At 45.1% G+C, this 72,089-nt stretch overlaps 3 protein-coding genes across 3 annotated transcripts; 1 reads left to right on the top strand and 2 right to left on the bottom strand.

The window, feature by feature from the left end:
• The first annotated feature begins 30,246 nt into the window (after nucleotides 1–30,246).
• LOC119274068 (SUMO-conjugating enzyme SCE1-like) lies at nucleotides 30,247–33,264 on the top strand. Its single transcript, XM_037554836.1, has 5 exons — nucleotides 30,247–30,406; nucleotides 30,496–30,579; nucleotides 32,555–32,707; nucleotides 32,789–32,902; nucleotides 33,011–33,264. The coding sequence occupies exons 1-5, from the start codon at nucleotides 30,335–30,337 to the stop codon at nucleotides 33,071–33,073; spliced, it is 486 nt and encodes a 161-aa protein (XP_037410733.1). The 5' UTR covers nucleotides 30,247–30,334; the 3' UTR covers nucleotides 33,074–33,264.
• A 128-nt stretch (nucleotides 33,265–33,392) lies between these two features.
• LOC119274052 (putative expansin-A30) lies at nucleotides 33,393–34,746 on the bottom strand. Its single transcript, XM_037554835.1, has 2 exons — nucleotides 34,587–34,746; nucleotides 33,393–34,487 (listed from the first exon to the last, which is right to left on the bottom strand). Exons 1-2 carry the CDS (start codon nucleotides 34,738–34,740, stop codon nucleotides 33,862–33,864), a joined length of 780 nt encoding a protein of 259 aa, XP_037410732.1. The 5' UTR covers nucleotides 34,741–34,746; the 3' UTR covers nucleotides 33,393–33,861.
• A 22,396-nt stretch (nucleotides 34,747–57,142) lies between these two features.
• LOC119290876 (putative expansin-A30) lies at nucleotides 57,143–58,210 on the bottom strand. Its single transcript, XM_037569581.1, has 2 exons — nucleotides 58,057–58,210; nucleotides 57,143–57,962 (listed from the first exon to the last, which is right to left on the bottom strand). Exons 1-2 carry the CDS (start codon nucleotides 58,208–58,210, stop codon nucleotides 57,337–57,339), a joined length of 780 nt encoding a protein of 259 aa, XP_037425478.1. The 3' UTR covers nucleotides 57,143–57,336.
• Between the last annotated feature and the right edge of the window lie 13,879 nt (nucleotides 58,211–72,089).

Genomic DNA, 72,089 nt, shown 5'->3' with positions numbered 1-72,089 from the left:
GGGACCCACCAGCTACATCTTCGCATGCAAGGAAGTGCGTCCGGGAGAAAAAAACGATTCGCCCCCTGACTGCTGGGACCCACCAGCTACATCTTCGCAGGCAAGGAAGTGCCTGACAGTCGGGACCCACCTGGTCGAAGCGTACGTAGCATTGTCATTCTGGTCGCGAATGTGTACGTATATACTGGTCGATGTAGAGGCGCGCACGTGTCATAGTAGAGGCGCGCACGTGTCGTAGTAGAGGCACGCATGTAGCATGTACACATACGTACAGCGGCCAGGGTGCAAGAAAGAAAATACGGCCACGTATGTGTACATACGGGCGGGGTCTCGAACGCCTACTCGCGCATATATACGGCCAGGGCTCGTGTACATGGCTGGGTCAGAACGGAGAAACAGCGTCGTCGTCGTGTTCATGGGGAGGCAACGGAATGCGTCGTGTTCATGGGGAGGCAACGGAATGCGTGGGAGCCAACCGGCTGGGTCGGAACGGAATGCGTGGTCGTGTTCATCGAGAGGGCTTGGACGAAACAGGCGATGGAAACGTGGCCTGGCGTACCGCACAACAGAGGAAACGGACCTCCTATGTTCGGAACGGGGTCCTATTGATCGGGAGGGGTCTGGCGTACCGCAAAACAGAGGAAACGGACCTCCTACAGTCGAAACAGGGGTCCTGTTCATCGGGAGGGGTGTGGCGTACCGCAAAACGGACAAAACGAACTTGTGTTGGAGCGCTACGGTCGAAACGGGGGTCCTGTTCATTGGGAGGGGTGTGGCGTACCGCAAAACGGGACTCCACAGGATACTGTTCATCTCTACCGTCGACCCCCTCCAGCCTCCACGAGCTACTGTTCATCCACCGTCGACCTCCTCCAGCCTCCACCTGCGACTATTCATCCACGGGCTCATATTCATCCAGCCTCCACCGCGCGCTACTCCACCGGCTACTGTTCAACCAGCCCTCTCCACGGGCTCCTGTTCAACCACCCCTCCACGGGCTACTGTTCATCCTGTCCTCCACCGTCTACTGTTCATCCTGCCCTCCACGGGGTGGTCCTGTTCATCCAGCCCTCCACGGGGTCCTGTTCATCCAGCCCCAACCGGCTCGATCAATCGGGGTCCTGTTCATCCAGAGGCAACACCAGGGGGTCCTGTTCATCCACCCCCACCGGGAACTGTTCAACGCTCACTGTTCATCCAGAGGCAACATCGATCAGCTTCAGTTAGCAGCAGTAGCGAAGGAATCGCTCGATCGGGTTCAGTTAACAGCCATCGATCGATCGCTCGGGTTCAGTAACGCGTAGCCTGCAGTGCAATCGCTCGGGTTCAGTTAGAGCCCAATGCCTCGCTCGGGTTCAGTTAGAGTCAACGCCTCGCACACACGCGCGTACGTGTACGAGAGAAACACGCATCACTCGGCCCCCGACCTCCCACCGTAACCGGGAACTCCCTGAAATTTTCCTCGCCCTCGCTTCTACCATGGTTTTTTCCGCCATGGACGGCCCAAAGAATGTCATGCAGCTGCGTCTCCGGCCCGCCCAGAACGAAAAGCCCATTTTCTATCATGTCATAGAAGTAGGTGCCCACCACATCTATGATGATACCGGGTTTTGTCACAATTATCGTCATAGAAGTGTCATATGTATGACAGAAAAAAAATTTCGTTCGGCCCAAAATGTCACGGATGTGTCTTTTTTTGTAGTGTCAACATTAGTCATAAAAACTCACATACTTATTGCAAAAATCTATTAGTTATCAAAACAAAGTACTATGCGCATGCTCCTAGGGGGGTAGATTGGTAGGAAAAGACTATTGTTCGTCCCCGACCGCCACTCATAAGGAAGACAATCAATAAATAAATCATGCTCTGACTTCATCACATAACGGCTCACCATACGTGCATGCTATGGGAATCACAAACTTTAGAACAAGTATTTCTCAAATTCACAACTACTCAACTAGCATGACTCTAATATCACCATCTTCATATCTCAAAACAATCATCAAGTATCAAACTTCTCATAGTATTCAATGCACTTATATGAAAGTAAAACAAGCATAACTTTAAAACTTTAAGCACATAGAGAGGAAACTTGATATTATTGCAATTCCTACAAGCATATATTCCTCCCTCATAATAATTTTCAGTAGCATCATGAATAAATTCAACAATATAACCATCACATAAAGCATTATTTTCATGATCCCCAAGCATAGAAAATTTACTACTCTCCACATAAGCAAAATTCTTCTCAATCGGAATAGTGGGAGTATCATAAGAAACTCAAATACTGTAAATGGTTTCCACATTAAAAGAGTAATGTTCAGAAAAAGGGTAATCATAATCATGACAAGTTTTATAAATATAATCATCACTACTTTTTATAGCATAAGTGTCATCACAATAATCATCATAAGTAGCAACTTTGTTCTCATCACAATCAATTGAAACCTCTTCCAAGATAGTGGAATCATTACTAAATGAAGTCATGACCTCTCCAAATCCACTTTCACAATTATCACAATATGATTCAACATCCTCCAAAATAGTGGGATCATCACTTCCTAAAGTTGACACTCTTCCAAACCCACTTTCATCAATATAATCATCATAAATAGGAGGCATGCTATCATCAAAATAAATTTGCTCATCAAAACTTGGGGGACAAAAAATATCATCTTCATCAAACATAGCATCCCCAAGATTGGGACAAACATTAATTGCAGAAAATACATTCTCAAACATGTCATTCTCATCAAACATAGCATCCCCAAGCTTGGGCCTTTTCATATCATAAGCATAATCACTCTCATCGTTAATAGTATGGATAGCATCAATAGTATAACAATTATCATCATCACAATGAGTAATAGGATCAACATCATTTGGGAGGGATACATTTTTACCTTTGCTTCTCCGTATTTTCTTTCTCTTCTTCACATCATGTGTGGGTTTAATCCTCTTTTTAGAGCTTGATATTAGTGAGATTGGTTGGATAGAAGGCTCCTCCTCGTTACCTGATTCATCATAAGAAATAATAAGAGGATATTGGGAAGTCTCTTCCCTTTCATTAGTATTCTCTTCATCTTCTAATTGTTTTCTTGACTTTATGTAATTGGTAATATAAGGATTTTCAATGCAATTCACTGCTAAATACATATAAATTTCCTCTAGATCAAAATCAAGAACATTATCGAGGGCAAATTCTGGAATATCATTAGTTATACGTTTCATTTCTTCATAACCCAGAAGCAAACTAAGTGGAAATCAAGTCATCACGATTTTTGGACACGATTCGATCATGAAACAATTTACATTGGATATTTAAATGATCATGTCCATTGCAAAGTTCACAAGGATGGCAAAGAAACTTTAAATCTTCAGCACAAGCATCTAGCCTTTCGTGCAACCATTTAGTTTCTAAATACTTATGCCTCTTGCAAAACCTATCTTCCCTATTTGGTGTGTACTTGCAAACTCTATGCACTCCACAAAAATTGACATGCTTATAAGAGACATTTTCATCATGACTAGTGCAATCATCATTAGTACCATGGATATTCAAGGAATTCATACTAACAACATTGAAATCATGCTCATCATTCAAATATTTAGTGCCAAACATTCTAATGCATTCTTCTTCTAACACTTTGGCACAATTATCGGAATCCTTATATTCATGAAAGATATTAAAAAGATGAAGCATATGAGGCAACCTTAATTCCATTTTTCTGTAGTTTTCTTTTATAGACTAGACTAGTGATAAAACAAGAAACTAAAAGATTCAATTGCAAGATCTAAAGATATACCTTCAACAGCTAACCTCCCTGGCAACGGCGCCAGAAAAGAGCTTGATGTCTACGAGACAACCTTCTTCTTGTAGACGTTGTTGGGCCTCCAAGTGTAGAGGTTTGTAGGACAGTAGCAAATTTCCCTCAAGTGGATGACCTAAGGTTTATCAATCCGTGGGAGGCGTAGGATGAAGATGGTCTCTCTCAAACAACCCTGCAACCAAATAACAAAGAGTCTCTTGTGTCCCCAACACACCCAATACAATGGTAAATTGTATAGGTGCACTAGTTCGGCGAAGAGATGGTGATACAAGTGCAATATGGATAATAGATATAGGTTTTTGTAATCTAAAAATATAAAAACAGCAAGGTAACTAATGATAAAAGTGAGCACAAATGGTATTGCAATGCTAGGAAACAAGGCCTAGGGTTCATACTTTCACTAGTACAAGTTCTCTCAATAATAGTAACATAATTGGATCATATAACTATCCCTCAACATGCAACAAAGAGTCACTCCAAAGTCACTAATAGCGGAGAACAAACAAAGAGATTATTGTAGGGTATGAAACCACCTCAAAGTTATCCTTTCTGATCGATCTATTCAAGAGTTCGTAGTAAAATAACATGAAGCTATTATTTCCGTTCAATATATCATAAAGTTCGTACTAGAATAACACCTTAAGACACAAATCAACCAAAACCCTAATGTCACCTAGATACTCCAATGTCACCTCAAGTATCCGTGGGTATGATTATACGATATGCATCACACAATCTCAGATTCATCTATTCAACCAACACAAAGAACTTCAAAGAGTTCCCCAAAGTTTCTGCCAGAGAGTCAAGACGAAAACCTGTGCCAACCCCTATGCATAAGTTCACGAGGTCACGGAACTCGCAAGTTGATCACCAAAACATACATCAAGTGGATCACGTGATATCTCATTGTCACCACAGATAAGCACATGCAAGACATACATCAAGTGTTCTCAAATCCTTAAAGACTCGGTCAGATAAGATAACTTCAAAGGGAAAACTCAATCCATCACAAGAGAGTAGAGGGGGAGAAACATCATAAGATCCAACTATAATAGCAAAGCTTGCGGTACATCAAGATCGTGCCGAATCAAGAACACGAGAGAGAGAGAGATCAAACACATAGCTACTGGTACATACCCTCAGCTCCCAAGGGTGAACTACTCCCTCCTCATCATGGAGAGTGCCGAGATGATGAAGATGGCCACCGGAGAGGGATTCCCCGAACGGGTCTAGATTTGTTTTCGCTGGCTACGGAGGCTTCTGGCAGCGGAACTCCCGATCTAGGTTAATTTCTGGAGGTTTCTGTATTTATAGGAATTTTTGGCGTCAGTCTCACGTCAAGGAGGTGCCCGAGTCGTCCACAAGGTAGGCCCATGTACCTGGGAGGGTGGGCGCGCCCCCACCCTCGTGGACAGCCCGGGACTCTTCTGGCCCAACTCTTTTACTCCGGGGTCTTCTTTTGGTCCATAAAATATCGTCAAAAATTGGCACGTCAATTGAACTCCGTGTGGTATTCCTTTTCTGTAAAACTCAAAAACAAGGAAAAACCATAAACTGGCACTGGGCTCTAGGTTAATAGGTTAGTCCCAAAAATCATATAGATGCATATAAAACATCCAAGGTTGATAATATAATAGCATGGAATAATCAAAAATTATAGATACGTTGGAGATGAATCACCGCTCGACTGTAAGCACCATGCTGACAACTTGTCCAGTGGCCGCGATATACAGTAGTAGAGGCTCTTTGCTAACTGGGGTAGCGAGCATCTGCTGGGTGGAAAGTAGGGCTTTGAGCTCTACAAACGTTGCTTCTGCTTCGGGGGTCCACTCGAACTTTCTAGACTTCTTCATCAGTCGGTAAAGAGGCAGTGCCTTTTCACCGAGTCATGAGATGAATCGACTTAACGCAGCCAAACAACCAGTAAGTTTCTGAACATCATGCACACGCACGGGGCGTTTCATTTGGAGGATTGCTCCAACCTTTTCTGGGTTTGCGTCGACCCCTCATTCGGAAACGAGAAAACCGAGTAACTTTCCACCTAGGACTCCGAATGTGCACTTTGGTGGATTGAGCTTGATATCATACCTTCTTAAATTGGCAAAGGTTTCAGCGAGGCCAGTCAATAGGTCGGAACCTTTGCGTGACTTGACCACAATATCATCCATGTATGCCTCCATGTTCCGATTGATTTGAGTGAGCAAGCACTTCTAAATCATATGCATAAACATGGCGCCGGCATTCTTGAGGCCAAAGAGCATGGTAACATAGCAGAAACACCCGAATGGGGTGAAGAAAGTTGTTTTTATTTCATCGGGTCCAAACAGTCAGATCTGATGGTACCCGGAATACGCATCCAAAAAGGGTAAATGCTCACACCCCGCAGTTGAGTCGGCAATTGGTTGATGCGGGGGAGAGGGAGGTGATCTTTCGGGTGGGGCTGATTAATGTGCTTGAAATCGATACACATACAAAGTGAATCATCTTTCTTGGGGACCATGACAACATTGGCAAGCCACTCGGAGTGGCGGATGAACTTAGCTGCCAGAAGCCGAGCTACTTCCTCGCCAATTGCCTTCCTCTTCTCCACGGCGCTCTGACGGAGATGCTCTTTGATGGGTTTTGCTTTTGAGTCAACTCGCAAATGGTGCTCAGCCAGCTCCCTAGGTACACCTAGCATGTCAGTGTTGGGGGACGTAGCATAAATTCAAAATTTTCCTACGTGTCAACAAGATCTATCTATGGAGTCATCTAGCAACGAGGGAGGAGTGGATCTACATACCCTTGTAGATCGCGCGCGGAAGCGTTCAAAAGAACGGGGTTGATGGAGTCGTACTCGTCGTGATCCAAATCACCGATGATCCTAGCGCCGAACGGACGGCACCTCCGCGTTCAACACACGTACAGAGCAGCGACGTCTCTTCCTTATTGATCCAGCAAGGGGGGAGGAGAGGTTGATGGAAGATGGCTCCAGCAGCAGCATGACGGCGTGGTGGTGATGGAGCTGCAGTACTCCGACAGGGCTTCGCTAAGCTCTATGGAGGAGGAGGAGGTGTTGGAGAGGGAGAGGGAGGCACCAAGGCGTAGGTTGAGAGGCCCTCCTTCCCACACTATATATAGGGAGCCTAAGGAGGGGGCGCCGGCCCTAGGAGATGCAATCTCCTAGGGGGGCAGCGGCCAAGGGAGGAGTCCCTCCTCCCCAAGGCACCTAGGGGGTGCCTTCCCCCTATGGGACTCTTCCCCTAGGGTTTTCCCACCCTAGGCGCATGGGCCCTAGAGGGAAGTGGCGCCCCAGCCCACTTTGGGCTGGATCCCTTCCCACTTCAGCCCATGGGGCCCTCCGGGATAGGTGACCCCACCCGGTGGACCCCCGGGACCCTTCCGGTGGTCCCGGTACAATACCGGTGACCCCGAAACTTGTCCCGATGGCCGAAATAGCACTTCCTATATATAATTCTTTACCTCCGGACCATTCTGGAACTCCTCGTGACATCTGGGATCTCATCCGGGACTCCGAACAACATTCGGGTTACTGCATATACATATCCCTACAACCCTAGCGTCACCGAACCTTAAGTGTGTAGACCCTACGGGTTCGGGAGACATGCAGACATGACCGAGATGACTCTCCGGTCAATAACCAACAACGGGATCTGGATAACCATGTTGGCTCCCACATGTTCCATGATGATCTCATCAGATGAACCACGATGTCAAGGACTTAATCAATCTCGTATACAATTCCCTTTGTCTAGCGGTACGATACTTGCCCGAGATTCGATCGTCGGTATCCCGATACCTTGTTCAATTTCATTACCGGCAGGTCTCTTTACTCGTTCCGTAACACATCATCCCGTGATCAACTCCTTGATCACATTGTGCACATTATGATGGTGTCCTACCGAGTGGGCCCAGAGATACCTCTCCGTCACACGGAGTGACAAATCCCAGTCTCGATTCGTGCCAACCCAACAGACACTTTTGGAGATACCTGTAGTGTACCTTTATAGCCACCCAGTTACGTTGTGACGTTTGGCACACCCAAAGTATTCCTACGGTATCCGGGAGTTTCACAATCTCATGGTCTAAGGAAATGATACTTGACATTAGAAAAGCTTTAGCGAATGAACTACACGATCCTTGTGCTAGGCTTAGGATTGGGTCTTGTCCATCACATCATTCTCCTAATGATGTGATCCCGTTATCAATGGCATCCAATGTCCATGGTCAGGAAACCGTAACCATCTATTGATCAACGAGCTAGTCAACTAGAGGCTTACTAGGGACATGGTGTTGTCTATGTATCCACACATGTATCTGAGTTTCCTATCAATACAATTCTAGCATGGATAATAAACGATTATCATGAACAAGGAAATATAATAATAACCAATTTATTATTGCCTCTAGGGCATATTTCCAACAGTCTCCCACTTGCACTAGAGTCAATAATCCAGTTCACATTGATATGTGATTAACACTCAAGGTCACATCCCCATGTGACTAACACCCAGAGAGTTCTGGGTTTGATCATGTTATGCTTGTGAGAGAGGTTATAGTCAACGGGTCTGAACCTTTCAGATCCGTATGTACTTCGCAAATTTCTATGTCATCTTGTAGATGCAACTACTACGCTACAATTTGGAGCTATTCCAAATAACTGTTCTACTATACGTATCCAGTTTACTACTCAGAATAATCTGGATTAGTGTCAAAGTTTGCATCGGCGTAACCCTTTATGACGAACTCTTTTACCACCTCCATAATCGAGAAAATTCCTTAGTCCACTAGTTACTAAGGATAACTTTGAACGTTGTCTTGTGATCCATTCTTGGATCACTCTTGTACCCCTTGACTGACTCATGGCAAGGCACATTTCAGGTGCGGTACACAGCATAGCATACTGTAGGGCCTATGTCTTAAGCATAGGGGACGACCTTCGTCCTTTCTCTCTATTCTGCCATGGTCGAGCTTTAAGTCTTAACTTCATACCTTACAACTCAGGCAAGAACTCCTTCTTTGACTGATCCATCTTGAACACCTTCAAGATCATGTCAAGGTATGTGCTCATTTGAAAGTACCATTAAGCATTTTGATCTATCCTTATAGATCTTGATGCTCAATGTTCAAGTAGCTTAATCCAGGCTTTCCATTGAAAAACACTTTCCAAATAACCCTATATGCTTTCCAGAAATTCTACGTCATTTCTGATCAACAATATGTCAACATGTATTTATCAGAAATTCTATAGTGCTCCCACTCACTTCTTTGGAAATACAAGTTTCTCATAAACTTTGTATACACCCAAAACTATGATCATCTTATCAAAGCATACATTCCAACTCCGAGATGCTTACTCCAGTCCTTAGAAGGATTGCTGGAGCTTTGCATACTTATTAGCATCTTTCAGGATTAACAAAACCTTCCGATTGTATCACATACAGCCTTTCCTCAAAAATCGTTGAGGAAACAATGGTTTTTGGCATCCTATCTGCAAGATTTCACAAATAATGCAGTAATTGCTAATATAATTCCAACAGACTCTTAGCATCGCTACGAGTGAGAAAGTCTCATCGCAATCAACTCCTTGAACTTGTCGGAAAACATCTTAACGACAAGTCGAGCTTTCTTAATGGTGATACCTACCATCATTGTCCGTCTTCCTTTTAAAATCCATAAGTACCTAACAGCCTTACGACCATCAAGTAGTTCTCCCAAAGTCTACACTTTGTTTTCATATATGGATCCTCTCTCGGATTATATAGCCTCGAGCCATTTTGGAATCCAGGCCCACCATCGCTTCTCCATAGCTCGTAGGTTCATTGTTGTCTAGCAACATGACTTCCAAGACAGGATTACGTACCACTCTGATGTAGTACGCATCCTTGTCATCCCACGAGGTTTGGTAGTGACTTGATCTGAAGTTTCATGATCACTATCATAAGCTTCCACTTCAATTGGTGTAGGTGCCACAGGAACAACTCCATGTGCCCTGCCACACACTAGTTGAAGAGACGGTTCAATAACCTCATCAAGTCTCCACCATCCCCCCACTCAATTCTTTCGAGAGAAACTTTTCCTCGAGGAAGGACCCGATTCTAGAAACAATCCCTTATTGCTTTCGGATCTGAGACAGGAGGTATACCCAACTGTTTTGGGTGTCCTATGAAGATGCATTTATCCGCTTTGGGTTCGAGCTTATCAGCCTGAAACTTTTTCGCATAAGCGTCGTAGCCCCAAACTTTTAAGAAATGACAGCTTAGGTTTCTCTAAACCATAGTTCATACGGTGTCATCTCATCGGAATTACATGGTGCCCTATTTAAAGTGAATGTGGTTTGTCTCTAATGCCTAACCCATAAACTATCGTGGTAATTCGATAAGAGACATCATGATATGCATCATATCCAATAGGGTGCAGTTATGATGTTCGGACACACCATCACACTATGGTGTTCCAGGCTGTATTAGTTGTGAAACAATTTCCACAATGTCTTAATTTTATGCCAAACTCGTAATTCAGATATTCATCTCTATGATCATATCATAGATCTTTTATCCTCTTGTCACGACGATCTTTCAACTTCACCCTGAAATTACTTGAACCTTTCAATAATTCAGACTCGTGATTCATCAAGTAAATATACTCAACATCTACTCAAATCATCTGTGAAGTAAGAACATAATGATATCCACTACACGCCTCAGCACTCATTGGACTGCACACATCAAAATGTATTACTTCCAACAAGTTGCTTTCTAGTTCCATTTTACTGAAAACGAGGCTTTCAGTCATCTTGACCATGTGGTATGATTTGCATGTCTCAAGTGATTCAAAATCAAGTGAGTTCAAACGATCCATCTATATAGAGTTTCTTCATGCATATCTACCAACAAACATGGTTCGCATGTCTCAATCCTTTCAAAAATGAGTGAGCCCAAAGATCCATCAACATGGAGCTTCTTCATGCGTTTTATACTAATATGACTTACGTGGCAGTGCCACAAGTAGGTGGTACTATCATTACTATCTTATATCTGTTGGCATGAACATGTGTATCACTACGATCGAGATTCAACAAACCATTCATTTTAGGTGTAAGACCATTGAAGGTATTATTCAAATAAACAGAGTAACCATTATTCTCCTTAAATGAATAAGCGTATTGCGATAGACATAGTCCAATCATGTCTATGCTCAACGCAAACACCAATCTCGATTGTAGAGGGAGCGTGCGATGTTTGATCACATCAAGCTTGGAAAAACTTCCAACACATATTGCCAGCTCACCTTTAGCTAGTCTCCGTTTACTCCGCAGCCTTTTATTTCGAGTTTACTAACATTTAGCAACCGAACCGGTATCTAATACCATGGTGCTACTAGGAGTACTAGTAAAGTACACATTAACACAATGTATATCCAATATACTCCTATTGATCTTGCTAGCCTTCTCATATACCAAGTATCTAGGGTAATTCTGCTCCAGTGGCTGTTCCCCTTATTACAGAAGCACTTAGTCTCGGGTTTGGGTTCAACCTTGGGTTTCTTCACTAGAGCAGCAGCTGATTTGCCGTTTCATGAAGTATCCCTTCTTGCCCTTGCCCTTCTTGAAACTAGTGGTTTCACCAACCATCAACAATTGATGCTCCTTCTTGATTTCTACTTTTGTGGTGTCAAACATCGCGAATATCTTAAGGATCATCATATATGTCCCTGATATATTATAGTTCATCACGAAGCTCTAGCAGCTTGGTGGTAATGACTTCGAAGAAACATCACTATCTCATCTAGAAGATCAACTCCCACTCGATTCAAATGATTGTTGTACTCAGACAATCTGAGCACAAGCTCAACAATTGAGATTTTCTCCCTTAGTTTGTGGGCTAAGAAAATCGTCGGAGGTCTTATACCTCTTGACATGGGCACGAGCCTGAAATCCCAATTTCAGCCCTCGAAACATCTCATATGTTCCGCGACGTTTCAAAACGTCTTCGGTGCCTCAACTCTAAGCCGTTTAACTGAACTATCACATAGTTATCAAAATGTGTATGTCAGATGTTCGCAACATCCATAGACAACGTTCGAGGTTCAGCACACTGAGCGATGCATTAAGGACATAAGCCTTCTATGAAGCAATGAGGACAATCCTCAGTCTACGGACATAGTCCGCATAATTGCTACTATCAACTTTCAACTAAATTTTCTCTAGGAACATATCTAAACAGTAGAACTAAAGCGCGAGCTACGACATAATTTGCGAAGACCTTTTGACTATGTTTAGGATATTTAAGTTCATCTTATGAACTCCCACTCAGATAGACATCCCTCTAGTCATTTAAGTGATTACATGATCCGAGTCAACTAGGCCGTGTCCGATCATCACGTGAGACGGACTAGTCATCATCGGTGAACATCTTCATGTTGATTGTATCTACCATACGACTCATGCTCGACCTTTCGGTCTCTTGTGTTCCGAGGCCATGTCTGTACATGCTAGGCTCATCAAGTCAACCTAAGTGTTTCGTGTGTGTAAATCTGTCTTACACCCGTTGTATGTGAACGTTAGAATCTATCACACCCGATCATCACGTGGTGCTTCGAAACAACGAACTGTCGCAACGGTGCACAGTTAGGGGGAACACTTTCTTGAAATTTTAACGAGGGATCATCTTATTTACTACCGTCGTTCTAAGCAAATAAGATGTATAAGCATGATAAACATCACATGCAATCAAATAATGACATGATATGGCCAATATCATATTGCTCCTTTTGATCTCCATCTTCGGGGCTCCATGATCATTATCGTCACCGGCATGACACCATGATCTCCATCATCATGATCTCCATCATCGTGTCTTCATGAAGTTGTCTCGCCAACTATTACTTCTACTACTACAGCTAACAGTTAGCAATAAAGTAAAGTAATTACATGACGTTTATGTTGACACGCAGGTCATAAATAAATAAAGACAACTCCTATGGCTCCTGCCGGTTGTCATACTCATCGACATGCAAGTCGTGATTCCTATTACAAGAACATGATCAATCTCATACATCACATATCATTCATCACATTCTTCTTGGCCATATCACATCACATAGCATACCCTGCAAAAACAAGTTAGACGTCCTCTAATTGTTGTTTGCATGTTTTACGTGGCTGCTATGGGTTTCTAGCAAGAACGTTTTCTTACCTACGCAAAAACCACAACGTGATATGCCAATTGCTATTTACCCTTCATAAGGACCCTTTTCATCGAATCCGATCCGACTAAAGTGGGAGGGACAGACACCCGCCAGCCACCTTATGCAACTAGTGCATGTTAGTCGGTGGAACCGGTCTCACATAAGCGTATGTGTAAGGTTGGTCCGGGCCGCTTCATCCCACAATGCCGCCGAATCAAGATTGGACTAGTAACGGTAAGCATATTGAACAAAATCAACGCCCACAACTACTTTGTGTTCTACTCGTGCATAGAATCTACGCAATAGACCTAGCTCATGATGCAACTGTTGGGGAACGTAGCATAAATTCAAAATTTTCCTACGTGTCACCAAGATCTATCTATGGAGTCATCTAGCAACGAGGGAGGAGTGGATCTACATACCCTTGTAGATCGCGCGTGGAAGCGTTCAAGAGAACGGGGTTGATGGAGTCGTACTCGTCGTGATCCAAATCACCGATGATCCTAGCGCCGAACGGACGGCACCTCCGCGTTCAACACACGTACGAGCAGCGACGTCTCTTCCTTCTTGATCCAGCAAGGGGGGAGGAGAGATTGATGGAAGATGGCTCCAGCAGCAGCACGACGACATGGTGGTGATGGAGCTGTAGTACTCCGACAGGGCTTCGCTAAGCTCTATGGAGGAGGAGGAGGTGTTGGAGAGGGAGAGGTAGGCACCAAGGCGTAGGTTGAGAGGCCCTCCTTCCCACACTATATATAAGGAGCCTAGGGAGGGGGCGCCGGCCCTAGGAGATGCAATCTCCTAGGGGGGCGGCGGCCAAGGGAGGAGTCCCTCCTCCGCAAGGCACCTAGGGGGTGCCTTCCCCCTTTGGGACTCTTCCCCTAGGGTTTTCCCACCCTAGGCGCATGGGCCCTAGAGGGAAGTGGCGCCCCAGCCCACTTTGGGATGGATCCCTTCCCACTTCAGCCCATGGGGCCCTCCGGGATAGGTGGCCCCACCCGGTGGACCCCCGGGACCCTTCCGGTGGTCCCGGTACAATACCGGTGACCCCGAAACTTGTCCCGATGGCCGAAATAGCACTTCCTATATATAATTCTTTACCTCCGGACCATTCCGGAACTCCTCGTGATGTACGGGATCTCATCCGGGACTCCGAACAACATTCGGGTTACTGCATATACATATCCCTACAACCCTAGCGTCACCGAACCTTAAGTGTGTAGACCCTACGGGTTCGGGAGACATGCAGACATGACCGAGATGACTCTCCGGTCAATAACCAACAACGGGATCTGGATAACCATGTTGTCTCCCACATGTTCCATGATGATCTCATCAGATGAACCACGATGTCAAGGACTTAATCAATCCCGTATACAATTCCCTTTGTCTAGCGGTACGATACTTGCCTGAGATTCGATCATCGGTATCCCAATACCTTGTTCAATCTCGTTACCGGCAAGTCTCTTTACTCGTTCCGTAACACATCATCCCGTGATCAACTCCTTGATCACATTGTGCACATTATGATGATGTCCTACCGAGTGGGCCCAGAGATACCTCTCCATCACACGGAGTGACAAATCCCAGTCTCGATTCGTGCCAACCCAACAGACACTTTTGGAGATACCTGTAGTGTACCTTTATAGCCACCCAGTTACGTTGTGACGTTTGGCACACCAAAGTATTCCTACGGTATCCGGGAGTTTCACAATCTCATGGTCTAAGGAAATGATACTTGACATTAGAAAAGCTTTAACGAACGAACTACACGATCCTTGTGCTAGGCTTAGGATTGGGTCTTGTCCATCACATCATTCTCCTAATGATGTGATCCCATTATCAATGACATCCAATGTCCATGGTCAGGAAACCGTAACCATCTATTGATCAACGAGCTAGTCAACTAGAGGCTTACTAGGGACATGGTGTTGTCTATGTATCCACACATGTATCTGAGTTTCCTATCAATACAATTCTAGCATGGATAATAAACGATTATCATGAACAAGGAAATATAATAATAACCAATTTATTATTGCCTCTAGGGCATATTTCCAACAGTCTCCCACTTGCACTAGAGTCAATAATCCAGTTCACATCGATATGTGATTAACACTCAAGGTCACATCGCCATGTGACTAACACCCAGAGAGTTCTGGGTTTGATCATGTTATGCTTGTGAGAGAGGTTATAGTCAACGGGTCTGAACCTTTCAGATCCGTATGCACTTTGCAAATTTCTATGTCATCTTGTAGATGCAACTACTACACTACAATTTGGAGCTATTCCAAATAACTGTTCTACTATACGAATCCAGTTTACTACTCAGAATAATCTGGATTAGTGTCAAAGTTTGCATCGGCGTAACCCTTTACGATGAACTCTTTTACCACCTCCATAATCGAGAAAATTCCTTAGTCCACTAGTTACTAAGGATAACTTTGACCGCTGTCTTGTGATCCATTCTTGGATCACTCTTGTACCCCTTGACTGACTCATGGCAAGGCACATTTCAGGTGCGGTACACGGCATAGCATACTGTAGGGCCTATGTCTTAAGCATAGGGGACGACCTTCGTCCTTTCTCTCTATTCTGCCATGGTCGAGCTTTAAGTCTTAACTTCATACCTTACAACTCAGGCAAGAACCCCTTCTTTGACTGATCCATCTTGAACACCTTCAAGATCATGTCAAGGTATGTGCTCATTTGAAAGTACCATTAAGCGTTTTGATCTATCCTTATAGATCTTGATGCTCAATGTTCAAGTAGCTTAGTCCAGGCTTTCCATTGAAAAACACTTTCCAAATAACCCTATATGCTTTCCAGAAATTCTACGTCATTTCTGATCAACAATATGTCAACATATATTTATCAGAAATTCTATAGTGCTCCCACTCACTTCTTTGGAAATACAAGTTTCTCATAAACTTTGTATACACCCAAAACTTTGATCATCTTATCAAAGCATACATTCCACCTCCGAGATGCTTACTCCAGTCCTTAGAAGGATTGCTGGAGCTTTGCATACTTATTAGCATCTTTCAGGATTAACAAAACCTTCCGGTTGTATCACATACAACCTTTCCTCAAAAATCGTTGAGGAAACAATGGTTTTTGGCATCCTATCTGCAAGATTTCACAAATAATGCAGTAATTGCTAATATAATTCCAACAGACTCTTAGCATCGCTACGAGTGAGAAAGTCTCATCGCAGTCAACTCCTTGAACTTGTCGGAAAACATCTTAACGACAAGTCGAGCTTTCTTAATGGTGATACCTACCATCATTGTCCGTCTTCCTTTTAAAATCCATAAGTACCTAACAGCCTTACGACCATCAAGTAGTTCTCCCAAAGTCTACACTTTGTTTTCATATATGGATCCTCTCTCGGATTATATGGCCTCGAGCCATTTTGGAATCCAGGCCCACCATCGCTTCTCCATAGCTCGTAGGTTCATTGTTGTCTAGCAACATGACTTCCAAGACAGGATTACGTACCACTCTGATGTAGTACGCATCCTTGTCATCCCACGAGGTTTGGTAGTGACTTGATCTGAAGTTTCATGATCACTATCATAAGATTCCACTTCAATTGGTGTAGGTGCCACAGGAACAACTCCCTGTGCCCTGCCACACACTAGTTGAAGAGACGGTTCAATAACCTCATCAAGTCTCCACCATCCCCCCACTCAATTCTTTCGAGAGAAACTTTTCCTCGAGAAAGGACCCGATTCTAGAAACAATCCCTTATTGCTTTTAGATCTGAGACAGGAGGTATACCCAACTGTTTTGGGTGTCCTATGAAGATACATTTATCCGCTTTGGATTCGAGCTTATCAGTCTGAAACTTTTTCGCATAAGCGTCGCAGCCCCAAACTTTTAAGAAATGACAGCTTAGGTTTCTCTAAACCATAGTTCATATGGTGTCATCTCATCGGAATTACATGGTGCCCTATTTAAAGTGAATGTGGTTTGTCTCTAATGCCTAACCCATAAACTATCGTGGTAATTCGATAAGAGACATCATGATATGCATCATATCCAATAGGGTGCAGTTATGATGTTCGGACACACCATCACACTATGGTGTTCCAGGCTGTATTAGTTGTGAAACAATTTCCACAATGTCTTAATTTTATGCCAAACTCGTAATTCAATATTCATCTCTATGATCATATCATAGATCTTTTATCCTCTTGTCACGACGATCTTTCAACTTCACCCTGAAATTACTTGAACCTTTCAATAATTCAGACTCGTGATTCATCAAGTAAATATACTCAACATCTACTCAAATCATCTGTAAAGTAAGAACATAATGATATCCACTACACGCCTCCGCACTCATTGGACTGCACACATCAAAATGTATTACTTCCAACAAGTTGCTTTCTAGTTCCATTTTACTGAAAACGAGGCTTTCAGTCATCTTGACCATGTGGTATGATTTGCATGTCTCAAGTGATTCAAAATCAAGTGAGTCCAAACGATCCATCTGTATAGAGTTTCTTCATGCATATCTACCAACAAACATGGTTCGCATGTCTCAATCCTTTCAAAAACGAGTGAGCCCAACGATCCATCAACATGGAGCTTCTTCATGCGTTTTATACTGATATGACTTACGTGGCAGTGCCACAAGTAGGTGGTACTATCATTACTATCTTATATCTTTTGGCATGAACATGTGTATCACTACGATCGAGATTCAACAAACCATTCATTTTAGGTGTAAGACCATTGAAGGTATTATTCAAATAAACAGAGTAACCATTATTCTCCTTAAATGAATAACTGTATTGCGATAGACATAATCCAATCATGTCTATGCTCAACGCAAACACCAATCTCGATGGTAGAGGGAGCGTGCGATGTTTGATCACATCAAGCTTGGAAAAACTTCCAACACATATTGCCAGCTCACCTTTAGCTAGTCTCCGTTTACTCCGCAACCTTTTATTTCGAGTTTACTAACATTTAGCAACCGAACCGGTATCTAATACCATGGTGCTACTAGGAGTACTAGTAAAGTACACATTAACACAATGTATATCCAATATACTCCTATTGATCTTGCCAGCCTTCTCATCTACCAAGTATCTAGGGTAATTCTGCTCCAGTGGTTGTTCCCCTTATTACAGAAGCACTTAGTCTCGGGTTTGGGTTCAACCTTGGGTTTCTTCACTAGAGCAGCAACTGATTTGCCGTTTCATGAAGTATCCCTTCTTGCCCTTGCCCTTCTTGAAACTAGTGGTTTCACCAACCATCAACAATTGATGCTCCTTCTTGATTTCTACTTTTGTGGTGTCAAACATCGCGAATATCTTAAGGATCATCATATATGTCCCTGATATATTATAGTTCATCACGAAGCTCTAGCAGCTTGGTGGTAATGACTTCGAAGAAACATCACTATCTCATCTGGAAGATCAACTCCCACTCGATTCAAATGATTGTTGTACTCAGACAATCTGAGCACAAGCTCAACAATTGAGATTTTCTCCCTTAGTTTGTGGGCTAAGAAAATCGTCGGAGGTCTTATACCTCTTGACGTGGGCACGAGCCTGAAATCCCAATTTCAGCCCTCGAAACATCTCATATGTTCCGCGACGTTTCAAAACGTCTTCGGTGCCTCAGCTCTAAGCCGTTTAACTGAACTATCATGTAGTTATCAAAATGTGTATGTCAGATGTTCGCAACATCCATAGACAACGTTCGAGGTTCAGCACACTGAGCGGTGCATTAAGGACATAAGCCTTCTATGAAGCAATGAGGACAATCCTCAGTCTACGGACCTAGTCCGCATAATTGCTACTATCAACTTTCAACTAAATTTTCTCTAGGAACATATCTAAACAGTAGAACTAAAGCGCGAGCTCCGACATAATTTGCGAAGACCTTTTGACTATGTTCAGGATAATTAAGTTCATCTTATGAACTCCCACTCAGATAGACATCCCTCTAGTGATCCAAGTGATTACATGATCCGAGTCAACTAGGCCGTGTCCGATCATCACGTGAGACGGACTAGTCATCATCAGTGAACATCTTCATGTTGATCGTATCTACCATACGACTCATGCTCGACCTTTTGGTCTCTTGTGTTCCGAGGCCATGTCTGTACATGCTAGGCTCGTCAAGTCAACCTAAGTGTTTCGCGTGTGTAAATTTATCTTACACCCGTTGTATGTGAACGTTAGAATCTATCACACCCGATCATCACGTGGTGCTTCGAAACAATGAACTGTCGCAACGGTGCACAGTTAGGGGGAACACTTTCTTGAAATTTTAACGAGGGATCATCTTATTTACTACCGTCGTTCTAAGCAAATAAGATGTATAAGCATGATAAACATCACATGCAATCAAATAGTGACATGATATGGCCAATATCATATTGCTCCTTTTGATCTCCATCTTCGGGGCTCCATGATCATTATCGTCACCGGCATGAGACCATGATCTCCATCATCATGATCTCCATCATCGTGTCTTCATGAAGTTGTCTCGCCAACTATTACTTCTACTACTACAGCTAACGGTTAGCAATAAAGTAAAGTAATTACATGACGTTTATGTTGACACGCAGGTCATAAATAAATAAAGACAACTCCTATGGCTCCTGCCGGTTGTCATACTCATCGACATGCAAGTCGTGATTCCTATTACAAGAACATGATCAATCTCATACATCACATATCATTCATCACATTCTTCTTGGCCATATCACATCACATAGCATACCCTACAAAAACAAGTTAGACGTCCTCTAATTGTTGTTTGCATGTTTTACGTGGCTGCTATGGGTTTCTAGAAAGAACGTTTTCTTACCTACGCAAAAACCACAACGTGATATGCCAATTGCTATTTACCCTTCATAAGGACCCTTTTCATCGAATCCGATCCGACTAAAGTGGGAGAGACAGACACCCGCCAGCCACCTTATGCAACTAGTGCATTTTCGTCGGTGGAACCGGTCTCACGTAAGCGTACGTGTAAGGTTGGTCCGGGCCGCTTCATCCCACAATGCCGCCGAATCAAGATTGGACTAGTAACGGTAAGCATATTGAACAAAATCAACACCCACAACTACTTTGTGTTCTACTCGTGCATAGAATCTACGCAATAGACCTAGCTCATGATGCCACTGTTGGGGAACGTAGCATAAATTCAAAATTTTCCTACGTGTCACCAAGATCTATCTATGGAGTCATCTAGCAACGAGGGAGGAGTGGATCTACATACCCTTGTAGATCGCGCGCGGAAGCGTTCAAGAGAACGGGGTTGATAGAGTCGTACTCGTCGTGATCCACATCACCGACGATCCTAGCGCCGAACGGACGGCACCTCCGCGTTCAACACACGTACGGAGCAGCGACGTCTCTTCCTTCTTGATCCAGCAAGGGGGGAGGAGAGATTGATGGAAGATGGCTCCAGCAGCAGCACGACGGCGTGGTGGTGATGGAGCTGCAGTACTCTGACAGGGCTTCGCTAAGCTCTATGGAGGAGGAGGAGGTGTTGGAGAGGGAGAGGGAGGCACCAAGGCGTAGGTTGAGAGGCCCTCCTTCCCACACTATATATAGGGAGCCTAGGGAGGGGGCGCCGGCCCTAGGAGATGCAATCTCCTAGGGGGGCGGCGGCCAAGGGAGGAGTCCCTCCTCCCCAAGGCACCTAGGGGGTGCCTACCCCCTTTGGGACTCTTCCCCTAGGGTTTTCCCACCCTAGGCGCATGGGCCCTAGAGGGAAGTGGCGCCCCAGCCCACTTTGGGCTGGATCCCTTCCCACTTCAGCCCATGGGGCCCTCCGGGATAGGTGGCCCCACCCGGTGGACCCCCGGGACCCTTCCGGTGGTCCCGGTACAATACCGGTGACCCCGAAACTTGTCCCGATGGCCGAAATAGCACTTCCTATATATAATTCTTTACCTCCGGACCATTCCGGAACTACTCGTGACGTCCGGGATCTCATCCGGGACTCCGAACAACATTCGGGTTACTGCATATACATATCCCTACAACCCTAGCGTCACCGAACCTTAAGTGTGTAGACCCTACGGGTTCGGGAGACATGCAGACATGACCGAGATGACTCTCCGGTCAATAACCAACAGCGGGATCTGGATACCCATGTTGGCTCCCACATGTTCCACGATGATCTCATCGGATGAACCACGATGTCAAGGACTTAATCAATCCCGTATACAATTCCCTTTGTCTAGCGGTACGATACTTGCCCGAGATTCGATCATCGGTATCTCGATACCTTGTTCAATCTCGTTACCGGCAAGTCTCTTTACTCGTTCCCTAACACATCATCCCGTGATCAACTCCTTGATCACATTGTGCACATTATGATGATGTCCTACCGAGTGGGCCCAGAGATACCTCTCCGTCACACGGAGTGACAAATCCCAGTCTCGATTCGTGCCAACCCAACAGACACTTTTGGAGATACCTGTAGTGTACCTTTATAGCCACCTAGTTACGTTGTGACGTTTGGCACACCCAAAGTATTCCTACGGTATCCGGGAGTTGCACAATCTCATTGTCTAAGGAAATGATACTTGACATTAGAAAAGCTTTAGTGAATGAACTACACGATCCTTGTGCTAGGCTTAGGATTGGGTCTTGTCCATCACATCATTCTCCTAATGATGTGATCCCGTTATCAATGACATCCAATGTCCATGGTCAGGAAACCGTAACCATCTATTGCTCAACGAGCTAGTCAACTAGAGGCTTACTAGGGACATGGTGTTGTCTATGTATCCACACATGTATCTGAGTTTCCTATCAATACAATTCTAGCATGGATAATAAACGATTATCATGAACAAGGAAATATAATAATAACCAATTTATTATTGCCTCTAGGGCATATTTCCAACAATTAGATGGTTTCCATGCAAAGATGTCCCAGTTCTCACAGAGGAACTGGATGAGCGCTTCTTCCTATTTGCTGTTGAGTGTTGTTGAGATGTGGGTCGGAGTGGCATTGGGATCAGTCGGGTGAACATGGACAGGCTTTGTCTCACCAGACGACTAAAATGCGGACTCTGAAGCAGGCTTGTTTGCTCGCAACAAATCACTCGGATCTGCATTTTTCTGATACTCTTCCATTTCCACTGCTGCCATTTGCTCATCGGCAATCTTTGAGTCCTTCCGAAGGCACTTTTCCGCCCTTTGCCGATTTCCTGTGACTGTGATCACGCCCCTGGGGCCAGGCATTTTCAACTTGAGGCACACGTAACATGGTCGAGCCATGAAACAAGCGTATGCAGTCCTGCCCAGAATAACATGATAGGCAATGTGAAAATCCACCACTTCAAATGTCAACTTTTCCTGGCAGTAATTCTTTGAATCACCGAAAACCACATCAAGAGTGATCTAACCGATTGAATCGGCTTTCTTTCCTGGGATGACTCTATGGAATCGCATGTTGCTCTCGCTGAGCTTGGACATCCGGATGCCCATCCCTCAGAGGGTCTCAGCATACAAAATGTTCAAACCACTGCCACCATCCATCAGAACCTTGGTCAGTTGGGTGCCCCCAACGACTGGGTCAACCACCAGTGCTTGCCTCCCAGGGGTAGCAACGTGTGTTGGGTGATTTGACTGGTCAAATGTAATAGGAGTCTTTGACCACTTCAAATACGTCAGGGTTGCTGGAGCAACCATATTCACTTCTCTATTGATAACTTTCAGTCGACTTTTGCTCTCGACGTCGGCAAAAATCACTAATGTGGCATTGACATTGGGGTAACCCTCATCTTCCTCCTTATCTTCATCCTTATCAGACTCTTTCTCCTTCTCACTGGGCTAACTCTCTCGGAAACTCTGAATCAAGAGCCGACACTGTCGAGTGGTATGTTTGGGCAGAATCAGGTTACCCTCTGCATCTGTTTTGGTGTGTATGTGGCACGACAAATCAAAAACATCATTTCCCGCTTGATCTTTCACTTTCTTGGGGATCCATGGCTCTTTAGGCTTCCCCTTGAACTTCCCTTGATTCACGACTGCGGCTTCAGCAGGACCTGCAGTTTCAGCTTTGCGCTTTTGCTTCTGACTGGAATTTCCTCCTCCAGTGTCTTGGGCGACTGGTTTATTCTTGCCACTGCGGAGTCGGTCTTCCTCTTTGTCATTAGCATACTGAGTGGCTATTTCCATCATTCGGGCCAGGGTCATGTCTCCTGTTCGACCAAACTTCAGGTTGAGCTCTCTGTACCGAACGCCCTCCTTGAAGGCGCAAACTGCTTAGTGCTGTGACACATTTTCCACTGTATGATGAAGGGTAGTCCATCTCTGAATGTAATCTCTCAAAGTCTCATTCGGTTTCTGGATACAATGTTGTAATTCAGTCAGCCCAGCAGGTTGCTTGCAATTGCCCTCGAACGTTTTGATAAACACTCGGGCCAACTCTTCCCAACTGAAAATACTGCCAGGGGCCAACTGATTCAACCAAGCTCTGGCCGAACCCTCAAGCATCAAGGGGAGGTGCTTCATGGCTACATCATCGTTGCCGCCACCAATCTGCACTGCCACTCGGTAATCCTCTAACCAAGTATCGGGCTTCGATTCATCGGTGAACTTGCTCATGCCCGTCGCCAACCTGAAGTTGGGCGGGATCTCTGCAGCTCGGATGGCTCTGCTGAAACACTCAGGTCAAGAAACATGCACTCGACTTCCACTCGGGTGGTGTACATCTTGTCCCTCTCTGTGTGCCCGACCTCGGTCGACTAGATTTTGTACGAGAAGAGATCTCGCATCAAACTCGGGTTCTCTTGGGTCGACTGGAGCTCTCCGCTCATCACCATACGGGCGCCTGTCATCATACCGCTGGGGCGCGTACGATCCGCCCCTCGGAGGGGGCATTGGCACTCGACGGTGGTCATCACGGCCGAATCGATGATCATACGGTCCATGGCTCCGATCCAGGTGTTGATCCTGGCGGTGCCCATGATCCTCACGCCGCGGAGGCGATCTTGGACTATGAGCCGACTGAACTGTGTCTGCAATCACAGATCTGCTATGGATCCTATTGCGCGACTGATAAACGGCAGAGTTTTGTTCCCTCGCTGCCCGGAGCAGCGCTCGGATCTGCAGCAAACCTCTCCCAGCCTCTGAACGAGATGGCTGAATCGACTCTGCTATACGGGTTGCAGCTGCAAGGTTTTGGATCGGTGTGTGATATACTTGAGGTTCAGGCGGAAACAATTGTCGATGATGTCAACTGGATTCGGGGATCTGCCGACGAGCGCGTTCGTCGAGTGAATGTTGGAGATTCTCCAGGCGTGTGTGCTCAACCAAGGTGGCTAGGCGCGCGGCCTCCAAGGCCCGAGCCTCAGAGGTCTCTCCGATGATGGGGGTGTGGAGCCTCCACATTGCGATGATGCAGCTCTTCCCTCTGCTCCGAACTGAGGGCTTCAGGATGATACTCATCATGACCATGCGACGGACCGCCGCCACCATCTCCGCCACCACTACGATGGAAACCAGGCGGGCTACGCGACGTGTCGACCATCAGGACTTCCGCCGCAGGGTCGCTGCTCCCGGACTCAGACAGGGTCTCAGCGGAACCAGTCGACAGGTCGAATAGTCCGTAGAGAGATTAATCAGGCTCAATTGCCGCGACTTGAGGGGTGGCCGACTGGCGGCCCACCGCATGCTTCACCCACCGCTGAAGCCGTGATTGGCCAGATCACTTGCGACGGCGAACAACAGGGAGTGCGGATGACGCGGAGCCGACCGATACTAGGTCGACGGCTGATGCAGGAGGACGTCGCAGGCACTCGCGTGAAAGTGTGCCGCCCCACGGACGAGAAGGGTGTAACATCCCCAGCATCACACTACAGTAATCTCCCCCTAATGAAGGTCATGTCATCATGATCATCATGCCAAAATGCCACTTGTCCAAAATCTGCTTCAAATTCAAATTGCATGTCAAATATTTGCTTCTTCTTTCATGCAAATAAAATAGTTCATCCTATGGAAAATAATCCCTAGATATTTTTCATGTTGAAGCCAACATTTTTGGAATTCCCAAATTGCCCCTGAGAATTTATTATCTGGTCCAGCGGTATTTAAGATGTCCTTTTCATTTTCTAAAAATGCTTGGACAACTCCTGAAGGCCCCAAACTTTTTGTGGCAGTGCAAAATAATTCTTTGGATTTGTTTTAGCCAGTGGCATAATTTTGCAAAGTCATTAGTGGCTAAAAGAAAAGGCAAAAATGCTGCTGAAAAAAAACAAATAAAAAAAAGGAAAACAATTCTTCCTCCTGGGCGAGACGGCCCAGTTGGCCGACCCACGTGGCCCAACTGGCCAGCCGGCCCAACCGCGGCCTAGTTAGGCCTCCCCACCACCAAACCCTAGCCCAGACCCCCCTCACTCCCTCCCTCGTCTCTCCCCTCATCCCGATCCAGATTGGGGCAGCGCCCCTACGCTCGCTGCCGTTCGCCCCGCCCTCGACGCCGTCGGCACCCACCATCACCGCCTCGTGCCACCACCTCCTCACCGGCGCTCGACCCCATGACCCCGCCTCCGCCGACCCCGACTCTCCCGCGCTGGCGCTGACCAGCGCCTCCCATCACCGCTACTGCCCCGCGCCGCCCGACGGCGACGGCCTTCCCCTGACCACGCCTCCCCGACGCCGCGACGCCGCCCCGTCATCCTCGTCTCCTCCTCGTCGACGCTCCCTGTCCCCGTCACTCGTCCCCGTCCTCCTCCTCACCGGACTCCGTCGAGCCACGCCGCCCCCGTTCATCTACAAACGGGGTGAGCCTCGTCCGCCCCTCTCTCTCCCATCACCGGATCCGGCCGCGCCTCCGCGCGCGCGCCCGCGCCCCCGGCCACGTCGCTGCGCCGTTCCGTCGCCCGCACGCTGCTCAGCTCGTGCCCGAGGCTCCATGGCCGCACCCCCTGGCCATCGGCCCCGCACGTCCCCACCACTGCAGCTTGCTGTTCCGCCCTGGCCGCCGAAGCCCTAGCCGCTGCTCCGGCCGGCCTCGCCGTGCCCTGGCTTCGCCAGGGGCCGCGTGCGCGCGGCACAGCCGTGGCTGGCCGGCCACAGCCGCCGCCCCACCCTGGGTCACTGACCACAGGGGCCCCGCCCTGGCCAGATAGGCCTATGACAGAGGGGCCCGCCCCAAAAACGTTTAAAATAATTAATTAATTAATTAATTAAATCAGTAATTAATTAATTAATTAATTAGGTAATTAATTAACTTAATTAACTCTGTTAAGCACCTAATTAACTTGATTAGTTAATTAAAACGGTTAATTAGTTGTTAGACTATGACAGAACGGCCCCACACGTCAGGGTTGACTTTGGTCAACTTGGTTGACTGCTGACGTCATGCTGATGCAATAACCCCCATTTTAGTTTTAATAATAATTTCAGAATATTGCTTAAACTTTGGAAATTCATATAAAATAATCCGTAACTCAGATGAAAATATTTTCTACATGAAAGTTGCTTAGAACGACGAGACGAATCCGGATATGCAACCCGTTTGTCCGCCACACGTCCCTACCATATCAAACCTGCAACCGTCCCCCTTCGTTTCATCTGTCCGAAAATGCCTAACTCCGGGAAAACTTTCCCGGATGTTTCCCCTCTTCACCAGTATCGCCTAGTACTGCGTTAGCTCACCCCTGGCACCACGTTTTGCCTTGTTATATTTTGTGATGCTTGTTTGCCTCGTATTTACTGTTTCTCCTCCCTCTTCTTCTCCGGTAGACCCTGAGACCGATGTTGATGCGCCTGAGTACGACTTCATCCCCGACGACCCCTCCTTGCCAGAGCAACCATGCAAGCAAAACCCCCTTGAGCATTCCGATATCGCCCATTTTTTCCCCTCTCATGCTTTGCATTAAAACTGCTACTGCTTTATGTATGATCCTACTCTGATGCATAGCATGTTGTTGTTACCTGCTTTCATACCTTACCTGCTTATCCTAAACTGCTTAGTATAGGTTGGTTAGTGATCCATCAGTGACCCCCACCTTGTCCCAGTTGCCTCGCTTTATGTTCGATGACTCGATCAACGTGATCGACGTCCAGGCACCAACACCGCACATCACCCCCCCTAGTTGTACGACTCTGCAGAGTTACCATCGAGTACCGAGGGTGGAACCTCTTACATCACTCCTGATGAGATCTCCGTAGTGTAGCTATACGGCCGAGGTCATCGAGGGTGATTTCCTCCTTAACCACTTCCGATACGGCTCTGTCGTGCAACCCATCAAATGTGAACCTCGAGGGTGGATCCTCTTACGTTCACCTTGATGACAACATCGAGTGGAATTCATTGGGGGTGATTCCTCGGGTTTTCCCTTTGGTGTTAGACACACCGTTAATATAGTTACTATGACTTTGCACTGATCCATGTTACTAAAGATGGGTCGACCCTGAGGGGTACCCGCGCGAGCTTAATAGCGAGTGATGTGGAGTCGGGTTGACCTGGAAGGTGCCCGCGAGATACTTACGAGGCGTGGCCGGGCATTCTTAGCCCTTGCCGCAAGTACTCGAGATGGGGCGACGGGGTCACATCGATCGTGAGTCTCTGCTCGTTACCGCGCGTTCCTAATCCATTATGATTTGGATATTTGATCCGAGGGGCCTCTGGCCTGATAGCACTAACCATCACGTGGGCATAGTATGGGCGTTCTGCATCGTATACATCAGCCGAAGCTTAATGGACGTTAACGACTGAGCGGCGCGCGCCTGGTTGGACTGCGTAAGCTCCTACCTTGTTGAAGGAGGTAGCTAGGTCTGCTCACGGCCGCGTACGCAACGTGCAGGAGTTCCTGGGGAGATGGTCCATGACCCCTGGGGGCATAGGATTTAGACCGGTGTGCTGGCCTCTCTATTGAGCCTAGGTCGGGTTGCGGCGTATTGTTTGGCCGAGGCCGGGCATGACCCAAGAAAGTGTGTCCGGCCGGAGTTAATCGAGTGTGGTGGGTAAGTTGGTGCACCCCTGCAGGGAAGAAAACATCTATTGATAGCCTGTCCTACGGTAACGGACACTTGGAGTTGTATCCCGATCGATACAACTAGAACTGGTTACTTGAGATGAGACATGGAGATGAGACTTGGATATGAGATGATAACTGGATAGTATGGCTCTGGGATTGCTTTCTCGCAGGGAGTCGAGAAAGGATCTCTGGCCGAGGTTGATAACATTACTGCTACTTTACTTTATGCTACTCTACTCCCTCATGTTGCTGCAAGATGGTGGTTTCTAGAAGATGCTAGTCTTCGATAGGCTAGGCTTTCCCCTTCCCTTCTGGCATTCTACAGTTTAGTCCACAGATACAACCCATTCCTTTGATACAGATGCATACTTAGTTTAGATCTGATGTAAGTCTTGCGAGTACTTTGGATGAGTACTCACGGTTGCTTTGCTACTTCTTTCCCCCCATACCCGATTGTTGCGACCAGATGACGGAGCCCAGGAGCCAGACGACGCCACTGATGACTACTACTACCCGGAGGATGCTTACTACTACGTGAAGACCGCCGACGACTAGGAGTAGTTAGGAGGCTCCCAGGTAGGAGCCCTTGCCTTTTCGATCATTGTTGCTTTTGTGCTAGCCTTCTTAAGGCAATCTTGTTTAACTCATGTCTGTACTCATATATTGTTGCTTCCTCTGACTATTGTGTTTTCGAGCTTATGTATTCGAGCCCTCGAGGCCCCTGACTTGTAATATAAAGCTTGTATTATTTTAATTTGTGTCTAGAGTTGTGTTGTGATATCTTCACATGAGTCCTTGATCTTGATCGTACACATTTGCGTGTATGATTAGTGTACGATTGAATCGAGCGCGTCACAAAGGGCCTCGACATCGAGAGGGGCCTCCTGGAGTCAGGCGGAGTCGTCGACGATGAAAATGAGCACGCCGAGACGGATCTCGCGGCCCAAAGCCAAACCGCCGCCGAAAACCATGTTGATGGAGATCGGAAAAACTGCAACCTTACCGGAAGTCGCTAAGACACCGGCCTCATGGTGGGCGCCAACAGTCGTGGGAGTAAGTCTGACAGTAAGGATATGGGGTACGTAGGAGGAGGCAAGATCCTAGCTATGGTGAGGTTGTGCACGCAAAATTTACGAGTTCAGGCCCTTCTCGGAGGAAGTAAATACCCTACGTCTCGGTGCCTGGAGGCTTGGTCGACTGGTTTATGCGTGAGAGTTATAGGGGGTACGAACCCTTGTACCCGAGGAGGGGGTGGCTTATATAGAGTGCGCCGGACCCCTCCAGCCCTCAGTTATATAGGGTTCAATGTACATTAAGACAAGGCGTTACTGGTAACGCTAGCTATAAAGAGCTATAAATGGCCTTTAGCACTACGGAGTGAACGCCTGACCGTTGCCGCCCTGAGTGGCTTTAGACCTTCTGTTCTTCGAGTGATTCTTCATGTGGTCGACCGACTCTATCTTGGTCGAATGGAATTGGGATATCCGAATGGATAACTGGTCGAGTGGATTGCACTTCAAGGTGTTTTCAGTCGGCATCTTCTGTTGTCCTTTGAGTGTCTTTGACTCTAGGGCAGTGTCTTTGGGTACGGCGTCTAGGTCAGGCCTATGACCCTACCCTAGGTACATGTCACCGTCACCCCATCACCTGACAGTATGGATGGCTCAACCACCCCGGTGGCCTCTGGGCTGGAACGACCATGTCACCAGGCCCATCCCAACAAGCGCTACTCAGGCTCAGAGTGGGACACAACGAGTAGGGTTAAGTAGGTGTCGATCCCCTCCTGCGTGAGGTGTGGAGAAACTGAACTCTAAACAGTGGTATCTCTCTTCTCTGATTCCCCATTTCTTACTCTAGAACCCTAGTATCTGCAACAAACTCCGTATCCTGTGGTGAAATCGAGTGAAGGTAGTAGCGGGACCATAACACGAGGAAGGGTGATGACGACGGCGCGCTTTCGGCTCGTTTCAGTGCTTATAATCGTTGCTAGCCGGTTTATGAATCTGGATATAACTTTTTTATTTCTGGTGTTGACGTTCGTTGTACCACCATGATTAATGATGAACATATCGCAAGTTTCTTGAAGAAAATAGTACATCTTCAAATACAAGGAAGGCGCGGATCTAAATGCGAGCGGGCGGCTGAGATTTCTGGAGCAACCGAGCCTGGGCTAGAATCGAATTTTCGGGAGAAAAGATATTTCCCTGGAAAAGAAAAGAAGAAAGAGATAAAAGGGAAAGGAAGAACTAACGCATCGTCATCTGCGCAGACTCCGAAACCCAAACCCCAGACTCAGCGACAGAGAGCAGCCAGCAGCCTCCTCCGCCGCCGCCCATGTCAGGAGGAGGGATCGCGCGGGGCCGCCTCGCGGAGGAGCGCAAGGCCTGGCGCAAGAACCACCCCCATGTCCGTATCATCCCCCTCCCTCTTCGCGTCTCACCCCCCGCCCCTCCTACCGGCGATTCGGGTCTTGATCTGGTCCTTCTGGTTCGCAGGGATTCGTCGCGAAGCCGGAGACGGTGGCCGACGGGTCGGTGAATCTCATGATCTGGAACTGCACCATCCCCGGAAAGCAGGGGGTAAGTACCTGAGCAACTGCGGAGCACCCGACCCCGATTCGATCTGGTTTGGTCTGTGAGGCAAAGGGCCTGTCTTTGATAGCGATATACTCCGTATTGCGCAATTGCCTATTGCGCGTGTGTGAAAATTGAGGGTTTCTGGACTTTCGTGGTATTATCACAGTAGTAGACTACTAAAACTAGGTTTGATGGGTGCTTTGGTCTATGTCTGGTGGTTCATCTATGGATTATGTTACCTATTTGTTGGATTGGGTATTAGGAACTGTGATGTTATTCGTGACAAGTTACTAATCTTCAGTTCTTCCTCATCGCGTATCTGTTACCCCAACCTAGGAGCTATAGAACTAATGTGGCTTTTGTCCATACTTTGCGTACAACAAAACTGTAATACAACATCAGTGGCAACAAAGCCTTCATTCCCAAGCATGTTTGTGCAGGCTAGAGATGAAACACACAACATGAGCCGCAGAAACCCAAGCAAAAAGTTAATAATTTTGGCCACATGAGGATAGATACTTCTCTATAACACGATTTGCCTTTACCCACTCTGATGTGACCAGGGAGCTCAAGTTATCTGGCCATGCCTTTTTTTTTTTGAGGAATCAGGCAGGTGTACTGCCAATGCATTTAAGAAGAAAAGAAGTTTTTACATGATCAAACAATCAGGTCCAAAAAGATCAGACCTCAATAAAAGAAAATTAATAACGACTACTCGTGTCTAGTGGTAGTGGGCGCTGCAAAACAAACCCATCGAAACCCAAACTGCACCGAGCTTTAGAAGATAAACATCATGCTTAATGTGCTCAGCTAGACGTTTCTGTAGGTGTGCATTGCTCAAAAACGCGTCTGTTGGGTTCCTTAATATGTGCCAACTGCAGTAGCTATATGCTACTCCCTCCGTTCCAAAATAGATGACTCAACTTTATACTAAACTTGGTATAAAATTGGGTCATCTATTTTGGAACGGAGGGAGTACAACTGAGTGTAGACAAGCCGTAGGAGTATGCAATGCACCTTACGGTGCTGCTCATCCATTCATGTGTATATATAGTACACTTTACAAAAGAGGCATAGAGCGCAGTCCGCAGTTTTCACAAGGCACGACGTGCGCGAGAAGTGGTGATCTTGGGCGGCGTGCGTGGCCGCGTGAGACCAGAATTTGCAGCTAGGGTGATTGCTGCTTGCACTGAGAGTCTGAGATCAAAGAGTCGTCAACTCGTCACTGATAGCTGCTGAAAAAGAAAACCTCCAGGCTGCTGGCAAAGTGAACTGATGATGAGCAAGGTGTAACGTTAGCTTATCAAACCAGTTTTGGCCATGAGAGTCCACATGCCAAAAGAGTATGGTCACACTAGGATCAGGCATGTAGAGTTTTCAGGAAGCTCATCACATTAGGTGATAGGGAGCACATGGTGTTGTTTGGGATTCCATGGTTAGAAATATTTTTATTGGTGAGAAGCCTTTCCTGAAGCCAAAGCTAAATAAAGTATCGGTACTTATGTTCCATTTTCATAGTCCAGACCTTGGTGAGGTTGACACTACAATAGGATCCCTAAAATGGCAAATGTAGGCAGGAGAGGCTGATTAGCAGATGCCATGCTTTCCTGCTGCCGTTTTTTGAGACTAGCGGGAAAGGATTCACAACAATGCCACAGACATGCAAAGTTGTTGGATCAACAGGGGGAGGAGTAGGACGGAATTTCTGTATACATAGATAATGTGCAGTCAAACCATTCTGCCTTGCATCTGGTGGACTTTGCTAATCTCTTGCATCTGTTTTCCCAGTTCTGTGATATGACTGTTATGGTGAATATATGTTCTTCATTTCGTATTTCTCTTTCTTGTTTTGTCATGCTGTTAACTCATTGCTCACTTTGTATATCTGTTTCTTGTTTTGTCGTCCCTGTTAATTCATTCCAAAAGGTCTGGATTTTTTTACTGAAGTGTCTTAACTACTCCCTCGTCATTTGCGCAGACTGATTGGGAAAGTGGATACTACCCACTTACTCTCCATTTCAGTGAGGACTACCCTAGCAAACCTCCCAAGTGCAAGTTCCCGCAGGGTTTTTTCCACCCAAATGTCTATCCTTCAGGGACGGTCTGCCTCTCGATTCTTAATGAGGATAGTGTAAGCGCAGCAAAGCTATTTTCTTAGGTTCTATTGAAATGGCACACCACCAAATTTACAGTTCAAGTTGCATATTCTCAGGGTTGGAGACCTGCCATCACTGTTAAGCAGATTCTAGTTGGAATACAGGATTTGCTTGATCAACCTAATCCAGCTGATCCTGCCCAGACTGATGGTTATCACCTCTTTATCCAGGTTAGAATTAAGAACTGAACAAGATTCTTTCATCCGTTAGTCCTTCAGTATCATCCATTCACATTGTTTTTTTAGGGCTCATTCACATTGTTTTCTTTTGCTTTGCAGGATCCAGCAGAGTACAAGAGACGCATTCGGCTGCAGGCCAAGCAGTACCCTGCTCTGGTTTGAGGATCCATGTAGCAGTCTAAAATCATAAATTACCGCACCTGAAAATATGAAGTTTGACTAAATATAACCGAAAGCGGGGTATTGTGGAGAGCTTTCCATTGTGACCGTGGACATTTGTGACGTGTGGTCTGGTGGACCAAACAAAAATCAGGTCCTTCTGCTTGAATGATGGATGTGTGGATACTTTTGAACTTGACTCCTTTATTGTGTCTTCTGTTGATTTTTTTTTGTGGTTTCGATGATCTCTTCAAAAATAATTTGATGTGAGCAGTAGCTTCCTTTTAAAAGAAGAGGTAAAAGAAGTGGGTAAGGCAACCCAGTTGAACCCTACATACGACTTTAAAAAGGGGACGGGTGTTCAACAAAGTTATGATTCTCTGTAGGCGATTTCTTGTCAGGAGAATTGATCTGTGCTTGTTATTTTTACAAGTCAGTATTCTTGTGGCTTGGTGTTATTAGGGTTGTAGCAACTTTAGTCTGTCCACCAGCCACCTCTGATTGCACTGAAAATTCTTAATTGAACTAGGTTTTTTTAGGCACAATACAATCTGCAAATCTTTTGCTTTGATCGTGCTACAGAGTTTTCACTGTCATTGCGTACGTCAAACCCCCACGCTCTTCACATGGACGGCGGCAACGCGCGACAGGGTCCTAGAAATAACTGAAAATAAGAAAGGAAGCAACGAAAACGGTATGGACAATGATCATCCCAGCAATAGCGCCGCAGAGCGTTGTCAGTGTCACAGCTCCTGCTTCTTCTGCTGTGCCTCAGACCTTCGCTTCGACTCCTATTTGAAGTTGGCGCGAGCCTGGTACGTGAGCCCGATGCTCCAGCTCGCCGGCGCGGCGTCGGCGGCGATGATGGTCAACCCGGTGGTGTAGGAGGTGAGCTTGAAGCTGAGCGCCTGGCCGCCGAGCTGCCCGAACGCCTGGTACGAGGCGCCCCAGTTGTGGCTCATGCGCAGCCACCCCATACCGCCATTGCCCTTCACCCACATCTCCCCGACGTCGCCGGCGCCGCCGACGTTGGTGACGTACACCAGCAGCCAGTGCGGGTTCCCATGGAACGCGAACCGGATCCCGCCCTTGCGCATGCACGGCACCCTGCGGTACATGACGGGGACGATGCCCGCATGCCAGTCGGCCATCTTCTTGAAGGCCGGGATGGCGAGGTCGAAGTGGGTGCGCGGCGGGTTGCACCAGCCGCCGTTGTTGGTGTCCTGCGCCCAGTTGGGCGGGCACAGGTTGGTCGCGGTCACCGTGATCACCGGCGAGCCCCTGTAGCAGGCCGTGGCTTTCACGCACCGGATCTGGTAGCACGTCCCGCACCCGTAGCCGTCCAGGAACAGCGTCGAGCTCAGCGCCGCCGTGTCCGCGCCGTACCCCGCCGTGATGTCGTACCCGCACGCCCCGCCTGCGAGAACACAAGCACGATACATCAGCATAACAAGGAACCGAATAAGCATGCATGGTCATTGACCAATGTAGTACGTGTGCAGTGCAGGCGACGTACCCATCGTCTCGGCCGTAGCCTCGTCGCCGTAGAACGTGGCGTGGGCGGGAGTCCACTGCATGGCCCTGAACCTGGCGTCCACGGTGGTGGCCCCGCCGGCAAGGGAGACGAGGAGGACCAAGACGGCCGCGGACTTGGACGCAGCAGAAGCCATTGCCTTCGCTTCGCTTTGCCTTGTAGCGCTCTCTTCTTGGCTGAGTTCTGTCAGAAGATGGCATGGGGCGAGTGGATTTATAGTGTGCACTACGTCGGATTGGATCAATCAGTGTGGTGGTTAGATCAGCCGGTGATGATTGTGGAGGAACATATATCGTTCAATCTTCGGGAGAAGTCGTGCCTGCACGCAGTCGCGAAATCGTGGAGATTTGTACGGCGTGCCATACGTGCGGGCAAGGAACCGAGCTGTACTCTGTTATTCTGCCGTTTTGCTGGTAGGCCGGATTTTGTATGTTTTTCTCCTTCGAAAAGGAATTTTGCATGTTGGAACTGTGTCTTTTAATTTCTGATCACGATATGTTATTTTTCTGGGAGAGATCGGATAGGTAAACATTCTTATTCTAGGTTGGACAGAGTTATACATATACAATGAACAGGCCCGGGTGTCTGCCCCGCGGCTCCCTTTCCGCAAAAGCAGCTGATCTTGGCCGTCGGATCAATGATTAAGTAGCCACGGGCACGGAAGGCCGGACCTCACCCAAATAAAAACATTTTTTCAAGCTTATTTCCTTGAGCTATAAAGAAAAGAGCAATGCAATTCCAACATAAATTGTCCACCATAAAAAAAACTTCTCTATGCCTTTATGTAGACCCCCCCCCTAGTAGATAAGGTACTTAAAACAAACTCAAAACTAGCACAACTACACAGGCTGAAGAGAATGACCTCGAAAAATAATAAGGTTTTAAAAATGTTTTGTTTAAGGTCGTTGATACATGTCCAAGAAGGCAAATGTCTCTCAATCTAATCGTGATTCATCACGAGAGGCATGTTTTGAAATAGCATATGTTTAGTGACTTGGCTAAACATAACAATATCATCGATTATGCGAGGGGTATGATGACCCACAAGTATAGGGAATCAATTATAGCTCTTTTCGATAAGTAAGAGTGTCGAACCTAACGAGGAGCAGAGGAAAATGACAAGTAGTTTTCAGTAAGGTAGTGTCTATAAGTGCCGAATTTGTAAGTAGCGAGTGTTTGATAGCAAGATAGTTTGTAACGAGCAAGTAACGATAATAGTAATAAGTATGCAGCAAGGTAGCCCAATCCTTTTGAGGCAAAGGACAGTCCAAAACGGTTTCTTATAATGAGCAAAGCATTCTTGAGGGTACATGGGAATTTCACCTAGTCACTTTCATCATATTGGTTTGATTTGTGTTCGCTACTTTGATAATTTGATATGTGAGTAGACCGGTGCTTAGGTGTTGTTCTTACTTGAACAAACCCCCTACTTATGATTAACCCTCCTTAGGTCAAAACCACTTATATACCAAAAGATGGGCAACGGAGGTGGGCCGAGGAGGCCTGGCGGGCCCAGGTGGGTTGTGCCCATCTGGTGGGCCCCCTCTGGTGTTTATTGGCTCCAATATTCCTCAATAATTCATAAAAATTCTTCGTAAAGTTTCAGCTCATTTGGAGTTGTGCAGAATAAGTGGCTTGACGTAGCTTTTCTAGGTCCAGATTTTCAGCTACCGGAATTCTCCCTCTTGATGTGTTCCTTGTAAATTATAAGAGAAAAGACATTAGAATTACTCAAAAAAGCATTATTACGGATAAAAATATTATAAATAACAATAAGGAAACATGATGCAAAATAGACGTATCAACTCCCCAAGCTTAGAGCTCGCTTGTCCTCAAGCGAAAACCAAAATCGAAAAACATGTCCACATGCTTTGAGAGAGAGGTGTCGATAAAAACAAAATACAGACATAGAAGCATCATGTTGATTATTATAACATCAACAAGATTAAACAAAAGACTTTTATCATATACTTCTCATGAATAAGTGACAGTTCATCACATAATCGAAGTATAAAACAAAAACTCTATTAGAAACCAACAAACTACACTACAAAAAAAGACACATCCGTGACATTTTGGGTCGAACGAAATTTTTTCCTGTCATGCTTATGACACTTTTATGACGATAATTGTGACAAAACCCGGTATCATCATAGATGTGGTGGGGTCCTGCTTCTATGACAAAAAATCATGAAAAAAATGGGCTTTTCGTCCTTGGCGGGCCGAAGACGCAGCTGCATGACATTCTTTGGGCCGTCCATGATGGAAAAAACCAAGGTAGAAGCGAGGGCGAGGAAAATATCAAGGTGTTCCCGGTTACGGTGAGTGGTCGGGGGCCGAGTGATGCGTGTTTCTCTCGTACGTGTGTGCGAAGCATTGGGCTCTAACTGAACCCGAGCGAGGCGTTGTGCTCTAACTAAACCCGAGCGATCGATCGATCCCTTGATGTTAACTGAACCGAGTGATTCCTGAAGGAAATATGCCCTAGAGGCAATAATAAAGTTATTATTTATTTCCTTATATCATGATAAAAGTTTATTATTCATGCTAGAATTGTATTAACCGGAAACATAATACATGTGTGAATACATAGACAAACAGAGTGTCACTAGTATGCCTCTACTTGACTAGCTCGTTAATCAGAGATGCTTATGTTTCCTAACCATGGACAAAGAGTTGTTATTTGATTAACGGGATCACATCATTACTTGAATGATCTGATTGACATGACCCATTCCATTATCTTAGCACCCGATCGTTTAGTATGTTGCTATTGCTTTCTTCATGACTTATACATGTTCCTATGACTATGAGATTATGCAACTCCCGTTTGCTAGAGGAACACTTTGTGTGCTACCAAATGTCACAACGTAACTGGGTGATTATAAAGGAGCTCTACAGGTGTCTCCAAAGGTACATGTTGGGTTGGCGTATTTCGAGATTAGGATTTGTCACTCCGATTGTCGGAGAGGTATCTCTGGGCCCTCTCGGTAATGCACATCACTTAAGCCTTGCAAGCATTGCAACTAATGAGTTAGTTGCGGGATGATGTATTACAGAACGAGTAAAGAGACTTGCCGGTAACGAGATTGAACTAGGTATAGGATACCGACGATCGAATCTCGGGCAAGTAACATACCGATGACAAAGGGAACAACGTATGTTGTTATGTGGCCTGACCGATAAAAGATCTTCTTAGAATATGTAGGAGCCAATATGAGCATCCAGGTTCCGCTATTGGTTATTGACCGGAGACGTGTCTCGGTCATGTCTACATTGTTCTCGAACCCATAGGGTCCGCACGCTTAAGGTTACGATGACAGTTATATTATGAGTTTATGCATTTTGATGTACCGAAGGTTGTTCGGAGTCCTGGATGTGATCACGGACATGACGAGGAGTCTCGAAATGGTCGAGACATAAAGATTGATATATTGGAAGCCTATGTTTGGATATCGAAAGTGTTCCGGGTGAAATCGGGATTTTACCGGAGTACCGGGAGGTTATCGGAACCCCCCGGGAGGTATATGGGCCTTAGTGGGCCTTAGTGGAAGAGAGGACAGGTGGCCAGAGATGGGTCGCGCGCCCCTCCCCCCTTGGTCCGAATTGGACAAGGAGAGGGGGCCGGCCCCCCTTCCTCCTCTCTCTCCTCTTCCCCCCCCTCCACGAATCCTATTCCAACTAGGAAAGGGGGGGAGTCCTACTCCCAGAAGGAGTAGGACTCCTCCTGGCGCGCCACACCTTGGCCGGCCGGCCCCCCTCCCTTGAACCTTTATATACGGAGGCAGGGGCACCCCTAGAGACACAAGTTGATCCACGTGATCATATTCTTAGCCGTGTGCGGTGCCCCCTTCCACCATCGTCCTCGATAATATTGTAGCGGTGCTTAGGCGAAGCCCTGCGACGGTAGTACATCAAGATCGTCACCACGCCGTCGTGCTGATGGAACTCCCGATACTTTGCTGGATCGGAGTCCGGGGATCGTCATCGAGCTGAACGTGTGCTAGAACTCGGAGGTGCCGTAGTTTCGGTGCTTGATCGGCCGGGCCGTGGAGACGTACGACTACATCAACCAAATGCTTCCGTTGTCGATCTACAAGGGTACATAGATCATACTCTCCCCTCTCGTTGCTATGCATCACCATGATCTTGCGTGAGCGTAGGAATTTTTTTGAAAATTACTACGAAACCCAACAGTGGCATCCGAGCCTAGGTTTTATATGTTGATGTTATATGCACGAGTAGAACACAAGTGAGTTGTGGGCGATATAAGTCATACTGCTTACCAGCATGTCATACTTTAGTTCGACGGTATTGTTGGACGAAGCGGCCCGGACCAACATTACGCGTACGCTTACGCGAGACCGGTTCTCCCGACGTGCTTTGCACATAGGTGGCTTGCGGGTGACAGTTTCTCCAACTTTAGTTGAACCAAGTGTGGCTACGCCCGGTCCTTGCGAAGGTTAAAACAACACCAACTTGACAAACTATCGTTGTGGTTTTGATGCGTAGGTAAGATTGGTTCTTGCTTAAGCCCGTAGCAGCCACGTAAAACATGCAACAACAAAGTAGAGGACGTCTAACTTGTTTTTGCAGGGCATGTTGTGATGTGATATGGTCAAGACATGATGCTAAATTTTATTGTATGAGATGATCATGTTTTGTAACCGAGTTATCGGCAACTGGCAGGAGCCATATGGTTGTTGCTTTATTGTATGCAATGCAATCGCGCTGTAATGCTTTACTTTATCACTAAGCGGTAACAATAGTCGTGGAAGCATAAGATTGGCGAGACGACAATGATGCTACGATGGAGATCAAGGTGTCGCGCCGGTGACGATGGTGATCATGACGGTGCTTCGGAGATGGAGATCACAAGCACAAGATGATGATGGCCATATCATATCACTTATATTGATTGCATGTGATGTTTATATTTTATGCATCTTATCTTGCTTTGATTGACGGTAGCATTATAAGATGATCTCTCACTAAATTATCAAGAAGTGTTCTCCCTGAGTATGCACCGTTGCGAAAGTTCTTCGTGCTGAGACACCACGTGATGATCGGGTGTGATAGGCTCTACGTTCAAATACAACGGGTGCAAAACAGTTGCACACGCGGAATACTCAGGTTATACTTGACGAGCCAAGCATATACAGATATGGCCTCGGAACACGGAGACCGAAAGGTCGAGCGTGAATCATATAGTAGATATGATCAACATAGTGATGTTCACCAATGAAACTACTCCATCTCACGTGATGATCGGGCATGGTTTAGTTGATTTGGATCACGTAATCACTTAGATGATTAGAGGGATGTCTATCTAAGTGGGAGTTCTTTAAGTAATATGATTAACTGAACCTAAATTTATCATGAACTTAGTACCTGATAGTATCTTGCTTGTTTATGTATGATTGTAGATAAATAGCCCGTGCTGTTGTTCCGTTGAATTTTAATGCGTTCCTTGAGAAAGCAAAGTTGAAATATGATGGTAGCAATTACACGGACTGGGTCCGTAACTTGAGGATTATCCTCATTGCTGCATAGAAGAATTACATCCCGGAAGCACCGCTGGGTGCCAGGCCTGCTGCTGGAGCAACACCAGATGTTGTGAACGTCTGGCAGAGCAAAGCTGATGACTACTCGATAGTTCAGTGTGCCATGCTTTACGACTTAGAACCGGGACTTCAACGACGTTTTGAACGTCATGGAGCATATGAGATGTTCCAGGAGTTGAAGTTAATATTTCAAGCAAATGCCCGGATTGAGAGATATGAAGTCTCCAATAAGTTCTATAGCTGCAAAATGGAGGAGAACAGTTCTGTAAGTGAGCATATACTCAAAATGTCCGGGTATAATAATCACTTGATTCAAATGGGAGTTAATCTTCTAGATGATTGCGTCATTGACAGAATTCTCCAATCACTGCCACCAAGCTACAAGAGCTTCGTGATGAACTATAATATGCAAGGGATGAATAAGACTATTCCCGAGCTCTTCGCAATGCTGAAAGCTGCGGAGGTAGAAATCAAAAAGGAGCATCAAGTGTTGATGGTCAACAAGACCACTAGTTTCAAGAAAAAGGGCAAAGGGAAGAAGAAGGGGAACTTCAAGAAGAACAGCAAGCAAGTTGCTGCTCAAGAGAAGAAACCCAAGTCTGGACCTAAGCCTGAAACTGAGTGCTTCTACTGCAAGCAGACTAGTCACTGGAAGCGGAACTGCCCCAAGTATTTGGCGGATAAGAAGGATGGCAAGGTGAACAAAGGTATATGTGATATACATATTATTGATGTGTACCTTACTAATGCTCACAGTAGCACCTGGGTATTTGATACTGGTTCTGTTGCTAATATTTGCAACTCGAAACAGGGACTACAGATTAAGCGAAGATTGGCTAAGGACGAGGTGACGATGCGCGTGGGAAACGGTTCCAAAGTCGATGTGATCGCGGTCGGCACACTACCTCTACATCTACCTTCGGGATTAATATTAGACCTAAATAATTGTTATTTGGTGCGAGCGTTAAGCATGACCATTATATCTGGATCTTGTTTGATGCGAGACGGTTATTCATTTAAATCAGAGAATAATGGTTGTTCTATTTATATGAGTAATATCTTTTATGGTCATGCACCCCTGAAGAGTGGTCTATTCTTATTGAATCTCGATAGTAGTAACACACATATTCATAATGTTGAAACCAAAAGATGCAGAGTTGATAATGATAGTGCAACTTATTTGTGGCACTGCCGTTTAGGTCATATCGGTGTAAAGCGCATGAAGAAACTCCATACTGATGGAATTTTGGAACCACTTGATTATGAATCACTTGGTACTTACGAACCGTGCCTCATGGGCAAGATGACTAAAACGCCGTTCTCTGGTACTATGGAGAGAGCAACAGATTTGTTGGAAATCATACATACAGATGTATGTGATCCGATGAATATTGAGGCTCGTGGCAGATATCGTTATTTTCTCACCTTCACAGATGATTTAAGCAGATATGGGTATATCTACTTAATGAAACATAAGTCTGAAACGTTTGAAAAGTTCAAAGAATTTCAGAGTGAAGTTGAAAATCATCATAACAAGAAAATAAAGTTTCTACGATCTGATCGCGGAGGAGAATATTTGAGTTACGAGTTTGGTGTACATTTGAAACAATGCGGAATAGTTTCGCAACTCACGCCACCCGGAACACCACAACGTAATGGTGTGTCCGAATGTCGTAATCGTACTTTACTAGATATGGTGCGATCTATGATGTCTCTTACTGATTTACCGCTATCGTTTTGGGGTTATGCTTTGGAGACGGCCGCATTCATGTTAAATAGGGCACCATCAAAATCCGTTGAGACGACGCCTTATGAACTATGGTTTGGCAAGAAACCAAAGTTGTCGTTTCTGAAAGTTTGGGGCTGCGATGCTTATGTGAAAAAGCTTCAACCTGATAAGCTCGAACCCAAATCGGAGAAATGTGTCTTCATAGGATATCCAAAGGAGACTATTGGATACACCTTCTATCACAGATCCGAAGGCAAGACTTTTGTTGCTAAGTTCGGAAACTTTCTAGAGAAGGAGTTTCTCTCGAAAGAAGTGAGTGGGAGGAAAGTAGAACTTGACGAGGTAACTGTACCTGCTCCCTTATTGGAAAGTAGTGCATCACAGAAAACTGTTTCTGTGACACCTACACCAATTAGTGAGGAAGCTAATGATAATAATCATGAAACTTCAGAACAAGATACTACTGAACCTCGTAGATCAACCAGAGTGAGATCCGCACCAGAGTGGTACGGTAATCCTGTTCTGGAAGTCATGCTACTAGATCATGATGAACCTACGAACTATGAAGAAGCGATGGTGAGCCCAGATTCCACAAAATGGCTTGAAGCCATGAAATCTGAGATGGGATTCATGTATGAGAACAAAGTATGGACTTTGGTTGACTTGCCCAATGATCGGCAAGCAATTGAGAATAAATGGATCTTCAAGAAGAAGACTGACGCCGACGGTAATATTACTGTCTACAAAGCTCGACTTGTCGCAAAAGGGTTTCGGCAAGTTCAAGGGATTGACTACGATGAGACCTTCTCACCTGTAGCGATGCTTAAGTCTGTCCGAATCATGTTAGCAATTGCCGCATTTTATGATTATGAAATTTGGCAGATGGATGTCAAAACTGCATTCCTGAATGGATTTCTGGAAGAAGAGTTGTATATGATGCAACCGGAAGGTTTTGTCGATCCAAAGGGAGCTAACAAAGTGTGCAAGCTCCAGCGATCCATTTATGGACTGGTGCAAGCCTCTCGGAGTTGGAATAAACGCTTTGATAGTGTGATCAAAGCATTTGGTTTTATACAGACTTTTGGAGAAGCCTGTATTTACAAGAAAGTGAGTGGGAGCTCTGTAGCATTTCTGATATTATATGTGGATGACATATTACTGATTGGAAATGATATAGAATTTCTGGATAGCATAAAGGGATACTTGAATAAGAGTTTTTCAATGAAAGACCTTAGTGAAGCTGCTTACATATTAGGCATAAAGATCTATAGAGATAGATCAAGACGTTTAATTGGACTTTCACAAAGCACATACCTTGACAAGATTTTGAAGAAGTTCAAAATGGATCAAGCAAAGAAAGGGTTCTTGCCTGTGTTACAAGGTGTGAAGTTGAGTCGGACTCAATGCCCGACCACTGCAGAAGATAGAGAGAAGATGAAAGATGTTCCCTATGCTTCAGCCATAGGCTCTATCATGTATGCAATGCTGTGTACCAGACCTGATGTGTGCCTTGCTATAAGTCTAGCAGGGAGGTACCAAACTAATCCAGGAGTGGATCACTGGACAGCGGTCAAGAACATCCTGAAGTACCTAAAAAGGACTAAGGATATGTTTCTCGTATATGGAGGTGACAAAGAGCTCATCGTAAACGGTTACGTTGATGCAAGCTTTGACACTGATCCGGACGATTCTAAATCGCAAACCGGATACGTGTTTACATTAAATGGTGGAGCTGTCAGTTGGTGCAATTCTAAATAGAGCGTCGTGGAGGGATCTACGTGTGAAGCGGAATACATAGCTGCTTCGTAAGCAGCGAATGAAGGAGTCTGGATGAAGGAGTTCATATCCGATCTAGTTGTCATACCTAGTGCATCGGGTCCAATGAAAATCTTTGGTGACAATACTGGTGCAATTGCCTTGGCGAAGGAATCCAGATTTCACAAGAGAACCAAGCACATCAAGAGACGCTTCAATTCCATCCGGGATCTAGTCCAGGTGGGAGACATAGAGATTTGCAAGATACATACGGATCTGAATGTTGCAGACCCGTTGACTAAGCCTCTTCCACGAGCAAAACATGATCAGCACCAAGGCTCCATGGGTGTTAGAATCATTACTGTATAATCTAGATTATTGACTCTAGTGCAAGTGGGAGATTGAAGGAAATATGCCCTAGAGGCAATAATAAAGTTATTATTTATTTCCTTATATCATGATAAAAGTTTATTATTCATGCTAGAATTGTATTAACCGGAAACATAATACATGTGTGAATACATAGACAAACAGAGTGTCACTAGTATGCCTCTACTTGACTAGCTCGTTAATCAAAGATGCTTATGTTTCCTAACCATGGACAAAGAGTTGTTATTTGATTAACGGGATCACATCATTAGTTGAATGATCTGATTGACATGACCCATTCCATTAGCTTAGCACCCGATCGTTTAGTATGTTGCTATTGCTTTCTTCATAACTTATACATGTTCCTATGACTATGAGATTATGCAACTCCCGTTTGCCAGAGGAACACTTTGTGTGCTACCAAACGTCACGACGTAACTGGGTGATTATAAAGGAGCTCTACAAGTGTCTCCAAAGGTACATGTTGGGTTGGCGTATTTCGGGATTAGGATTTGTCACTCCGATTGTCGGAGAGGTATCTCTGGGCCCTCTCGGTTATGCACATCACTTAAGCCTTGCAAGCATTGCAACTAATGAGTTAGTTGCGGGATGATGTATTACAGAACGAGTAAAGAGACTTGCCGGTAACGAGATTGAACTAGGTATAGGATACCGACGATCGAATCTCGGGCAACTAACATATCGATGACAAAGGGAACAACGTATGTTGTTATGCGGTCTGACCGATAAAAGATCTTCGTAGAATATGTAGGAGCCAATATGAGCATCCAGGTTCCGCTATTGGTTATTGACCGGAGACGTGTCTCGGTCATTTCTACATTGTTCTCGAACCCGTAGGGTCCGCACGCTTAAGGTTACGATGACAGTTATATTATGAGTTTATGCATTTTGATGTACCGAAGGTTGTTCGGAGTCCCGTATGTGATCACGGACATGACGAGGAGTCTCGAAATGGTCGAGACATAAAGATTGATATATTGGAAGCCTATGTTTGGATATCGGAAGTGTTCCGGGTGAAATCGGGATTTTACCGGAGTACCGGGAGGTTACCGGAACCCCCCGGGAGGTATATGGGCCTTAGTGGGCCTTAGTGGAAGAGAGGAGAGGTGGCCAGAGATGGGCCTCCCCCCTTGGTCCGAATTGGACAAGGAGAGGGGGCCGGCCCCCCTTCCTCCTCTCTATCCTCTTTCCCCCTCCACGAATCCTATTCCAACTAGGAAAGGGGGGGAGTCCTACTCCCAGAAGGAGTAGGACTCCTCCTGGCGCGCCACACCTTGGCCGGCCGGCCCCCCTCCCTTGAACCTTTACATACGGAGGCAGGGGCACCCCTAGAGACACAAGTTGATCCACGTGATCATATTCTTAGCCGTGTGCGGTGCCCCCTTCCACCATAGTCCTCGATAATATTGTAGCGGTGCTTAGGCGAAGCCCTGCGACGGTAGTACATCAAGATCGTCACCACGCTGTCATGCTGACGGAACTCTTCCCCGACACTTTGCTGGATCGGAGTCCGGGGATCGTCATCGAGCTGAACGTGTGCTAGAACTTGGAGGTGCCGTAGTTTCGGTGCTTGATCGGTCGGGCCGTGGAGACGTACGACTACATCAACCAAACGCTTCCGTTGTCGATCTACAAGGGTACGTAGATCATACTCTCCCCTCTCGTTGCTATGCATCACCATGATCTTGCGTGAGCGTAGGAATTTTTTTGAAATTACTACGAAACTCAACAATTCCTTCGCTACTGCTGCTAACTGAAGCCGATCGAACACTGCTGCCTCCTTCTCTTGATGAACAGTGAGCGTTGTTGAGGGGGTTTGGATGAACAGTTCTCGGTGGGGGTTGGATGAACAGGACCCCGTGGTAGTAGAGGCTGTTGCCGCTGGATGAACAATACCCTGATCGATCGAGCCGGTGGATGAATAGGACCCCGTGAAGGGCTGGATGAACAGGACCTCGTGGAGGGCTGGATGAATAGTAGCCGATGGAGGGCTGGTTGAACAGTAGCCGGTGGAGGGCTGGATGAATAGTAGCCGGTGGTGGGGTGATTGAACAGGACCCCGTGGAGAGGGCTGGGTGAACAGTAGCTGGTGGAGGAGCACGCGGTGGAGGCTGGATGAACAAGAGCTTGTGGATGAACAGTCGTAGGTGGAGGCTGGAGGAGGTCGTCGGTGGATGAACAGGAGCCCGTGGAGGCTGAAGGAGGTCGACAGTGGAGATGAACAGTATCCCGTGGAGTCCCGTTTTGCGGTACGCCATACCCCTCCTGATGAACAGTGCCCCCCTTTCGACCGTAGCGCTCCAACACAAGTCAGTTTCCTCTGTTTTGCGGTATGCCACACCCCTCCCGATCAACAGGACCCCGTTTCGACCATAGGAGGTATGTTTCCTTCGTTCTGCGGTACGCCAGACCCCTCCCGATGAACAGGATCCCATTTCCACCATGGCTGGTCAAACACAAGGCTGTTTCATCCGTTCTGCGGTACGCCAGACCTCGTTTCCATCGGTTGTTTTGTCCAAGCCGGTTGGCTCCCGATGAACACGACGACACATTCCGTTCCGACCCAGCCGGTTGCCTCCCATGATCACGACGACAGCGCGGCTTCTCCGCTCCGACCCAGCCATGTACACGAGCCCTGGCCGTACGTATGCGCGAGTAGGCGTTTGAGACCCCGCCCGTATGTACGTATGTGGTAGTATTTTATTTCTTGCACCCTGGCCGCTGTACGTACATGTACATGCTACGTGCGCGCCTCTACTACGACACGTGCGCGCCTCTACATCGACCAGTATGTACGTACACGTTCGTGACCAAAACGACAATGCTACGTACGCTTTGACTAGGTGGGTCCCGACTGTCAGGCACTTCCTTGTGTGCGAAGATGTAGCTGGTGGGTCCCAGCAGTCAGGGGGGAAACATTTTTTTGTGAAATCATTATTTTCCGCGTAATAAGGAGGCACTTCCTTGCTACGGCCGTGGACCCAGCTGTCAGCCTCTTCACGTACAGTACGCTTCCGTTGGAAGTCGTTCCTTGACCACGTTGACCATGCCGCGCCGAGAGCACCAGGGCGGTGGACGACGGCGATGCCTAGGAAGGGGACGACGCGGAGCCGGGGAAGACGCGCCAGTGGATGCCCACGCAGAGGGGAGTACGTGGGTTGACTGCTTTGGCTGTGGTGTGAGGCTCCCGTCGCCGGAGAATAACATGAGGTGTGGATGAGTATAGAGGGATGGCATGGCCAGCGGTGGCAGCACAGCTGGACACGGGAGGCAGGAGCCGGCGGCACGGCCGACGCTTGTTTGGACGGCTGGAGCAAGAAGACCAGAGGTTGAAGAAGCACTACGACTGTTGGATGGACATCGTACGGTCACTGGAGCTAGAATCGTTATATTGACTAAGTTGACAAAGCCCTCGGTCCCCGTCATCTTACTAGGCCCACAAGTCAGCCTCCCACTATGGTGGGTCCTAGCTAGCAGGGGGAGTTCATTTTTTTGTGCGTAATAAGAAGACACTTCCTTGCGTGCGAAAATATAGCTGGTGGGTCCGACCTGTCAGCGGGGGAACGTCTTTTTCGTGAAATACAGAGGCCCTTCCGGTGGGTCCCAGCTGTCAGGTGGAGGAATCATTATTTTGCGCGTAATAAGGAGGCATTTCCTTGCGTGCGGCCGTGGACCCAGTTGTCAGCCTCTCCACGTACAGTCCACTTTCGATGCGTGTCGTTCGTTGACCATGCCACGTCGAGAGCACCTGTGCGGTGGACGATGGCGAGGCCTAGGAAGGGAACGACACGGAGTCAGGAAAAACTCGGCAGTTGTTTCCCACGCGAAGGGAGTACAAGGGTTTATTGGTTCGTCTACCATCGCCGAAGAATAACAGCAGGTGTGGGTGAGTAGAGGGATGGCTAGGCCAGCGATGGGAGTACGATGGGGCGGTGAGGCCCGCGCGGCAGCACAGCCGGCCGCAGGAGGAGGAAGCAGGCAGTCCCATCGGCACTTGTTTGAGCGGTTGGAGCGGGAAGAGCAGAGATTGAAGAAGCATGATGGCCGTTGGATGCACATCCAACAGTCACTGCTTGTGCGTCAACCTTTTTTAGGAAAGCCTCAAATCTGTGAAAAACAACATACAACCCATCTGCCATTATTTCTAATAATTTACAACCCATTTGCTAATTCATAAGGTTTTTTGAACCCATATTGTTTTTGTAGCATTATAGCCCATAATGTGGCCACAGTTAAATTTTTTTACGAAATTTTGCATATTTCGATGCGGTCCGAACTGTTTTTAGTCCCGAAATTTTGAGTCACATTCAAACTTATTTTAAAAATAAATGTATATTAATATAAATCCAATAAATTGTCCACCCATAAAAATCAATGTAATTTAAAATCTCGGAATGAAAAAAAATTTAAAACTAATTGCCGGTTTGATGTGTTTTAAAAATGTAGAGCACATTTCTCATTACTGATAGGACATTTTTTTGGCCAGCCTAATGAAGCTCTCCTCGTCTTGCAAGATTTGCAGCCCAACATGCCTGACAAAGCGACTTACTTGACAAATCACAAAAAAATTGGGTTAGCCATTGTCAGAAAGAAAAAAAAACTACTAGGCTAGTCTGTGGTAAACATAAAAGAAAAGGCTGTCTAGACAGGCGAGAGTGTTGTCTAACAATCCCAACTGGTGAAATAATATCTCTATTGACAAGCTTAATAGTAACAACAGGCATGCCAACAACAGATCTATGTTTATTTTTAGTATCGGGTCTAGCAATTCTAGCAGCTTCATCACAGAAGTAAATAACATGCCCATCAATATTATCGACCAAGAGATCATTAACCATAGCAATACTAGGTTTAACTTTAATTTGCTCAGAGGGTGTAGATGTTCTAGCATTACTCTTACGAACCACAGTTGAAGCTTTAGCATGATCCTTTATTCTAACAGGGAAAGGTGGTTTCTCAATATAAACGATAGGAACAATAGGATCAACATTATAAGTGATAGTCTTTTCTTCAACTTTAATATGTTCAACTACTTTTAGTTCAATGGGAGGATGATATTTAAACCACTTCTCCTTAGGGAGATCAATATGAGTAGCAAATGATTCACAGAAAGAAGCTACTATCTCAGAGTCAAGTCCATATTTAGTGCTAAATTCATGAAAAGCATCGGTATCCACAAAAGATTTAAAACAATCAAACTTAGGTGTTATACCAGACTCCTTACCATCATCGAGTTCCCAATCTTCAGAGTTGCGTTTAATTCTTTCCAATAAATCCCATATGAATTCAATAGTCTTCATCATAAAAGAACCAATATAAGAAGTATCGAGCATGGAGCTATTATTAAGAGAAAGCCGCGCATAAATTTTTTGAATAATAATTTCTCTTGAGAGCTCATGATTGGGGCATGAATATAACATTGACTTAAGCCTCCCCCAAGCTTGAGCGATACTTTCTCCTTCGCGAGGCCAAAAATTATATATATAATTACGATCACGATGAACCAGATGCATAGGATAAAACTTCTGATGAAATTCCAATTTCAATCGGTTGTAGTTCCACGATCCAATATCATCACATAGCCTAAACCATGTCAATGTCTTTCCCTTCAAAGATAAAGGGAAGACCTTTTTCTTGATAATATCCTCGGGCATACCTGCAAGCTTAAATAATCCACAAACTTCATCCACATAGATTAGGTGCATATCAGGATATAATGTTCCATCTCCTGTAAAAGGATTAGCTAGCAGTTTCTCTATCATACCTGAAGGAATTTCAAAATAAACATTTTCAGTAGGTTCAGTAGGTTGAGGAGCAACTCTTTTCTCTACTGGTCGGGGTGAAGATACCCCGAAAAAGCCCCTCAAAGGATTATTTTCCATAGTAACAAGTGACAGTAAATTTTAGCACACTATATAAATTTTTTCTTACAAAATTCCACCTACCAAAGGCGCTTCACTCCCCGGCAACGGCGCCAGAAAAGAGTCTTGTTGACCCACAAGTATAGGGGATCTATTGTAGTCCTTTCGATAAGTAAGAGTGTCGGACTCAACAAGGAGCAGAAGGAAATGACAAGCAGTTTTCAGTATGGTATTCTTTGCAAGCACTGAAATTATCGGTAACAGATAGTTTTGTGATAAAGATAATTCGTAATGGGTAACAAGTAACAAAAGTAAACAAGGTGAAGCAAGGTGGACCAATCCTTTTTGTAGCAAAGGACAAGCCTGGACAAACTCTTATGTAAAGGAAAGCGCTCCCGAGGACACATGAGAATTATCGTCAAGCTAGTTTTCATCATGCTCATATGATTCACGTTCGTTACTTTGATAATTTGTTATGTGGGTGGACTGGTGCTTGGGTACTGACCTTCCTTGGACAAGCATCCCACTTATGATTAACCCCCCTCGCAAGCATCCGCAACTACGAAAGAAGAATTAAGGTAAACCTAACCATAGCATGAAACATATGGATCCAAATCAGCCCCTTATGAAGCAACGCATAAACTAGGGTTTAAGCTTCTGTCACTCTAGCAACCCATCATCTACTTATTACTTCCCAATGACTTCCCCTAGGCCCAAACAATGGCGAATTGTCATGTAGTCGACGTTCACATAACACCACTAGAGGAAAGACAACATACATCTCATCAAAATATTGAACGAATACCAAATTCACATGACTACTTATAACAAGGCTTCTCCCATGTCCTCAGGAACAAACGTAACTACTCACAAATCATATTCATGTTCATAATCATAGGGATATTAATGTGCATAAAGGATCTGAACATATAATCTTCCACCGATTAAACTAACTAGCATCAACTACAAGGATTAATCAACACTACTAGCAACCCACAGGTACCAATCTGAGGTTTTGAGGCAAAGATTGGATACAAGAGATGAACTAGAGTTTGAGAGGAGATGGTGCTAGTGAAGATGTTGATGGAGATTGATCTCCTCCCGATGAAAGGGTCGATGGTGATGACGATGGTGATGATTTCCCCCCCTGGGGGGATGTTTCCCCGGCAGAACAGCTCCGCCGGAGCCCTAAATTGGTTCCGCCAAGGTTCCGCCTCGAGACGGCGACACTTCATCCTGAAAGCTTCCTTCTAATTGTTTCCAGGGCAAAATACACCTTATACGAGAAGATGGGCATCGGGGGGCTTCCAGGTGGCCCACGAGGCAGGGGGCGTGCCGGGGGGTAGGGGGCGCCCTCCACCCTCATTGACAGTGGGTGGGCCCCCTTGGTGCTTTCTTCACCCAATATTTTTAATATATTCCAAAACTGACTTTCCTGGAGTTTTAGGACTTTTGGAGTTGTGCAGAATAGGTCTCTTATATTTGCTCCTTTTCTAGCCCAGAATTCGAGCTGTCGACATTCTACCTCTTCATGTAAACCTTGTAAAATAAGAGAGAAAAGGCATAAGTATTGTGACATAATTTGTAATAACAACCCATAATGTAATAAGTATCAATATAAAAGCATGATGCAAAATTGATGTATCATACCCTACTCCAGCTTTGTGGTGGATTGCCTTGACGGGCTAAGGATGAACTAGTACAGAGGATGAACAGCCTCAGGAGTTGAGGTGTTCTTGAGCTCAACGAGCTGGTGGGTGAGAAGATGGTCTGAATCATCCGATACCCGCTATGGTGGTGGCTAAGTCCTATTTATAGTGGCCTTTGTCCTCTTCCCAAATGTTGGCGGGAAGGGATCCCACAACGGCCAATTTCGAAGGGAGACAACTAGTACAAGTTATCCTGACAAAAGTAGTCTTCACTTGTAAAAGGCTCTGGTGGTGACGCTGTCGTGGGCTCCGCAATGACCTCCATCCTCCCGTCCTCGTGGTCTTGGTCTTGTTGCACCGATATGGAAACCTTTGCCTGATTTCTCGGGACTCCGCGCCTGCGCTTGCCTCCTTAGCACCAAAGAGGAAACTGGTACACTGTGCCCGCTGGTGCCCTCCTGGCCTTGGTCGTCATGGCTCACGTCATGTGAGCCTCGCGAGGTGCGCCCTGCATAGATATCTCCACTCCTCGGGAGCCAGCCTAATGAGGCCGCCCCCAGGGAGGTCTTGGTGTCATCCGCCTCGCGAGGTTTGGCCCCTCGCGAGGGTCTTGTGTTGTTGCTGCTGAAGTTGGGCCGTACTAGGCCGTCGATGGAGCCACGCCATGGGCTGTAGGCAGGCAAGTCTGGGCACCCCCGGTCTCAGAACACCGACAGATCGTTCTTACGAACTATAGGTGTCATTGATATGAAAGAAGGGAATATTAAATTTCAGTTTCCATTAAGGAAGGGTATGGAACACTTCCCTAGAACTAGAATTAAGAAACCATATGATTCAATCATGAGGGACACCTATGGAACTAAAACAGAAGATGACAACACTTGAAACTATGCAGTATGCCTAGATAGGGGTGTAAAACAATAGCGCTAGTTGGGAGGCAGCCCAATAGTTATCTTTTCAATTTTTTGTTTCTTTTCTGTTTTTCAATAAGCACACAATTATTCTACTATTATGATTGTGTTTTTGTGTTTAAATTAGTATTTGTGTCAAGCAAAGCTTTTGGGATGATTTGGGTGATAGTTGCTTTGATTCTATGCATAAACAAAAACTTTTGCGTCCAGTAGCAGAATTGTTAAAAATTTCTGGAGCATGATAAAATTCTGAATTTTTTAAACATGATTAATATACAAATTTCCCACTTTGTCCTAAGTTTTCAGAATTTTTGGAGTTACAGAAGTATGGTTAATGTTCAGATTGCTACAAATTGTTCCGTTTTTCACAGATTATGTTTTTGGTGCATTGTTTTGCTTGTTTTGATGAAACTATGGATTGTATCGGGTGGTATAAGCATGGAGAATTTAGAATACAGTAGCTATAACACAAAAATAAAATATGAATGGGTTTGCAACAATACTTAAAGCAGTGATTTTCTTTATTACACTAACGGATCTCATGAGGTTTTGTTGAGTTTTGTGTGATTGAAGTTTTCAAATTTTGGGTGAGATCATGATGGATGAAGGAATAAGGAGTGGCAAGAGCCTAAGCTTGGGGATGCCCGAGGCACCCCAAGGTAATATTCAAGGACTCCCAAGTGACTAAGCTTGGGGATGCCCCGGAAGACATCCCCTCTTTCAAGTTATACGCACCTATTACGTGTTATGATCCGCATACCCCAAGATGACAATAAATGGGATTCTATACGGTGATTAACGTAGCTTGAGGAGTTCACGTATTCACTATGTGTTAATGCTTTGTTCCGTTTCTCTATTAAAAGGAGGCCTTAATATCCCTTAGTTTCATTATGGGCGCCGCTGCCATGGAGGGGTAGGACAAAAGATGTCATGCAAGTTCTTATCGCAAGCATGTATGACTATATACGGAATACATGTCTACATTGCATTGATGAATTGGAGCTAGTTCTGTGTCGCCCTAGGTTATGACTGTTACATGATGAATGTTACCCAACGTTGTCACCGATCCAATGCCTACAAGCTTTTCACATATTGATCTTTGCTAAGTTACTATTGTTGCTGCTACTATCACAATTGCTACAAACATATCACTGCTACTGTTACCGTTATTGTTGCTATTGCTACTATTGCTATCAAATTATCATATTACTATGCTACTGATCACTCCGCTGCAGATATTTAGTCTCTAGGTGTGGTTGAATTGACAACTCAACTACTAATACCTGCAAATATTCTTTGGCTACCCTTGTGTCGAATCAATAAATTTGCGTTGAATACTCTACCCTCGAAAACTATTGCGACCCCCTACACTTGTGGGTTATCAATGGTACCTTTACAAATGCAGCAATCAAGGAGTTACCTGGTAATTGAGGGGGCACTTTCACCTACCCCCATGACCTCAGCCTGCACTTCTTGCGCCTCCCTTGGGGGCCTCCCTTGTAGAGCCGTTTCTCTAAGTGGACATTTGGAACGCCGTCCCTTTGGAGGAGAAGTCAGACGACTAGGGGCTGAAGGGCAAGCAACTCGTTTTAGATTAGAGGAAGGGGCGTTACCGATGAAGCTGGCCTCGTCCCCAACACGTTAGGGGCAATGGCCACCCTTTATCCGTTAAGAATTCCCAGATAAAATTTCCCGCCTTCATTAATAAGGGCTAAATCCTCGTCCTCGTTAAAAAGGGGGTCCTATGCTCGGCGGTGCAGCTCTTGCTCGGGTGCCGGGCTGCTTGTGGACTCAACCCAACGCCTCCATCTCCGTTCAGAACCAGTAAACGGCTAATCAGATATTAAAACAACTCGGATGGACGAGAAACTCAGGGAAAACTTACCATGTCAGCGGGATTGTAGTAGGACAACCCATCTCAGAATTGTCGCTGGGCGAAGTCCTCCGTCGCCCCCTGATAGATGCTGGCTAGCGTTGCTCCTAAGGCTGCTTGGTCGTAGAAACTATCCTGAATTGTTTGCGAAGAGTCTTCGGTCCCGTTGAACCTGCACAACAGATGAGGGCGCTGCCGAAGTGGCTGGACTCTTCGGTTTATCACCGTGGCCATTACATCTATTATAGTAAGGCTAGTGCTCGTCAATTGGTTCACCCGAGCTCCCAGCTTCGTTACCTCGCACTTTCCTCTTGGGCAGGGCCCTGCGACCTCCATTTATAACGCCTCTTCGAGGGTTCCATGGAGAACGAGGGAGTCCAGGCCGAACTGGGTCAAGGAGGGGAACATCGCCTATGTAAAACCACTTGGTTGGCCAGCCGTCGGTATCCTCCCGAGGTGTGCCTGATGGGTATTCGGTCCCCTCAATTCGGCAAACTTCGGCTACCCCGATCTCATCTAACTTCTTGTCAGGAGAGCAAGGCACTACGCAGAAATACTTTCTCCATGGCCCGAAGTGCGCCTCGCATCCGAGGTGCATCTCGCAAAGGGCTACGTACCCTGCGATATGTAAAATCGAGTTGGGGTAAAATGGTGAAGTTGCGGCCCATAGAACTCCAATCGGCCCCGAAGGAAGGGGTGAATGGGAAACCCTAGGCCACGTAGTAAGAAGGAGATGAAGCATACCCTTTTGCCCTCTTGAGGAGAAGGATGATTCTCTGCGTGCACCTTTCCATTCATGGATGTCAATCCGGAGCAGGTCTCTATTAGATCTGAATCTGGCAAATATCCTTGCTTGGCCAGGCGCTCCAGTTGGATGCGTGAGACGCCGCAACTGCCCCAGTCGCCTCTGACAGGGCCGTGAGGGCACCTCGAAGATCCCGCTTAGCTCGCCATGATAAGCTCTCAGGGTTGGACTTTGGAGAAGGGGAGCACTTGCGCGATTTTCTTGGAAACAAGAGTTGGGGTGTGTGGCAAATCCACACTCCCGGCTTGCAAATAAAAAGGGGAAAGGGCCGATGCTTTGACCTTGCGCCATAAAGCAGTCCAATTCCCCATAAAATGTGGTTACCAAGGTCAAAGATTAGACGCCATGTGCGACAGGGTCGGGCCCGCCCGACAGGGTCGCCAACCTAGCCGAAGACTTTTTAAAACTGAGCTAGAGGAATCATTCATAGGAACTTGCCTATCGAGCCAAAGACTCCGGAACCGAAGTCCAAGAACGTCATCCTCGACATCGAAGACCGGTTCAGGGGCTACTGACGGTGTCCTGGACTAGGGGGTACTAACCTAGTCTACCCATGCTCCTCGGATTGGGCTAATGGGCCTTCATTCTTCTCAAGATGGACTCCAGAAGTTGCACGACGGGGCGTGATCAGGACTGCATCTACCGAAGGCTTGACGTATACTCCAAGACTTCTCATGCTGCCTCCACGCTAAGATACCGACCTTGTAACCCTAGATACCCTACCTGGCGTGTATATAAGCCATAGGGTTTAGCCCATAGAGGGGACATCAACGCAATCTCATTCACCTAGTCCGAGAGTTAGAACACATCTTACGATCTTGAGGTAAATCAACTATGTACTCGATACATCCATATCAATATAAACAAGAGCATGACATAGGGTTTACCTCCAGCAAGAGGGCCTGAACCTGGGTAAACATTAGCTCCTTGTTCTTGTTACCATCTGTACAAGATCCACAACTCGGGACCACCTAACCCGAGGTATGGCTATTTTCACACCGACATCGGTGTTCTCGAGGCTTTCGGAAGGCCAATGCCCAGAGATCAACTATGATCAATGGCCACAATTAGAACAAGAGGGATACTACCTATATATCCTCAATGGTCTACATTCTATGAAGAAAATCTCCGAGCCCCAAGGAGAGAAGAGGGCTAGGTTTTCCAAAGAACAAGGGAGTGCTAGAAATGATGTGGAGCGTGCATTTGGTGTGCTCCAATCTTGTTGGGTTATTGTTCGGTGTCTTACTAGAACATGGAGCACTAGCACTACATGGGAGGTAATGACAGGTTGTGTGATCATGCATAACATGATCGTAGAGGATGAGCGTGATGACAACTTCTATGACCAAATATGGGATTATGAGGATGAGTTGGTTGAGCTCGAGGGAGAAGCGGCAACTGTTGCACAGTTCATCCAATTTCATCATGAAATACGTGATCAAGCAACTCACATTCAACTTCAAATGATTTGGTTGAACATATGTGGACTCACATAAAAAACCAATGTTATATCTGCTCTTTTTCTTTCAATTTATTTGCTATAATTTTAAATTTATGTGGTTGTAAAACTATGTGATTTCTATTTGTTTGGTTGTAAATTATCTGACTTATTTATTTAATAATGATGTTTCGTTCATTTGTTTATTCGATGTAAATGTGTAGAATGTCTAAAATAAGAAAATTTAGATAAAAAACAGCGGTGCGGATCAAATGGATTACCCGTTGGAGGCACCGGTCAGAAAAGAGCGGACAAGGGGTAGACACCGCCCCTCCTGACCACCTAAACAAATAGAAAGCGGACAAATCCAACGTCCGTTTGGTTCGGCCGATTGGAGTTGGCCTTAGGGCTGTACCAACTTTAGTCTTTAGTCTATCCACCAGCCACCTCTGATTGTATACAAAGACGTGCACGCGGAAAATTCTTAATTGAACTAAGCTTTTTAGGCACAATACAATCTGCAAATCTTTTGCTTTGATCGTGCTGCAGAGTTTCACTGTCAGTGCGTGCGTCAAACCCCCCGCTCTTCACATGGACGGGGGCAACGCGCGAGAGTGGTCCTAGAGAGAACTGAAAATAAGGAACGACGCAACGAAAACGGTAGAGGGCAACGATCATCCCAGCATAGCACCGCAGAGCGTTGTCAGTGTCACAGCTCCTGCTTCTTGTGCTGTGCCTCAGACCTTCGCTTGGACTCCTATTTGAAGTTGGCGCGAGCCTGGTACGTGAGCCCGATGCTCCAGCTCGCCGGCGCGGCGTCGGCGGCGACGATGGTCAGCCCGGTGGTGTAGGAGGTGAGCTTGAAGCTCAGCGCCTGGCCGCCGAGCTGCCCGAACGCCTGGTACGAGGCGCCCCAGTTGTGGCTCATGCGCAGCCACCCCATGCCGCCATTGCCCTTCACCCACATCTCCCCGACGTCGCCGGCGCCGCCGACGTTGGTGACGTACACCAACAGCCAGTGCGGGTTGCCCTGGAACGCGAACCGGATCCCGCCCTTGCGCATGCACGGCACCCTGCGGTACATGACGGGGACGATGCCCGCATGCCAGTCGGCCATCTTCTTGAAGGCCGGGATGGCGAGGTCGAAGTGGGTGCGCGGTGGGTTGCACCAGCCGCCGTTGTTGGTGTCCTGCGCCCAGTTGGGCGGGCACAGGTTGGTCGCGGTCACCGTGATCACCGGCGAGCCCCTGTAACAGGCCGTAGCTCCGACGCACCGGATCTGGTAGCACGTCCCGCACCCGTAGCCGTCCAGGAACAGCGTCGAGCTCAGCGCCGCCGTGTCCGCGCCGTACCCCGCCGTGATGTCGTACCCGCATGCCCCGCCTGCGAGAACACAAGCACGATACATCAGCATAACAAGGAATAAGCATGCATGGTCATTGACCAATGTAGTACGTGTGCGGTGCAGGCGACGTACCCATCGTCTCGGCTGTGGCCTCGTCGCCGTAGAACGTAGCGTGGGCGGGAGTCCACTGCATGGCCCTGAACCTGGCGTCCACGGTGGTGGCCACGCCGGCAAGGGAGACGAGGAGGACCAAGACGGCCGCGGACTTGGACGCAGCAGAAGCCATTGCCTTCGCTTCGCTTTGCCTTGTAGCAGTGCTCTCTTCTTGGGTGAGCTCTGCAGAAGATGGCATGGGGCGAGTGGATTTATAGTGTGCACTAATGTACGTCGGATTGGATCAATCAGTGTGGCAGTTAGATCAGCCGGTGATGATTGAGGAGGAACATATATCGTTCAATCTTCGGGCCAAGTCGTGCCTGCACGCAGTCGCGAAATCGTGGAAATTTGTACGGCGTGCCATACGTGCGGGCAAGGAACCGAGCTGTACTCTGTTATTCTGCCGTTTTGCTGGTAGACCGGATTTTGTATGTTTTTCTCCTTCGAAAAGGAATTTCGCATGTTGGAACTGTGTCTTTTAATTTCTGATCACGATATGTTATTTTTCTGGGAGAAATCGGATAGGTATACATTATTATTCTAGATTGGACAAAATTACATATACAATGAACAGGCCGGGTGTCTCCCCCGCAGTTCCCTTTCCGAAGAAGCAGCTGATCTTGGCCGTCGGATCAATGATTAAGTAGCCACGGGCATGGAAGGCCGGACCTCACTCAAATAAAATCATTTTTTCAAGCTTATTTGCTTGAGCTGTAAAGAAAAGAGCAAATCAATTCCAACATAAATTGTCCATCTTAAAAAAAAAATTTCTCTATGCCTTTCTGTAGACCCCCCTAGTAGATAAGGTACTTGAAAGAAACTCAAAACTAGCACTACTGACACAGGCTGAAGAGAATGACCTCGAAAAATAATAAGGTCTTAAAAATGTATTGTTTAAGGTTGTTGATACATGTCCAAGAAGGCAAATGTCTCTCAATCTAATCGTGATTCATCATGAGAGGCATGTTTTGGAATAGCGGATGTTTAGTGACTTGGCTAAACATAACAACATCATCGATTATGCGAGGGGTACCATTACTATGTCCGGTAAATGTGACTTCCCGACACATGTTCTAGACCACTTTTCGTGTGGTTACAATTGTGTGTTGCGCGTTTTACCCTACTCTGTGAGGTTCAATGCAATCTTGCCTCGCATCCACTCAGCATACATGTTACTTTTGGCTACGTTGAAGGTTGAATATCATATTAAGTTTCACCGTTGGAACAAGTCTAACAACTTTTTGAGTTTGGTAGTCGTGTATGGCGCATCTTAAGAGGAGTTTTGTTTTGTTTTCCTTAAGAAAATTGTTATACATGTCATGATAACCAACATCCAATGTTCATTTTTTTTGGGGGGGGGGGGGTATTTTGTTATCAACGTGAGAAGAGCAGTGACCGGTTGGACAAGCGATGACCTTTCATGTTCAGTTATGTCATTCATAGCTTGGACCTATGGAAGATCACCGTGTTTGGTCGCGAGTGTACTTGGCTGGACAGTCAACCGGTTCCCACTTATGAAAAACTTGACCGGGTTCTAGTAACCACCAACAAGGAATATAAGTTTCCTCTATATTCATTACGGGCATTGCAAAGAATAAATGCTTTATCGGGTCATGCTCAACTGCTAACTGATTTTGATCAAACTTCCCAATCAAGTAAACATCCTAAGTTCAAACTCGAGTTGAGATGGCTTACTAGTGAGGGCTTTGCCGATCTGGTTAAGAAAGTTTGGGCTAGATAACAATGAGGTAATACACCCATTCAACGATGGAATTCTAGGATCCATGATTGCGATGATTCCTACATGGATGGGCTAAGCATATCGTCGATCAATAAAAGCGAAACATTGATGTTGCCTTCCATGATTGACAAGCTCAATAATATCACGGAGGTACGACCACTATCCTATCTAGATATTGAGAAAAAAGCCAATTAAACAAGCGGATGTCCCGTCTCTTGCATGAGGAAGAAATTACATGGTATCAGCATACAATTATAGTTTTTGGCTCACAGAAATGATAATGCGAAATACTTTAATATGCTCGCTAATGAGAGGTATAGGAAGAAACATATCTTTGTGCTCGACCAGGGTGAGGGTCGTATTTGTTTGGGCATGTAGTATTTCAAAAAAAATCATACGCACACGCAAGATCCGTCTAGGTGATGCATAGCAACAAGCGGGGAAGAGTATGTCTACGTACCCTTGTAGACCGAAAGCGGAAGCGTTATGAAACACGGTTGATGTAGTCGAATGTCTTCGCGATCCAACCGATCAAGTACCGAACGCACGGCACCTCCGCGATCTGCACACGTTCAGCTCGGTGACGTCCCTCGTACTCTTGATCCAGCTGAGGCCAAGGGAGAGTTTCATCAGCACGACGGCGTGATGACAGTGATGATGAAGTTACCGATGCAGGGCTTCGTCTAAGCACTACAATGATATGATCAAGGTGGAAATCTGTGGAGGGGGGCACCGCACACGGCTAAGACAACTGTCAACTTGTGTGTCTATGGGGTCCCCCCCTCCCCCGTATATAAAGGAGGGGAGGAGGGGAGGGCCGGCCCTCTCGATGGCGCGCCCAAGGGGGAGTCCTACTCCCAGTAGGAGTAGGTTCCCCCCTTCCCTAGTTGGAGTAGGACAAGAAGGAAGAGGGAGAGAGAGGGGAGGAAAGGGGGGCCGACCCCCCACCCAATTCGGATTGGGCTTGGGGGGGGGGGGCTCCACCTGGCCGCCTCCTCCTCTCTACCACTAAGGCCCAATAAGGCCCATTGACTCCCCGGGGGGTTTCGGTAACCCCCCGGTACTCCGGTAAATGCCCGAACACATCTGGAACCATTCGGATGTCCAAACATAGCCTTCCAATATATCAATCTTTATGTCTCGACCATTTCGAGACTCCTCGTCATGTCCGTGATCACATTCGGGACTCTGAACTACATTCGGTACATCAAAACACATAAAATCATAATACCCATTGTCATCGAACGTTAAGCGTGCGGACCCTACGGGTTCGAGAACTATGTAGACATGACCGAGACTCACTTCTGGTCAATAACCAATAGCAGAACCTGGATGCTCATATTGGTTCCTACATATCCTACGAAGATCTTTATCGGTCAAACCGCATAACAACATACGTTGTTCCCTTTGTCATCGGTATGTTACTTGCCCGAGATTCGATCGTCGTTATCTCAATACCTAGTTCAATATCGTTACCGGCAAGTCTCTTTACTCGTTCTGTAATGCAACATCCCGCAACTAACTCATTAGTCACATTGCTTGCAAGGCATATAGTGATGTGCATTACCGAGAGGGCCCAGAGATACCTCTCCGACAATCGGAGTGACAAATCCTAATCTCGATCTATGCCAACTCAACAAACATCATCGGAGACACCAGTAGGGAATCTTTATAGTCACCCAGTTATGTTGCGACGTTTGATAGCACACTAAGTGTTTCTCTGGTATTCGGGAGTTGCATAATCTCATAGTCATAGGAACATGTATAAGTCATGAAGAAAGCAATAGCAATAAACTAAACGATCATAGTGCTAAGCTAACGGATGGATCAAGTCAATCACATCATTCTCTAATGATGTGATCCCGTTCATCAAATGACAACTCATGTCTATGGTTAGGAAACTTAACCATCTTTGTTTAACGAGCTAGTCAAGTAGAGACATACTAGTGACACTCTATTTGTCTATGTATTCACACATGTACTAAGTTTCCGGTTAATACAATTCTAGCATGAATAATAAACATTTATCATGATATAAGGAAATATAAATAACAACTTTATTATTGCCTCTAGGGCATATTTCCTTCAGTCTCCCACGTGCGCTAGAGTCAATAATCTAGATTACATTGTAATGATTCTAACACCCATGAAGTCTTGGTGCTGATCATGTTTTGCTCATGAGAGAGGCTTAGTCAACGGGTCTGCAACATTCAGATCCGTATGTATTGATGACCCACAAGTATAGGGGATCTATCGTAGTCCTTTCAATAAGTAAGAGTGTCGAACCCAACGAGGAGCAGAAGGAAATGATAAGCGGTTTTCAGCAAGGTATTCTCTGCAAGCACTGAAATTATCGGTAACAGATAGTTTTGTGATAAGGTAATTGGTAACGAGTAACAAGTAACAAGTGTAAATAAAGTGCAGCAAGATGACCCAATCCTTTTTATAGCAAAGGACAAGCCTGGACAATTTCTTATATAGAGAAAAGCACTTCCGAGGACACATGAGAATTATCGTCAAGCTAGTTTTCATCATGTTCATATGATTCGCATTCGGTACTTTGATAATTTGATATGTGGGTGGACTGGTGCTTGGGTGCTGTCCTTACTTGGACAAGCATCCCACTTATGAATAACCCCCATTGCAAGCATCCGCAACTACAATAGAAGTATTAAGGTAAAGCTAACCATAGCATGAAACATATGGATCCAAATCAGCCCCTTATGAAGCAACACATAAACTAGGGTTTAAGCTTCTGTCACTCTAGCAACCCATCATCTACTTATTACTTCCCAATGCCTCCCTCTAGGCCCAAACAATGGTGAAGTGTCATGTAGTCGACGTTCACATGACACCACTAGAGGGATGAGAACATACATCTCATCAAAATATTAAACGAATACCAAATTCACATGACTACTAATAGCAAGACTTCTCCCATGTCCTCAGGAACAAACATAACTACTCACAAAGCATACTCATGTTCATAATCAGAGGGGTATTAATATGCATAATGGATCTGAACATATGATCTTCCACCAAGTAAACCAACTAGCATCAACTACAAGGAGTAATCAGCACTACTAGCAACCCACAGGTACCAATATGAGGTTTGGATACAAAGATTGGATACAAGAGATGAACTAGGGTTTGAGATGAGATGGTGCTGGTGAAGATGTTGATGAAGATTGACCCCCTCCCAATGAGAGGATCGTTGGTGATGATTTCCCCCTCCCGGAGGGAAGTGTCCCCGGCAGAACAGCTCTACCGAAGCCCTACATTGGTACCGCCAAGGTTCCACCTGTGGCGGCGGAGTCTCGTCCCGAAAGCTTGCTTATGATTTTTTTCTCTACGAAAGACTCCATATAGCAGAAGATGGGCATCAGAGGGCCACCAGGGGGCCCACGAGGCAGGGGGCGCGCCCCCACCCTCATGGCTAGTGGGTGGACCCCTCTGGTACTTCTTGCGCTCAGTATTTTTTATATATTCTAGAAATAACTTCTGTGAAGTTTCAGTACTTTTGGAGCTGTGCAGAATAGGTCTCTAATATTTGCTCCTTTTCCAGCCCAGAATCCCAGCTGCCGGCATTCTCCCTCTTCATGTAAACCTTGTAAAATAAGAGAGAATAGGCATAAGTATTGTGACATAATGTGTAATAACAACCCATAATGCAATAAATATTGATATAAAAGCATGATGCAAAATGGACGTATCGACTCCCCCAAGCTTAGACCTCGCTTGTCCTTAAGCGAAAGACGAAATCGAAAAATATGTCCACATGTTTAGAGATAGAGGTGTCGATAAAAATAAAATATGGACATGAGGGCATAATGATCATTCTTAGAACAACAACATATATATATATATATATATATATATATTGTCATATGATCTCTTATGCTAAAGTAACAATTCAATCACAATTTCAAGTATGAATCATAAACTTCATTGAGAACCAACAAATTCTAATCTCTGTCATTGAGGCAATTGCAATTTATCATAACATAGAAAAGAGTCAATATAAGAGCTTTTCAGCAGGTCCACATACTCAACCATCTTTTAGTCTTTCACAATTGCTAACACCCACGCAATATTTATGGGTATGAAGTTTTAATTGGACACAGAGAAAGATAGGGGCTTATAGTTTTGCCTTCCAACGTTTTACCTCAAGGGTAATGTCAACAATAATAGTTCATGAAGACTCACGTCCAATTAGCTATATATATCAGGATCTTTCCAACACATTGTGCTTGCCAAAGGATAAAATGTAAAAAGGAAAGGTGAATATCACCATGACTCTTATGTAAGGTAGAAGATAAAAGTAAAAGATAGGCCCTTCACAGAGGGAAGAAGAAGTTGTCATGCGCTTTTATGGTTGGATGCACAAAATCTTAATGCAAAAGAACATCACTTTATATTGCCACTTGTGATATGGACCTTTATTATGCAGTTCGTCGCTTTTATTTCTTCCATATCACAAGATCGTATAAAGCTTATTTTCTCCGCACTAATAAGTCATACATATTTAGAGAGCAATTTTTATTGCTTGCACCGATGACAACTTACTTGAAGGATCTTACTCAATCCATAGGTAGGTATGGTGGACTCTCAAGGCAAAAATGGGTTTAGGGATATTTGGAAGGCACAAGTAGTATCTCTACTTGGTGTAAAGAAATTGGCTAGCAAGAGAGGGAAAGGCAAGCTCAACATGTTGGATGATCCATGACAATATAATTTATCTCACATGTAAGAAAACATAACCCATTATGTTGTCTTCCTTGTCCAACATCAAATCTTAGCATGTCATACTTTAATGAGTGCTCACAATCATAAAAGATGTCCAAGATAGTATATTTATATGTGAACATCTCTTTCTTTCCTACTTCCTATTAATTGCAACGATGACCAAAACTATGTTTGTCAACTCTCAACAACTTTTATTCATCATAGTGTTTATATGTGAGCTCATTACTCTCCATGTGATCTCTTTGTTTCTTTTTATTTCTTCTCTTTCATTTTATTCCCTCAAGATCATAGCGAAATAATAAAGCCCTTGACTCAACACTAATCTTTATTATATAGCTCACGGACTCGATTACATAGAAGGATCATAAAGCAAAACTCACAACTAGATCATACTAAAACTTTATTCTACTAGATCAAGATATTATCAAAGGGATCGAACTAAGAAAAACGGTAAAGATAAAAGTGATGGTGATACGATACCGGGGCAGTCCCCCAAGCTTGGCAGTTTCCAAGGGGAGTGCCCATACCAGATACTCAGTTCTTCTTTGTTGGTGAAGAAGGTGGAGTTGTTGATGATGTAGGCTTGTCGTCCCTCTTCCAACGCATAGGCTCACCATCATAGAAGGATGATCGAGTCTCCTGAATCCTCAAATCTGCAGCCAAACTCACCCTCTTGAATCTGTATTCATACTCACATTTTTGATTTTGTAGGTCATAGATTTGGGCTTGGAGGTGCTCGATTTTCTCATTAAGCTTGAAGATGGCCTCCCCAATGTCCTTGACGTCCAGCTTGTGGCTGTTGGTGAACTCCGTGATCATAATGTGATTGGAGTCGAGTCCACGCTCCACCATCTCCTGACACTTGAAAACTTGTTGCTCCAATGCCTCGAGCCTTGCCTCCGTGCTTCCGGTCTTCCTTGGTCCCTCAACATCGCGCATGTGCAACAACCCCTCACGCATCTCAATGGTTTGATGGTGTTGCAGCACCTCCGCGAGGTAGGGGTTGATGACCTTCTCGAAGAACTTGTCCTTGGGGTACTTGAAGGCGACATGACGACCTAGATCTGTCAGAAAAATAGCTCGAAACAAAGACAAGAGATATTTGCGTGATACGGTGGTCAAAACCTTCGGGAGATTATATAGTGAATTTTTACCGACCAAAAGAAGTATCGTGCAAGAAAACGGAGTCCGGAGAGCGCACGAGGTGCCCACGAGGCAGGGGGCGTGCCCTCCACCCTCGTGGAAGCCCCGTGTCCTTTCTGATCTGCTTCTTATTTTCCTATTTTCTTAAATATTCCAAAACGGAGAAAAATTGCCATTAGAACTGTTTTGGAGTCGGTTTACTTACCGTACCATGTACCTATTCCTTTTCGGAGTCTGAAACATTCCAGAAAGTGTCCCTTATATATTCCTCCAGTGTTACAGTTTCAACAACATTAGTTTCAACATTTATGGGATTACCTGAGATATAATGTTTGATTCTTTGACCGTTTACCACCCTCGGATTTGTGCCTTCGAAGTTGTTGATTTTTATGGTACCGGAATGATAGACCTCCTCGATAACGTAATGACCTTCCCATTTAGAGAGAAGTTTTCCTGCAAAAAATCTTAAACGAGAGTTGTATAGCAATACATAATCACCTACATTAAACTCACGCTTTTGTATCCTTTTGTCATGCCATCTTTTAACTTTTTCTTTAAACAGCTTGGCATTCTCATAGGCCTGGGTTCTCCATTCATCAAGTGAGCTAATGTCAAAAATCCTCTTCTCACCAGCAAGTTTGAAGTCATAATTGAGCTCTTTAATAGCCCAATATGCCTTATGTTCTAATTCAAGAGGTAAGTGACATGCTTTACCATAAACCATTTTATACGGAGACATACCCATATGATTTTTGTATGTAGTTCTATAGGCCCATAGTGCATCATCAAGTTTCTTGGACCAATTCTTTCTAGATCTATTAATAGTCTTTTGCAAAATTAATTTGAGCTCTCTGTTACTCAATTCTACTTGACCACTAGACTGTGGGTGATAAGGAGATGCAATTCTATGATTAACATCATACTTAGCATGAATAAAATGTGAACCACCATCAGTCATTAAATATCTTGGGACTCCAAACCATGGGAAAATAACTTCTTTAAGCATCTTAATAGAGGTGTTATGATCAGCACTACTAGTTGGAATAACTTCTACCCACTTAGCAACGTAATCAACAGCGACTAAAATATGTGTGTACCCGTTAGAGGAAGGAAAAGGTCCCATATAATCAAAGCCCCAAACATCAAATGGTTCAATAACAAGTGAATAATTCATATGCATTTCCTAACGTCTACTAATATTACCAATTCTTTGACATTCATCACAAGACAAGACAAACTTACGGGCATCCTTGAAGAGAGTAGGCCAATAAAAACCGGATTGCAATACCTTATGTGCAGTTCTATCTCCAGCATGGTGTCCTCCATAAGCCTCGGAGTGACACTTGCGTAGGATATGTTCATGTTCATGCTTAGGTACACAACGTCTAATAATACCATCTACTCCTTCTTTATAAAGATGTGGGTCATCCCAAAAGTAATGTCTCAAATCATAGAAGAACTTTTTCTTTTGCTGGTATGTGAAACTAGGTGGTATAAATTTAACAACAATATAATTAGCATAATCAGCATACCATGGAGCAGTATGAGAAGCATTTATGACATTTAATTGTTCATCAGGAAAGCTATCATCAATAGGTAGTGGGTCATCAAGAACATTCTCTAACCTAGATAAGTTGTCTGCAACGGGGTTCTCAGCTCCCTTTCTATCAATAATATGCAAATCAAATTCTTGTACCAAGAGAACCCATCTAATAAGTCTAGGTTTAGCATCTTGCTTTTCCATAAGGTATTTAATAGCAGCATGATCAGTGTGAATAGTTACTTTAGAATCAACAATATAAGGTCTGAACTTATCATAAGCAAAAACAACTGCTAAAAATTCTTTTTCAGTAGTAGCATAATTTCTCTGGGCATTGTCTAGAGTTTCACTAGCATATTGAATAACATTTAATTTCTTATCAACTGTTTTCCCTAGAACAGCACCTACATCATAATCACTAGCATCACACATAATGTCAAAGGGTAAATTCCAATCAGGTGGCTGAACAATAGGTGCAGAAATCAATGCTTTCTTAAGTATTTCAAATGCTTCTACACAATTATCATCAAAGAAAGAAGGAACATCTTTTTGTAATAGGTTAGTCAGAGGCCGAGAAATTTTTGAGAAGTCCTTAATGAACCTCCTATAAAAACTGGCGTGACCAAGGAAGCTTCTTATACCTTTAATGTCCTTGGGACATGGCATCTTTTCAATAGCATCAAATTTAGGCTTGCCAACTTCAATACCTCTTTCAGAAATTTTATGCCCCAAGACAATACCTTCATTAACCATAAAGTGGCATTTCTCCCAATTCAGAACAAGATTAGTTTCTTCACATCTCTGCAAAACTCGATCAAGGTTGCTCAAGCAATCATCAAAAGAGGATCCATAAACAGAGAAATCGTCCATGAAAACCTCACATATCTTTTCACAAAAGTCATAAAATATAGCTATCATGCATCTTTGAAAGGTAGCAGGTGCATCACATAAACCAAAAGGCATATGTCTATAAGCAAAAGTACCGAAAGGGCAAGTAAAAGTGGTCTTTGCTTGATCATCAGCTGACACAGGTATTTGAGAGAAGAAGAGTAACCATCTAGAAAGCAAAAATGTGTGTGTTTGGATAATCTTTCTAGCAATTGATCAATAAAAGGCAAAGGGTAATGATTTTTTAGTAGCTTTATTTAATTTGCGGAAATCAATTACCATCCTATAACCTGTAATAGTTCTTTGCGGAATCAAGTCATCTTTATCATTAGGAACAACAGTGATACCTCCCTTCTTAGGGACATAGTGGACAAGACTTACCCACTGACTATCAGCAACGGGATAAATTATACCTACCTCAAGGAGCTTTAATATTTCCTTTCTTACCACTTCTTTCATCTTAGGATTAAGCCGTCGTTGGTGATCAATAACTGGTTTGGCGTATTTCTCCAAAAAAAATTTGTGTTGACATAGAGTGGGACTGATGCCCTTAAGATCATCAAGAGTATATCCAATAGCAGCACAGTGCTTCTTTAGAGTTTTCAATAATTTCTCTTCCTCCTTCTCTGAAAGGTTAGCACTAATAATAACATGATATATATTCTTTTCATCAAGATAAGCATATTTAAGAGTATTAGGTAATGGTTTAAGCTCAAACACGGGATCACCCTTGGGTGGAGGAGGATCCCCTAGGATTTCAACAGGAAAATTGTGTTTCGGAATGGGTCCTTGTTTAAAGAATACTTCATCTATTTCCCTTCTTTCATTCATAAACATATCATTCTCATGGTCTAGAAAATATTGTTCTAAAGGATCATTAGGAGGCACAACAATAGAAGCAAGACCAATAATTTTATCTTTACTAGGCAATTCTTCATCACGGGGTTGTCTACGAAATTTAGAAAAATTAAACTCATGAGACATATCATCCAAACTAATAGTAACAACATCCTTCTTGTAATCTATCTTAGCATTAACAATATTCAAGAAGGGTCTACCAAATATAATGGGACAAAAGCTATCTTGAGGGGAACCAAGAACAAGAAAATTAGCAGGATATTTAACTTTCCCCCACAAGACTTCAACATCTCTAACAATCCCAGCTGGTGAAATAGTGTCTCTATTGGCAACCTTAATTGTGACATCAATCTCTTCTATCTCAGCAGGTGCAATATCATGCATAATTTCTTTGTATATGGAATGAGGTATTGCACTTGCACTAGCACCCATATCACATAAGCCATGACAGAAATGATCTCCTATTTTAACAGAAATAACAGGCATGCCTACAACAGGTCTATGTTTATTTTTAGTATCAGGCCTAACAATTCTAGCAGCTTCATCACAGAAGTAAATAACATGCCCATCAATATTATCGGCCAAGAGATCTTTAACCATAGCGATATTAGGTTCAACTTTAACTTGCTCAGGGGGTTTGTGTGTGTCCTAATATTACTTTTGTTGACTACAGTTGAAACTTTAGCATGATCCTTTATTCTAACAAGGAAAGGTGGTTTCTCAACATAAGCAGTAGTAACAATAGGATCATTATAAGTGATAGTATTTTCTTCAACTTTAATAGGTGCATCTACTTTTACTTCAATGGGAGGATTATATTTAAACCACTTCTCCTTAGGGAGATCAACATGAGTAGCAAAGGATTCACAGAAAGAAGCTACTATCTCAGAATCAAGTCCATATTTAGTGCTAAATTTACGGAAAACATCGGTATCCATAAAAGATTTAACATAATCAAACTTAGGTGTTATACCTGACTCCTTACCTTCCTCGAGATCCCAATCTTCAGAGTTGCGTTTAATTCTCTCCAATAAATTCCATTTGAATTCAATAGTCTTCATCATAAAGGAACCAGTGCAAGAAGTATCGAGCATGGAGCGATTGTTGTTAGAAAGCCGAGCATAAATTTTTTTAATAATCATTTCTCTTGAGAGGTCATGATTGGGGCATGAATATAACATTGACTTAAGCCTCCCCCAAGCTTGAGCGATGCTTTCTCATTCATGAGGCCAAAAATTATATATATAATTACGATCACGATGAACAAGATGCATAGGATAAAACTTCTGGTGAAATTCCAATTTCAATCGCTTATAGTCCCATGATCCCATATCATCACATAGCCTATACCATGTCAATGCATCTCCCTTCAAATATAAAGGGAAGACCTTCTTATTGATAACATCATCGGGCATACCTGCAAGCTTAAATAATCCACAAACTTCATCCACATAGATTAAGTGTAAGTCGGGATGCAATGTTCCATCTCCTTCAAAAGGATTAGCTTGCAGTTTCTCTATCATATCCGAAGGAATTTTGAAGTAAACATTTTCATTTTCAGTAGGTCCAGTAGGTTGAGGAGCAACTATTTGCTCTACCGATCGGGGTGAAGATACCCCAAACAAGCCCCTCAAAGGATTACTTTCCACTGTAACAAGTGACAGTAAATTTCAGCACACTATATAAATTTTTCCTTACCAAATTCCACCTACCAAAGGCGCTTCACTCCCCGGTAACGGCGCCAGAAAAGAGTCTTGATGACCCACAAGTATAGGGGATATATCGTAGTCCTTTCGATAAGTAAGAGTGTCGAACCCAACGAGGAGCAGAAGGAAATGATAAACGGTTTTTAGCAAGGTATTCTCTGCAAGCACTGAAATTATCGGTAACAAATAGTTTTGTGATAAGGTAATTAGTAACTAGTAACAAGTAACAAGTGTAAATAAAGTGCAGAAAGATGGTCTAATCCTTTTTGTAGCAAAGGACAACTCTGGGCAATTTCTTATATAGAGAAAAGCGCTCCCAAGGACACATGGGAATTATTGTCAAGCTAGTTTTCATCACGTTCATATGATTCGCGTTTGGTACTTTGATAATTTGATATGTGGGTGGACCGGTGCTTGGGTGCTGTCCTTACTTGGACAAGCATCCCACTTCTGATTAACCCCCATTGCAAGCATCCGCAACTACAACAGAAGTATTAAGGTAAACCTAACCATAACATGAAACATATGGATCCAAATCAGCCCCTTACGAAGCAACACATAAACTAGGGTTTAAGCTTTTGTCACTCTAGCAACCCATCATCTACTTATTACTTCCCAATGCCTCCCTCTAGGCCCAAACAATGGTGAAGTGTCATGTAGTCGACGTTCACATGATACCACTAGAGGGATGACAACATACATCTCATCAAAATATCGAACTAATACCAAATTCACATGACTACTAATAGCAAGACTTCTCCCATGTCCTCAGGAACAAACATAACTACTCACAAAGCATATTAATGTTCATAATCAGAGGGGTATTAATATGCATAATGGATCTGAACATATGATCTTCCACCAAGTAAACCAACTAGCATCATCTACAAGGAGTAATGAACACTACTAGCAACCCACAAGTACCAATCTGAGGTTTGGATACAAAGATTGGATACAAGAGATGAACTAGGGTTTGAGATGAGATGGTGCTGGTGAAGATGTTGATGGAGATTGACCCCCTCCCGATGAGAGGATCGTTGGTGATGACGATGGTGATGATTTCCCCCTCCCAGAGGGAAGTATCCTCGGCATAACAGCTCCGCCAGAGCCCTAGATAGTTTCCGCCAAGGTTCCGCCTCGTGGCGGTGGAGTCTCGTCCCGAAAGCTTTCTTATGATTTTTTTCTCCACAAAAGACTCCATATAGCATAAGATGGGCATCGAAGGGCCACCAGGGGGCCCACAAGGCAGGGGGCGTGCCCAGGGGGTACGGCGGGCTCCCCACCCTCGTGGCTGGTGGGTGGCCCCCCTCTGGTACTTGTTGCGCTCAGTATTTTTTATATATTCTGGAAATAACTTCCGTGAATTTTCAGGACTTTTGGAGCTGTG

This window comes from Triticum dicoccoides, chromosome 1A (assembly GCF_002162155.2).
Source record: "Triticum dicoccoides isolate Atlit2015 ecotype Zavitan chromosome 1A, WEW_v2.0, whole genome shotgun sequence".
Classification (NCBI taxonomy): Eukaryota; Viridiplantae; Streptophyta; class Magnoliopsida; order Poales; family Poaceae; genus Triticum; species Triticum dicoccoides.
Note: the sequence above shows the minus strand (reverse complement) of the source record. Positions and strands in the feature narration are given on the sequence as shown.

Excerpts from the sequence above, each read along its gene's own strand:
- LOC119290876 (XM_037569581.1), bottom strand. The coding sequence starts at position 58,210 with ATGGCTTCTGCTGCGTCCAAGTCCGCGGCCGTCTTGGTCCTCCTCGTC. Across the intron at positions 57,963-58,056 it reads GGCCACAGCCGAGACGATGG|GCGGGGCATGCGGGTACGAC; the intron begins GTACGTCGCCTG and ends GTGTTCTCGCAG.
- LOC119274052 (XM_037554835.1), bottom strand. The coding sequence starts at position 34,740 with ATGGCTTCTGCTGCGTCCAAGTCCGCGGCCGTCTTGGTCCTCCTCGTC. Across the intron at positions 34,488-34,586 it reads GGCTACGGCCGAGACGATGG|GCGGGGCGTGCGGGTACGAC; the intron begins GTACGTCGCCTG and ends GTGTTCTCGCAG.
- LOC119274068 (XM_037554836.1), top strand. The coding sequence starts at position 30,335 with ATGTCAGGAGGAGGGATCGCGCGGGGCCGCCTCGCGGAGGAGCGCAAG. Across the intron at positions 30,580-32,554 it reads CCATCCCCGGAAAGCAGGGG|ACTGATTGGGAAAGTGGATA; the intron begins GTAAGTACCTGA and ends TCATTTGCGCAG. Across the intron at positions 32,708-32,788 it reads CGATTCTTAATGAGGATAGT|GGTTGGAGACCTGCCATCAC; the intron begins GTAAGCGCAGCA and ends GCATATTCTCAG.